The 72,089-nt window shown below is 41.8% G+C and overlaps 1 protein-coding gene and 1 pseudogene across 1 annotated transcript; both read left to right on the top strand.

The window, feature by feature from the left end:
- Window positions 1-33,540: 33,540 nt before the first annotated feature.
- LOC147460684 (uncharacterized) lies at window positions 33,541-54,936 on the top strand (annotated as a pseudogene).
- Window positions 54,937-55,202: 266 nt separating this feature from the next.
- Window positions 55,203-57,017, top strand: FPF1 (flowering promoting factor 1). The gene has a single exon (XM_086499252.1). The coding sequence runs from the start codon at window positions 55,533-55,535 to the stop codon at window positions 55,884-55,886; it is 354 nt and encodes a 117-aa protein (XP_086355378.1). The 5' UTR covers window positions 55,203-55,532; the 3' UTR covers window positions 55,887-57,017.
- Window positions 57,018-72,089: the final 15,072 nt, after the last annotated feature.

The raw sequence follows: 72,089 nt of genomic DNA, 5'->3' as shown, positions 1-72,089 counted from the left end.
GTGCTACACTCCTAAAAAGTGGTGCTACACCAATAGAATGTGGTATCTCTTTGTAAAGCTTCATCACTTAAAAGCACTTAACCACCACTTTTAGCAAAGATGCAGAACTAACGATTATTGCACTTTTGTAAAGCATCACTAAAAAGTGGTTCTACAGCACTGAAAGTGGTTGACCATCATGCACCACCACTTAAATGTGATTTGAACCACAAAAAGTGGTGACCACCACTTTATCGGTGTTTACCACTTTATACCAAATAACATTCAGGTTAAGACGCACCACTTTTCAGTGGTCCTACACACTTTTAAGGTACCGAATAACGTTCTAGTTAAGAAGCATCGCTTTATAGTGATGTTCACCACTTTATAGTGGTCTTCACCACTATAAACACCACTTAAATGTGATTTGAACCACAAAAAGTGGTGAGCACCACTTTATTGGTGTTTACCACTTTAAACCAAATAACGTTCAGGTTAAAAAGCACCACTTTTCAGTGGTTTTACACACTTTTAAGTTACCGAATAACGTTCTAGTTAAGAAGCACCACTTTATAGTTGTGTTTACCACTAGAAAGTGGTGCTTCTTAACTAGAATGTTATTCGGTACCTTAAAAGTGTGTAAAACCACTGAAAAGTGGTGCACCATCGTGATGCTTCGCTTAAAAGTGATGCTTCACCACAAAATAGTTAGGGTTTTCCACTGGAAAGTGATGTACCCATTGTATCGCCAGTTTTTACTAGAACCTTACCTCTTTTTAGTGCTGCCCAGCACTTTAAAGTGGTCCAGTATCACTTTTAAGAGATGGTGCACCATATCAGCATAACTACTTCAACACATCCTATCAGTGGTGCTGTACCCATAAAAAGTGGGGTTCACCCACTTGATATTTACTAGTGGTGTGCACACTACTTTTTCCTAATAAAGCAACACTTTAATTGAATCCATGGGGAAAATACCTGCATCTAACCTATTGAACATTTTGCTTCTTAGGTGTACCCTTGGGGGACTTGGAAGTTCTTTTTGCAGCATGCATATGCAAAAAATTCAAAAATTTTAGAAGACATAAAACCAATTTTAGAAATGCATGCATGATGCATCTAACCTGTTTTGATAGGCGACTCCTGCGTAGAGCTCTTTCCCTTCCTAGGTGTACCCTTGTCATAGTCTGAAGGTCCTTTGTAGCCTGGTTCTTCATCCTGAAAAAATCATAAATGCCACATAGATATAAGATCAATAGTTAAATGCATTCATGCTTGAACCTGCATGATGCATTCGTATAAGCATGCACACATAGTTGAAAATCTGCATTCATGCTTCAAGCTGCATGATGCATTTTTATAAAGCATTCACAAGGGCGATCAATTAGATGTGCACAATGCATATACATTCCAAAAATAAATTCTAAACTTACACATGCATCATTAATAGTTACAATCCATGATTATCTTGCCACCCAACAGAGGGCAGCAAACCATATCGCCAGGGGTTGAACCTGGGTCCTTACGCACCCACCCATTCACTTTAACCACTAGGCCAAGCCCCCTTTGGTTATCTTGCCACACATTCAAAGACAAGCATACAATGCTTCTACATCTGCATGAAGCATGTTAAAACATGGATCAATGCTACCTGGAAATGCTACCTAGGAAAACGAGCCACATTCAAATTCAACCAACATTCGAGATAGAATGCTTCAAGCTACATGATGACACATACCTGTTGATGACCAACCTAGCAAAAAGTACTCCTCATGAATTTTCTTGTTGTTGTTGTGATGTTGCAGCTTGTTGCTTCGGCTAGCAGAGAAACGCAAAGGAGGGAGGAAAGAGGGAATCAGAAACCTGAATGGCGCTAGCGAGACAGAGAGAGGGGGGAGGAACGAGCGAGACAGAGTGGGAGGGACGAGACTCGAGAGAATATTTGCATTAAGTGCTTGAACGTACCTTGAGGTGATCATTAATGAGTAAGCGCTTTCACTTAGTACACGTCAAATTTTAACCCTTTTTTTCCATAAATTTTGAATTTAATCCCATTGTTTCAAATGCCTAAACCACCCATTTTCTCAACCCCAAAAACCGTATACTATATAGTGGAAAAAGCGGTCCACCTATACATGCTTTCACCCTTAAATAAGTAGGTTGTTTTCAGTAGATCTTTATGATGAAAGACTGTCTTGGTGATGTTTGAAATATGGTTGTTAGAGAAAAACTTGTGTCAAAAATTAATTAAGGAATTGCCTGTAAATCTTACACAATGTGGTAGTAATTAGGAAACAAAGGTGTGTGGGGTGGAAAGAGAAGGTTGGTCTAGAACCAATTGTCGGACGGGTGGACCTGATATAAGGTCTTTGACCCCAACCAAAAAGAGCACCCTTGTACCATGAAATGATCATAATGGAAAAAAGTTACTATTTTTAGCAGTTTTCCCAATTCTGTCAGTGCCATGATATTTAGAATTTTATAAAGCTTCGAAATGTGAATTAAAATAATTTTTGTGAAAATTTTCCAAATATAGTAAGTTTTTGGTCACCCGACCCGTCTAGTTTTGACCATCTCGAAAAACTGCACCCGTACTCCAAATTTGAAAAAATGCATTTTCGAACCCCCGGGGGCTGCTAAATATGGCAAGTACTTGGTCCAGCACGCCTTAGTTAGAGCTCAGTTTTGCAATTTACGGCATCAAAATCCGACTCGTATGGCCCATTTTAGCCTAAAACCAATTTTTCATAAAATTGTCGGAGAGGCACTGGGGGCCCGGGGCTGTGTGGGAACATGTTCCAGGCCACTCCATACCATCTTTAGCAACTAGGGGGCGCCCTCTTGCCTTGTGGGATTCTTTGGGAAGTTTCCAAGCTTGCAACTAAGTGAGAGAACCAGTTAACTAAACCAACTGGACACTTGGTGGGTAGGCAACTAGACTTGCCATGCAAGGACTGAGTGCTCACTCAGATGCTTATACCAGCACAAATCGATTTTTCAGCTTAAGGAGGCCTATTTAAAGGCATGCACACACACACACACCCATGCTCACACACACACCCAGTACACACACACACACACACACACACACACACACACACACACACTACACACACCTTGGGGAGGTGCTGCCGGTACACACACAGCTTTTGAAGGAGAAGCAAGGAGGGAGGTGCTGCCGAAATTCTCATCTTGAGGATTCATTGGATCAGAAAAATTAGAGGATTCTCAGCCCCTAATCACGGTAATCATGGTTTAATTACTGCTCTTCTTAATTCTCATCTTTATTCTCCAAATTCCTTAGCTACTATGCTTAATCTGGCTATAATTCCCTATAGCTGCTCTATAAATCTCCAAAGCTATACTCCATTACATAATCATCATTCAATTAGCTAAATTATGCAGCCATTCATCATCCTTAACCAAGGATTAATGCATGATTAGGAAAGATTCTCTCTCTAGGCAGCATAGTTAATAAATTGTCAGCCAGTAGTAGTGTAGATTTGATGAAATTCATTCTTTTACCACTCAATAGTGTTGTAATTAAATTAGACTCAATCTTCTCCCACATTAAAATATGATTAAGGCTGAAAATTAATCCTTCATTAGGCCATTAAGAAGAGAATTTTATGTCACACATGCCTGCGGCAATTCTGCATCTTCATATTGCTCTAGGAAAATGAATGAGCTTGCTTACTTCATCTCTTTCGTGAATCAATTAGTAAAATTCTGAATTTCTTAATCATCTAAGCCAAGTAATTAACCTTAGAGCCATTTCCCATAGGGTAAGTAAGGAATTACCCATAAAATTGCTAGGTCTCGAAGGAAAAATCTAATCTCTTGCCTAAGGAGGATTCTTTAATAATTCTAATCTGCCATTTGGTTGTTATGATGCTCTCGGACTTTAGCTCTTTTCTTCAAGTTTATCATTTAAAGTAGTGAGTAAAATGGCCCCGGTTAAGAGAACTCGCTTCGGTGGTGCCCATGACCACGAGGCGGGAACGAGCAATACAAATGGAAAAGGAAAAGTTTCCATGGTCGAAAAAGCACCGGTCATCTCATGAGCCAATGACGAAGAAATGGAAGAGGTAGATCACAATTTTATTCAAGTTGTTTAATTTAACATTGCATACGTTTAGCTAGGAATGAACATATCCCCAAACATGTTGGAGAAATCCGACAGAAACCTCGGCAATTGAATTCATTTGTATATTAAAGTCTAAAGTAGGAAAGAAATGATTGACAGATATACTGCTTGCAATAGAAAAGAATGTCTGCTAGGGAAAATTTAGCTCGGCATGTTCATTCTATTTCCAATGTTGAATTATTCATGAACCCCCTCTTGATCACAAGGGGCAGAGTTCCTGGTTAAGGGCTCTTGAATCCACGTCTGCTGGTTAAGCGGTGGGAATGTCCATGTCGTGTTTTCTATGCGGTGGACATACCTAGTTGTATGGGTAGCTAGGCGACAACGGGAGGAGTAAACTCTCGCTGGAGGGGGGATGTTGTACCTCCAGAACATTGGAATTTTAATGAATAAGTTTGAGTATAATTCTTACTAGAATATTGTCTTGGTGCCGCTTGCAATATTGGTTGAAGGGTTGTCTTAACGAACATTGTGACTCGGAATCTAATCAAGGAATTTTTATGTTGAACAACCATTGTGGTAGTAATTAGGACACACAAGGAAGTGTGAGTGTGGGGGTGGAAAGTGGGGGCTTGGCTCAGGTTGCCAATGCCTATGAGAAGGGTGGTCCCGATTGGTCGGGAACTCTCCGTCCCCATAGTGTTATAAATCGACGTTAGTATTACTCATTGCCCCTAGAGCGGCGAAGTCTCAAGTGTACGTGCCTCTGAAACATGGGAAAAAAGGCACTCGAGGTTTCTCTTCTCTTGAAAGGTGGGTCTTAGGATTGCTAGATAGGTTAAGTACGCTTCCCCTGCGAGGTGGAGCTAGATCTCGATGCTAGTAGGCTCGAACTTGACTCCCCTTGTGATGAGAGATCGTCCGCTAGTTGAACCTTGAAACACTTTGTTTGCTTCCGCTTTAGATCTAGTGGCCACCAGGTTCACCATCAGATCCGCCGTTTGATACGAAGGGTGGGGACCTCACACCTGATAAGTCGGGTGCTTTCCACATGTGTGGATTTATTAGACAATGTTAGCTAACATAGCATTAAGTCCCAACCTTAGGGAATTGTCAGACAGATGTGCCTGGCACTCGATGAGGAAAAAAGCATCAGTCGATGAAAAAAGGGTTCTAGCCATTGTGATTTCCAAATGGATAAGCAACCCCTCTTAGGGTGACCACTTAAAAGATACATTGAGTTAGGATAGCTCACTTGATCATTCCTCCGCTTTGCATTGCAAAGTCAGAGCGGATGTGCTGAGCTCTCCCAGTCATCTTAGACGGTCGGGGACATTACAGGTGGTATCAGAGCCTAGGTTAAACCTAGGTTAATGATGGGATGTAGGTAGAAGGGAATTATTTTAAAATTCACTATTGCCTGCGTATGTTTTCTAAATTACTCTTTTGGATTGATTTTGTATTCTTATGTATATGTATATAACATGTTTCAAGATCATCATGAGGCATACATGCGATTTCAAGTATTCAACCTCATACATATGATTGCATGCCAATCAAACGACTATGAATTCTGGGCAACAGTCATGGGGATTCTAGAAATATTGACCACTTTGCATTTACCAGGGTCCAACAAGGATGGTACATAACCTGGTGGATTCGTGGATGCACTTTCACCATCAGGGCCGGAAGCTTAGGCAATTTGAGGAATGATCTCCGCAGCCTCAAATGGTGTGAAGAGTTGAAGCTGGTCCATTACTATATATGTTGGCCAACCAACTCCAGGACAATGATTGCAGACAGAAGCGTTAACCTCAATCGATGGGTCTATGACAAGGTCATTGCAGCCATTCTAGAAGATAGAGTGGTTGTTATGGGGAGACATAGCCACTTCTCTGGCAAGGGATGGACGATCTGATTACCGTAACTCCCCGGCACTTATTAATTCCTAGACCCTGCTGAAAAAACCCCTCATTTCTCTCTAAAGAGCACACAAGAATATCATGGCGATGATTATATGCCAAAAAATTAGACTTACTATCTTACTTTTGTAATAAGATCATGGACCTCATCGTTGTAAACGATTCTTGCATAAATAAAAGACATTGATTTTCTCATGAATTGTGTCTTGGGTGGTGATGAATGGTTTATTGTGGGCTTGTTGGGATTTAGTGACCCCTGTATGTTTTAAGGAAGTCATTGATGCGACTAATGATGCGGGTAGAAAGCCTATTGATGCGTATAAGGTGATGAATCCAGCTCTAAATTTTTTTACCCGTCACTGATGGTCAATTTTCAGAAGTGAATAATGGATAACCTTGTTGAAGATAGACTAAACTTCTATCTTGTGTAATCCAAACCAAGGACAAATGGAAGCCCAAGCGGCTCTCTACACAAAAGTATAGGAGAAGAAGTTTCTCCTGAAGCAAGGCCCCCTTCTTTCAAGGATGAAGGGGCTAATGTGGAAAAGGATGCAGAGGCATGGATAGAATCCATGGATGACTACTTTACTACCACTAAGACGGTGCAAGCGAATCGATCCATGCTGGGAATGTTTCAGTTGATTGGAAAAGCGAAGGTATGGTGGAAACAGTATTGTCGTGACAAGGGTGTTGTGAAAGATTCCCAGTCTTGGGATGAAATCAGATAGGAAGTCAGAGAAAGATATATTCCCCTATGAATGAGTTGTTTGATTTAAAGCAAAATGAGTTGACCTTGGAGGAGTATTTCTCCAAGTTTGTTAGATTGAGGAGGTATGGACCGGTTTTGACAAATGAGCAACAAGTGGCCCTATTTTTCCAAGGGTTAAATGCACCTTTGGATGCTCATCTTGAAGCCATGCATCCCACATCATTGTAGGATGCACTATTGCGTGCTAAGCCTTTGGCCAAGAAGAGGATATTTCAGCAAACAAATTCTAGTGAGACCTAGAGAAGAATTAATCCAACCAAATTCCAAGGGAGAAGACCCCAAGGTTATGTAGCACCTGCACTAGCCCAAGGACAAAGAGAGATTAGTTGTTTTGAGAGCAATGAACTAGGGCATTATAGGCGACAATGTCCTTGCATGGAATTTAATGTAGTAGCTGAAGCTAGACCTGGTGGGAATCATCACAGAGGAAGAACTGGAGGACGTGCATATGGACGTGGAAGTCGTCGTGGTCAAATTTCCAGAGCTTATGGCAAAGGAAGACCTATTCAAGGGCGTGATCATGCGGTAAGTTCAACACCTACAAGTCCTGGTAGGTTGCCTGCTTGATACCTAGGCACCGATGGAAGTTGAGGAGATGGTTTGTCCAGTTTTGTTCAATAGCCTGAGGCTTGGCATACATATTAATTCTCTGAAACTTCTTGTAGCACCACGTGTGGACATCAGGTGCTACAAGCAGCTCCACAAAGCACTTAAATTAGCCTCTTTGAAACTTTCTTTAGCACCTTGTGTCGACATGTGGTGCTACATGCAACTCCATAAAGCGCTTCAATTAGCCTCTTTGAAACTTCCTGTAGCACCACGTGTCAACACGTGGTGCTACAATCTACTCCACAAAGCACTTAAACTAGCCTCTTTGAAAATTCTTTCAGCACCACATGTCGCCACGTGGTGCTACAAGCAACTCCACAAAGCACTTAAATTAGCCTCTTTAAAACTTTCTTTAGCACCACATGTCGACACATGGTGCTACATGCAACTCCACAGAGCGCTTAAATTAATCTCATTAAAACTTCTTTTAGCACCACGTGTCGACACGTGGTGCTACAAGTAGCTCCACAAAGCGCTTAAACTAGCCTCTTTGAAACTTGCTTTAGCACCATGTGTCAACACGTGGTGCTACAAGCAACTCCACAAAGTGCCTAAAATTAACCTCTTTGAAACTTTCTTTAGCACCACATGGCAACACGTGGTGCTAAAGGCAACTCCACAAAGCGCTTAAATTAGCCTCTTTGGAACTTTCTTTAGAACCTTGTGTCAACACGTGATGCTACAAGCAGCTCCGCAAGTGCTTAAATTAGTCTCTTTGAAACTTTCTTTAGCACCTCGTGTCAACACATGATGCTACATGAAACTCCACAAAGTGCTTAAATTAACCTCTTTGAAACTTATTGCAGCTCCACGTGTCGACACGTGGTACTACAAGCAACTCCACAAAGTGCTTAAACTAGCCTCTTTGAAAATTCTTTTAGCACCACGTGTCCTCGCGTGGTGCTACAGGCAACTCCACAAAGCGCTTAAATTAGCCTCTTTGAAACTTTCTTTAGCACCTCATGTCGACACGCGGTGCTACATGCAACCCCACAAACCACTTGAATTATCCTCTTTGAAACTTCCTATAGCACCACGTGTCGACACTTGGTGCTATAAGCAGCTCCACAAAGCTCTTAAATTAGCCTCTTTGAAACTTTCTTTAGCACCATGTGTTTCGACACGTGGTGCTAAAGGAAACTCCACAAAGCGCTTAAATTAGCCTCTTTGAAATTTTGTTTAACACCTTGTGTCAACATGTGGCGCTACATGCAACTCCACAAAGCGCTTAAATTAGCTCTTTTAAACTTCTTGTAGCACCATGTGTCGACATGTGGTGCTACAAGCAGCTCCACAAAGCGCTTAAACTAGCCTCTTTGAAAATTCCTTTAGCACCACGTGGTACAAGCAACTTCGCAAAGCACTTAAATTAGCCTCTTTGAAACTTTGTTTAGCACCATGTGTCGACAGGTGGTGCTACATGCAACTCCACAAAGCTCTTAAATTAATCTCGTTGAAACGTTGACATGTGGTGCACTACAAGACTCTTTGAAACTTCCTTTAGCACCATGTGGTGACACGCGGTGCCCTACAAGCCTCTTTGAAACTTCCTTTAGAACCATGTGTCGACACGTGATGCTACACACAACTCCACAAAGTGCTTAAATTAGCTTCTTTGAAACTTTTTTTAGAACCATGTGTGGACACGTGGTGTTACAAGGGTCTCCACGAAGATCTTAAGTTAGCCTTTTTGAAGCTTCCTATAGCACCACATATTGACACGTGGTGCTCCATGCAGCTTTATAAAGGGCTTAAATTAGCCCTTATGAAGACTCATATAGCACTATGTACGAACATGTGGTGCTAAGACAGCTTCCCAAAGATATTAAATTAGCCTCTTTGAAACTTCCTTTAACACCATGTGTCAACATGTGGTGCTACAAGCAACTCCACAAAGCGCATAAACTAGCCTCTTTGAAAATTCCTTTAGCACTAGGTGTTAAAATGTGGTGCTACGACCAGCTTCACAAAGCGCTTAAATTAGTCGCTTTGAAACTTTCTTTAGCACCTCGCGTCGACATGTGATCCTACATGAAACTCCACAAAGCGCTTAAATTAGCCTCTTTGAAACTTCTTGTAGCACCACGTGTCGACACATGGTACTACAAGCAGATCCACAAAGTGTTTAAACTAGCCTCTTTGAAAAATCCTTTAGCACCACGTGTCGACACGTGGTGCTACAAGCAATTCCACAAAGTGCTTAAATTAGTCTCTTTGAAACTTTCTTTAGCACCTCATGCTGACACATGGTGCTACATGCAACTCAACAAAGTGCTTAAATTAGCCTCTTTGAAACTTCCTTTAGCACCACTTGTCGACATGTGGTGCTATGAGCAGCTCCACAAAGCGCTTAAATTATCCTCTTTGAAACTTTCTTTAGCACCTCGTGTCGACACGTGGTGCTATATGCAACTTCACAAAGCACTTAAATTAGCCTCTTTGAAACTTCCTGTAGTACCATGTGTCAACATGTGGTGCTACAATCTGCTCCACAAAGCACTCAAACTAGCCTCTTTGAAAATTCCTTTAGCACTACGTTTCGTCACATGGTGCTATAAGCAACTCCACAAAGCACTTAAATTAGCCTCTTTAAAACTTTCTTTAGCACCACATGTCGACACGTGGTGCTATATGAAAATCCAAAAAGCGCTTAAATTAATCTCATTGAAACTTCTTTTAGCACCACGTGTCGACACGTGGTGCTACAAGTAGCTCCACAAAGTGCTTAACTAGCCTCTTTGAAACTTCCTTTAGCACCACGTGTCGACACGTGGTGCTACAAGAAACTCGACAAAGTGCGTAAAATTAGCCTCTTTGAAATTTTCTTTAGCACCACGTGGCAACACGTGGTGCTGAAGGAAACTCAATAAAGCGCTTAAATTAGCCTCTTTGGAACTTTCTTTAGCACCTTGTGTCAACACGTGATGATACGAGCAGCTCCACAAAGCACTTAAATTAATCTAGATTTATCACGTACAATGTTATACAAAATCTTCCGAATGTTGCTCACATGCATCAAAGTATTCCATGAGCCAGAGCAAGCAGGCACCCCGTGGATGTCATTCCTCGAGGGTAACAAAAGGTTGTGCTATGATCTTTGTGGGCAACCTTCCGAAGAAGTCCTCTACGGCTTCTACGCCAGATGTATATTTTTACCGTCTCACAATATGCTGGCATTCGAGGAAGCATTCTACAGAGGGTTCTTCACTTGGTGAACAAAAATATTTGGGCCAGTGATTAGCAACCTGACATTGTGCTTTGTAGGCTACTCAACAATGGAGCTGAAGAACAAAGTCACTATGCAGTTCTTGCAAGTGCCAGATAAAGAGAGGAGGAATAGATACCAAAAGGTACTCAATCCGCTTAGAGACCGCTTAGCCAACCGTCAACCAGAAGACTATTTCAGCCCATAAAGTTGTGTCAGGGGACGACACAGGCGAGGAGGGGGTGAATGTTAGTAGAGCAAGCTAACACAGATAACATGATTACCATTTTCTGGAGCTCTCATTGTAAACACTTATTAATTTTTATAAATTGAGAATATTCTAACTCCTATTTTTTGGATATACCTTGTAATTTATGAGCCGGGATACAAGCTTCCAAATGGTATCAACCTATCATTACCTGTCTTCAGTTAGAGCTCCCAAATTATTAGTTTTGACCACCAAAAACCTTGGCTAAGGTATAAAAGCCAACTTCTTGAGCTTCCTACGCCCTCTCTGGTTGTCACATCGCAGTCCTGCTTGTTGTATTGTAACCATAGGTAAGAGCTCTACGCATTGACGTAAACACATCACAGTATTTTGTAGCTTTTGGCATCTCCGACCCGTGGCCTAATTTTATCATAAGTAGGAATTTACACTTCAAAAAAAAATATAACCATGGGTGGGGTATTGGGACATCATTGCTAAGCATTTAGGTGCATTCTGGGTCGAAAACGACTAGATCAAAAATCCACTGCTATTAATAATCGCGATTTTGGGACTTGACCTAAAGTGGGGTTTGAGAGCATAAGCATGTGTGATTAGGTCATACAAACATGTCCTCTAAGTTTTGTTACGTTTGGATGTTATTTGATGTTATAGCGGATGTGATTTGTTTGCCGATGAGCGATTTGCTTTTGGTGATTTCAGTCACTTGAGTATAGCTTGAATTAGATGCAAGTTGTTAGTTATTTTTCGAGAGATTGACAACCTCTTGGAGCATCTATGCACTAGTCGAGTCAGCTTCGTCCCATGGATTGACAATTTAATCGTGGTTCTCGCTCAAACTGCAATAAGATAGGATAGTGAGGTTAGACAAGTGTCCCACATTTCGCGCCGCTGCCGAGGATTGAAGAGACCTAAAATAGGGAAAAAAACGAGCGTATTGTGAAGTTATCCTTTAACTTCTTCTAGGATCTCCTAGAGTCAAAAACTTTCTTTTAGAAATCGCATAACTTAAGATTGTCGTCTTTTGCTATGTAGAGGTAACTTGGAAGTAATCATACTTATCAAGTGCCTTTAGGATTGTAGGGTTGTAGAATTAGATTAGGATTTTGAGAATGATTGATAGACGAGACAAGTCTTAAGATCAATGTTCAAGAAACCATAAAAAACAAAAAAAGGAGTGTTTGTGGACACTTTCCACAACCCCATTGCATGAGAACCTAGTAGTAGGGTAAGTAGGATCCGAGGTGGATTTCAAAACATTGCTCTCTCCAAAAGAATCATTGTGAGTTGTATTTGAAGTGCAGAATTTTAGGTTTACGACTAGAAATAGCGCAAAAGGACTCCAAACCACTCAATCCGACTGGAGAGTATGCTTAAAAGTTGTATGCACTAGTGGGTAGGTTCAAGGACACTTTGAGGTAAAAATTTCAAGAGTTTGTAAAAACCCAAATTATTTACTTTTTCTTGACATTTTGGGCCAAACCATGTTTTGACTTGATTCATAGGCTTAAAATAACTCATGAAAAGACTGTCCATGAAAAAAGTGCAAAAAATTGCTCATTTTGGGCATAAAGTATATAATCGTGATTATTTACTTTCAGCCCAAATTTGACTAAGATTGATACCAGTGACTCATTGCATGTGTATAAACAATTTTTGTAAAGGCACAAAAGATTTGGATCACCAAACTGACAAAAAACTGGGTAAAAACTAAAGTTTGTACTGACTTTCTGAAACTTGAGTGTAAATTGGGAAAAAATTGTCCAAACTCAATGAAATTTGATTCATACGCTTGTATTGATGTGATAGACTTGTGTACATGCTCAGTTGACCAAAAAGATGCAAAGATTTGGCAATTGTAAATAATCACAATTATTTACATCTGTCCCATTTTTTAAATTTTTTGACTAAGTTAGCATACCACTGGTTTTACCATGTTGTAATAAGCCCACAAACCAAATTTGGTAAGATATGGATCAGTAGATTGAAAATTGTGACCAAATTTGCAAAGTCAGTCTACGAACAGAAAATTGATGACCATTTGACCAAAAATAGTCCAAACTTGATGAAACTTGGCTAGAGACTTTAAGTTGAAGTACTTAACAGATTTGTGTCAAGATTGGGACAAAAAATTACAAAAAAATAGCTAGAGTAAATAATCGTGATTATTTACATTTGCTTCAAAATTTGGTAATCTTGCATATTTTAGCATACCACAAGGTCAAGCATATCAAGTAGACCACACAAATCAATTTTGGTGAAATTTGGATCACAAAAGTGAGACTTAAACCAAATTCTTGAAATCAAAGTCTGTGGACACGAAACAATTGATAAACTTGAACAGATTTCTTACAAACTTGTTGAAACTTGTCCAAGGAGCTTAACAGGTTGTATACTTGGCAAACCAAGCCAGAAAGTGTAAAAAGTTGACAAAAGTAAATAATCATGATTATTTACTACTACTACACAGAGCCCTCATTTTTGACTTTTGAACTTGTACATTGATAGACCAGCATAACACAAAGCCACTGGGCAATTTTGGGTTCAATCGGATCCAAATTGATACATGTTCACTCACTTTCCAGGTTGTAGATTAATTATTTGATTTTTGCTAGGTTTTTGCTAGCTATTATGATTGGTATATGTGTATCACTGCTGATTGAATTAGCTCAATTGGCAGTGATACACATAGACCAATCATAAAAGCTAGCAAAAACTACACTGTCCTTGTGGTAGAATAGCTAACTTGATCAAATTTGTATAGGAATCAGGTTGCAGACGAGGAATCGGTAGCTCAGACAGAAAGTGCAATCCAATCAAGTGGAAGAAATTGACAACAAGTCAACCCAAAGGTAAGTTCTCTATCCAGGGCTTTATAAGTCTATATGAACCTTAGATCTGGTCGTGTACTAGGAAATCAGGGCCTACTTGGAGAAACCTCCAATAGAGTATCCACTCAAGAAGGTGTGAATCAAGGCAATTCCTTGCACACTATCCTTGAAGAACTCTCAGACACTTTTTCTAATTCAACGTCTGAGATGTCTTCCTATGCGACTCCCTCGAAAATCGGAAAGACAATGCGCTATAAGCATATACTCTCTTTTTACAAAACTAATCGCCATGGAGCTTAGGTTTACTTGGATCCTAACAAAGTAGTATGCCATTGGCATTGATGACCATGATATTGAGTTCGAAGAAGAGATTAGGGAAAACAAACAAGGAAAAATGTACATGGATCGAAACGGAACTCAGTCTTTACAAGTCAAAGACCCTGAGTTGATAGACAAATGGGGTTTAAAAGTAAGTACCATAATTCCAGATATGGCTGCAAAAGAATGACCACCAAATTTAGAATTCAAGGAATACGATCAAGTTAATTTGAAGCCCTTGAAACGGCTTAGTACTGATAATCTTAGGATTGGAGTCTATTGTTGGGAGGATAGAAATGTCAAAGATCTCCTGTGGACCTCGCATGCCAAATCAGGACAACTAACGGCCATGAAGATCATCTATATCTTCAAGATCAAAGTAAGGGATCAACAGACCTACCAACCTACCTGTTTAGGGATTGTTATAACAACAACTTTGTTATGATGACTCCTGAGTAGGTAGAACAAACCAAATACCAAGGGTATTCGATAAGGGATTGGATACTGGGACAAGGACCAGAAACAATTGCAAGAGATGAACACCATGAGAGATCATCTGAGAGTAATGCTAAGAAACCAGAAACCACCTCATCATGCAAAAAACCGAGTGACTCTAAGGCCAGTCCAGGGCTACATGAGTCACTATTTCCAACAGACTGGTTTGAAGGGCTCCGAACAGGACCAATTGCGAGGAGACCTGAAGTTGAACCAAATAGACTCGTCAGACTAGCTGATTTTCAATGGGTCAAAAAATACAGTGGATAATGGGATCCATACGACCACTTAGCAAACTTTAAACAAGTGCTAACAGCAGAACGCATATTTGATTTCCATACTCAATTCAAGGGGTTTGGAATGAAATTAGAAGGGAAAGAATTTACATGGTTCCAAAACATTCCACTGAGGTCAATCATGGACTTAAACACATTAGCTCAAGGACTTGTAGCTGCTTGTTCCAAAACGGGGATCAAACACAATACGATAGCTCAAATCTATAGTTGTAAACAGAAACGTGGTGAATCTACTAGGGATTGTGCAACTCGAATGAAACAATACATTGCTAGATACCCAGGGCTAGAGATACTTGCAAAAGAATGACTAGTATCATTATTTCTAGAGGGACTGCTAAACAAAGAACTTCATGCTATACTGTATAGCAAGAAGCATATAACCCTAGAAGAGTGTGTGTCAGATGCTATTGACTTAGAAGACAATTGTGATATTTTCAATGAAGAAGATGTCCCTAAGGATAACCAAAGTGAGAAAACAACATCCACTAAACCAACATAAGTGGAAACAGCTACTACAGCACCACTTTTAGCCATAGAAGACATGCTCAAATGGATGAATGACATGATGAATAACATGAAAAAATCACCTATGAGGGGACCAGGACAAGGGATACCTCAACAAGGACAACCAATTAGACTACAAAAATGGTGTGCAATTGAGGGTAAATGGACCAACCGTGAGACCAATGAGTGCTACTATCAACCAAAGTATGATGGGAATGTTCAGTACGTGCCCATGAGGCCAAAAGGACAACCCATGTATAGATACAAATCTAACATGGCACCAGCTCAAAGACCACCAATGGATATGGAAAGACCTCAACCCGTGTTGGGCCAACAACCTCCGTATCTAGGACATAATGCAGTGCCTATAAAGTACATGCATTTAGAGGGAATCATATATGAACAAGCACTAGTGCCTGTTACACCCTATGTTGAGCCTAGTCCATCTACAGTAATGGTAGAAGGAGATTGGTATCATTCACATCTACCACCAATGCAAGAATATGTGACTTATGCTCCACCAACCTCACAACAATGTATTATGTAGATAATCAAGGTGTTAGACCTCCTATGGTAAGACCCATGATTAAGCCAAGAGCGGGAAATTGTCACAGCTATGGTGTAGATGATCATTGGAAAAATGAATGCCCCAAGCATGACAAAAACCTCAAGCCGGTTGAAGCTTATTGCATACAATGTTGCAAAAAGGGAGGACACTTCTCAAAATATTATCCTAAAAATCCCTTAAACAAGGGGAAAACAGTAGTAAACATAGTCCAAGTGATACCTAGTAGCTCATTTGAGAGTGAACCGATTGTTCCAATCAAGGTAATCACTAGAGCCTAGGCTAAGAAAAAGAAACATAACTCCTCTGATGATTTAGAGAATACAAACATTGCCTCTTAAAGGACCAAAAGAAGCAGAAGTAAAAGGTATGAGTTGAGAAAACATAAACAACGAGTTGAAATCAAGGAGAAAGCAAAAAAGCTATTCCAGGAAAAGGTGAAAGTGTTACCATATACATGTGGTAGTGATGTGTGTGAACACACTAGGACCGTCGGGGCATTTTTTCCCTCTTTAGGAGGTTTTTTCCCCCGTGCATTGTATATACGCCCATCACTCTAGGGCTATCTATCTTTCTATTGCACACTAAGTAATACACTCTCCATTGTGTGCCTTGAGCTTCCTTCGTCTTCTCCAAGCTGTGTGTTTCTCTGCAATCCTAAATCTAACAATTGGTATCAGAGCAGGTCACGTCCTCCCGGGCTTAGTCGCCAGTTGCTCCAACACATGCCTACTGACTTTCTCCGATTTCAGTGAGCTTTGGCAAGCTTTCACACATCGACAAATTTTTTGGGTAAGCTCGTAGAGCTTGGTCTGCTCAGAATTTTGATTTGGGCTCATTTCGGCCTCCGTTTCCACTACAGTCAGTACTGCACAGGCTATTTCTTCATTTTGTGCAGAATTTCTGTCAGTGCCATTTTTTGCATAATAGGTGCCTTATAGTCTTTTACGGTTTGTGCTATATAGCACAGGTTGTTCTTGCTCCGTTTCTCCTATTTTCGGGCAGTTTTCACATCAAGTGCAGCATTTACCATGGCTGACAACAACAACACAGATGTGTTCAAGAGGTTTGCTGGTGAGGACAGGTTGGATGGAGACAACTACCCTATGTGGGCTTATATGATGCAACATGTTCTTGTGTCAAAGGGTGTCTGGAACAATGTGCAGGGCATTGATGTATGTCTTGGTTCTGAGGATGTAGGCGATGTTGAGGATGTTGCAGGTCTTGCTGCAACGATTGCAGCTGTTAAAGTTGTTTTGTCTATGGTAGAACAAGCTTGTTGGGATGTTAAGGATGTGCAGGCTCATGCATTGATTTCATTTTTTGTGAAGCGCACCATTCTTCCTCACATTCGTTCAGCAAAATCTGCAAAACAGGCTTGGGATATTCTAGCAGGTCTTTATGCAAGCCGCAATGAGGCTAAAATTGCTTTGCTGCGTAAAGAGCTGGAGTCGAAGATTATGCATGAGGAAGATAATATGGACACTTTCCTTGCTAGTTTCAAGGATATGAATGAGCAACTTATTTCTACAAGTGAAGTTATTTTAGACAGGTACCTTGTGCAGACTGTTCTTGATGCCTTACCAGATTCTTACCAAACTTTTACTAGTACTTGGAGACTTATGACCCAAGGAAATCCAGAAGTTGTCAAGTTTGATGCATTATGCACATTGTTGTTACAAGAGTCACTTTCCAGAAAAAACAGGACTAGACAGCGTGCAGTCGAACACGCTTTTATTGCTTCTCAGAGAAAGGGTGGTATAACAGCAATGTAGCATTGTCTCGTGAGAAGCTTGAAGCTTTCTGCAAAGCTTTGGGCTTACTCCCCTTTGTGGACTGATCTTGTCCTCAGAGCATGGCACTTCCCTTTACTCATGTGTCAGCTCTCATTCACCGCATCACTCCAGGGGGGATTTCTTACCATATACATGTGGTAGTGATGTGTGTGAACACACTAGGACTGCCTGGGCATTTTTTCCCTCTTTAGGAGGTTTTTTCCCCCGTGCATTGTATATAAGCCCATCACTCTAGGGCTATCTATCTTTCCATTGCACACTAAGTAATACACTCTCCATTGTGTGCCTTTAGCTTCCTTCGTCTTCTCCAAGCTGTGTGTGTTTCTCTGCAACCCTAATTACAACTGAAAGAACCTGGAAGTGAAATCAAAGAAACAATCGTGAAATTTGGAGGTTCAATTTTGGTTGATAAAATTTTTGAGCCTATTAATGCAGCCTTGGAAGCCTACCAAGCAGGCTAAAACATGGAAAACAAACGGGAAAAGTATCCTTCTCCAAACATGGAAGCAGCTAAGCTTGAAGCTTATCAAAATTTGGTAAGAATCACCCAGGAGTTGCTGGAAAAACAGAAACCCAAGCTCGAAAGTATGGCAAAAACTGAGGATCTTGTGTAATAAGAGACAATCAAGAAAAATCCAAAGTGGTGGTAGAACCCCACTTGAAACCAAAAGATCCAGAACTTATAGTGCCGGACAGCGAAGATGCCTTAGATGGAATTCCATTCGTAGAGGAAGACTGGCCAGGACACTCATGGAAAAAATTCAGAGAGAACAATGATGGGAGCCTAACTCTAAAGTCATCTCCTAGAAGAAGTTTGTTTAGACAACCTACCTTCTGATATGGACATGGATGTACAATCCCTGTACGGAGATTGCGGATCTGAAGCTTCAAGAATGTCTAAACCTTTGACCTTGAAAACATTACCTATTACTTGGGAGATAACGAAGATGAATCCATAGTGTGTAAGACCACTCAAGTAAAAAGAGCAGAACAGACCCTAGAAGTAGACAATATTCATTCAATCATGTCTACACCCATCCAATGCACTTTTACTTTGGGAGAACTGTTAAAAATCAGACCGTATTTATGGAATGACCTACAGAAAACCCTAGAGAAGGCGGGGATAACGGGGCTCATCGTAAAAAATGTGGAAAGATTGAAACAAGAAATGAATAGAAAGGAGATTTGATATGTTCCAATGAACAAAGTTGGAGAACATTACAAAGGGGAAGAAAGAAACGCCACCCTTCTAGTGAAATATAATGACATTAAAACCATGGCAATACTGGATAGTGGAGCAGACATAGCCATAGCCACAAAAATAGTATGGGAATCCTAGGGACAGCCAGCCATTAGACAAACGCGAATGAAATTGCAATTGGCTGACGGACATATTGAAAGACCCTTATGATTGTTAGAAAAGTGATAGTTAATTCCTATCAGGATTGAATATCAAAACACTTTTGCCATTTGGGAAGAAACTCAATTACAAAATCATATTGGGAAGACCTTTCATGTGACATGTACAACTTATCCAAGATTGGGGAAATAATTATCTATACTTGAAGCAAGTGGGTGAAGGAGTACGAGCGGAAGTGTGACGCGAGAGAGAGTGCGAGAAGAAGAGCACGACGATATGGTGAACTCGCTCTACTGTAATGTGTAGAGCATAGTGAGTTCTTATTAGGTTTTTACAAAAGAATATGTGTACATACCTGGCGGCCCTCCCACTTACCTGGGCGACCACATTGGGCTTTATACCCCAACAACCTCCCACTTAAAGTCCAATGTGGTACTTTAAGTGTGAGAGAAGCTACTATACAAGCTAATATACAAGAGATGTAGAGAAGTGATGTACTACCCTACACCTAACTGCTTGCGAAAATGCGCAAAGCTCTCTGAGGGAAGTCCTTTTGTAAGTAGATCAGCAGGATTTTCTGTGGTGTGAACTTTGACAAGCTGAAGTTGCTTATCCTCGAGCATTTCCCTGATGAAATGATACTTCACATCCACATGCTTTGTCTTTGAGTGATAAACTGGATTGCGAGCCAATTGTATAGCACCTTGAGTATCACAATATAACACAGGCATCTCTTCTTTGATTCCCAAATCTGTTACTAGTCGATTAAGACAAATTGATTCTTTGCATGCCTCTGATGCTGCAACATATTTAGCCTCTGTAGTAGACTGAGTAACACAATCTTGTAATCTAGAACGCCATGATACTGCTCCACCAGCCAATGTAAAGACATACCTTGATGTAGACCTTCGGTTGTCTAAGTCACCTGCATAATCTGAGTCTGTAAAACCCTTTACACTTAGCGCCTGACTCCCATAGCATATACGCATACTCTTTGTAGCTTTCAGGTATCTCAATATTCCTTTCACTGCCTCCCAATGTTTCTTGCCTGGGTTTGACATGTATCGACTTACTACTCCCACTGTAAATGCAATGTCTGGGCGAGTAGCAATCATTGCATACATCAAACTACCCACTGCAGACGCATATGGAATCTTATCCATTTAGCCTGTTCTTCCTCAGACACAGGACAATCTTGTGTGCTAAGTTTCACATATGGTGGTAATGGAACACTCAGTGCCTTTCCCTTCTCCATATTGAAACGTTGCAAAACCTTGTCAATATACTCTGTTTGAGATAGCCAAATCAACTTCTTTGATCTATCTCTCTCAATGCGCATACCAAGTATATGACTTGCCTCACCCATGTCTTTCATGTCAAACGATTTTGCCATCTTTGACTTCAAAGCTGAAATTTCTTCCAAGTGCTTGCCAGCAATCAACATGTCATCCACATACAAAATAAGGATCAGCCAACTACCATCCTTATCCTTCTTTGTATATAGACAGTGATCGAACTCACTACGTTTGTAGCCTTGAGAAAGCATAAACTTGTGGAATTTATGGTACCATACCCTCGGTGATTGTTTTAAGCCATAAAAACTCTTTAACAACTGGCATACCCAATCTTCCTTGCCTTTCTCAACAAACCCTTCTGGCTGTTGCATGTAAATTTCCACATCTAAATCACCATGCAAGAACGTTGTCTTGACATCCATTTGGTGCAACACCAAATCTAATATGGCAACCAATGCAAGAAAGCATCTCAATGTAGTCATCTTGACCACCGGAGATAAGACTTCATCAAAGTCAATGCCTTGTTCTTGCTTAAAGCCCTTGGAAACAAGCCTTGCTTTGTACTTTGGCTGACTATCATGAGCGGTGATCTTATACCTGTAAACCCATTTACAAGGTAGAGCCTTTTTGCCCTGTGGTAATTTAACTAGCTTCCATGTCTTGTTTTTATGCAGAGCTGTCATCTCTGACTGCATGGCCAATTGCCAATTCTCGGAGTCCTTCATTTGCACTGCTTCCTTGTAACATGAAGGCTCATTGCAATCAGTCAACATGACATAGTTCATAGATGGAACAAACCTATCAGGAGGTCGCATGACACGTCCAGATCTACGCACAATAGGTGGCTCAGGCTCAGCCACAACCTGTGGTTCCACTCTATCCTGTCCTTGCTCCTCTTGAGCCCTGACATTTTTTCTTGCACGTGCAGGTCCATCTTCTTGGAAGACAACTCTTATAATCTCCTCAACCCTCTCTGGTTTAGAATGATATTTGGATTCATTAAAGTGAACATCATTGCTGCGGACAACCTTTCTGGATTCGGGATCCCAAAGTCTGTACCCCATCTCACCAAAATTACCATAGCCTAGAAAGATGCACTTTCTACTCTTTGGCTCAAGTTTGTTCCTAAATTCCTTTGGAACGTGAGTATATGCCTCACAGCCAAAGACTCTGAGATGCTTGTATGAGGGCATTTTGCCTGACCATACCATCTCTGGCACTGAATCCTTCTGCAAAACCTTTCTAGGAGATCTATTTACAAGATGAACAGCTGTTGATACAGGTTCAGCCCAAAACCCATTTGGCAGCTGTGCATTAGACAACATACTTCTGACCTTCTCTTGTATGGTCCTATTCATCCTCTCAGCAACACCATTTTGAGGAGGATTGTAAGGAGCAGTAAGTTCACGTTTTATACCTTTTGACTCACAAAAGTCCTGAAAGGCCTTTGAAACATACTCTCCACCATTGTCAGTGCGTAAGCATTTAAGCTTCTTGCCACTCTGATTCTCCACAAGTGTCACAAACGTTTTGAAAACACTAAACGCTTCATCCTTGTGCTTGAGAAAGTAAACCCATACTTTCCTCGAGTAATCATCTATAAATGTCATAAAGTAAGAAGCTCCCCCTAGAGATAGGTTAGGCATAGGTCCACACAAATCACTATGAACAAGTGCCAACTATGTATCTCTTCTAATGCTTCTATGATTATGCGGCTGCTGTGTTTGCTTACCATACAGACAATGTTCACAGAATTCAAAATCATTAAATGAAAAGCCAGGCAAATAACCAGAACGAGACAAGATTTCCATTCCCTTCTTGGACATATGTCCTAACCGGCTATGCCACAAAGAAACGTTCGGCTGCTCGGTTACATTGATTACATTTTTAGAGACATTTGATACATAAATCATGTAAAGTCCTCCAGACTTTACTCCATGTGCTACTGTCATAGAACCCTTGGATATCTTCCACATGTTCTGTCCAAAAGTGGTGACGTAGCCAGCATCATCAAGTAAACCTGTGCTGATCAAGCTCTTTGTAACTGCGGGAATATGTCTCACATTCTTCAGCGTGAAATAAGAGCCATTCTGAAACTTCAATTGAACATCTCCAACACCTAAGATCTCACATGTCTACCCATTGCCTAGACGAACATGATCTTTAGTGGTCACATAAGAGGTAAACCACTCCTTGTTTGGAGACACATGAAGTGATGCCCCTGAGTCTATTATCCAGTCACTCAGTGCATTTCCATCAGATGATGTAAGAAGAGCCGAGTCCATTGTATTCTTCAAGAAGTAGATGTCTCCTGACACTAGACTGTCATCCTCTGCAACAGTGTTTGTCACATTTATTTCTTGAATCGTCACTGAGGACTTGTTCTTCTCACCATGGTCTTCAGCTTTCTCTTTGCCTTTTTCTGCTTTCCATTCTCTGCAGTCTCTTTTCATGTGACCCTTCTTTCCACAATGGTGGCATTCTATGTCACTCTTGCCTTTAGCACTGCGGGACTTGCTACGAGACTGATTCCTCTTTCCACCTTTGTACTTTTCTTTGGTCCTTCCCCTGACAACTAAGGTTGTTCCTTTGCCTTTGTCCATTGTCTTTCTATTGGTTTCTTCAGTAAGCAGCCTTCCTTCTACACCTGCTATGTTCAAACCATCTGGAGGTGCAGAATTACTCAAAGCTGTGCGAAAAGTGTCCCAACTTTCCGGCAATGTGATCAACAGGAACATAGCTCTAACAGGTTCATCAAACTTGACACCTTGAGCTGACAACTGACTATAGATTGTGTTGAATTCATTCAGATGATTGGACATAGGGGTCCCTTCTTTAATCTTCAAGTCAACAAGCTTCTTAAGCCAGTATACCTGTGAAGCTGCACTTTGCTTCTCATAAAGATCACTCAGCTTTATCCATGCTTGATAAGCCGACATCTCGTCTGCTACATTGAAGTAAACGCTTTCTACCAAAGTCAGCATAATGGTAGAAAGTGCCAATTCATCCATTTCGCTCCATTCATCTTCGTGCATATCTTCTGGTTTTATCCCCTTGAGCTTTATAGGTTTTATCTGCTTCTTTTGTACCAACACATGCCAAATCTGCTTCTTCCACAATGGGAAATTGGTTCCATCCAGCTTCTTGATATTGTAAAGAGCAGTGTCCTGTGATCCAGCCATAGCTACGCTTCACAGTAGTTTACTTTCCTGGGAAAAATTCGGCAGAGTTTCCCCTGTAAACTGACCTCTGAACCAATATCAACATGTCAAATGAACCAAGAAAGCTTCAGATTCTGCAGAAATTTTGGCAAAGTCTCCTTTGTAAAATGGCTCTGGTGTACTAAAAACAGACCAAAAAACAGCTCAAAAAACCACTGTCTCTCTAACACTGTAAGCTGTGGGTAAACCTGTCCTTCACCTGTACTGTCTCTGACTGTCCAGTCACTGTCCTGTAAGCATAGACTGCAACAATGCCTCAACGGCAGTAAAGCAAAGATGCAATCCCAACTGTCTAACTCACAGTCAATACATCCTAGCTGCCTATCTAAGGGTGCTTGAGGGATCGCTCCAAGACCTGTATCACCGAAAGGATCTCAACATTCAAGAATCCCCCAGCTCAATAAAACCTCACTCGACCCTCAACAAAGGCTGCAGTAAATCTGACAATACATAGACTTCCCACAAAGTCATACATCCACAAATTTCCCAGTGTATGTTGTAACCGCTGCGGCGGTTGTTTGTTGCGTGACTCACAGCCAGCAAACCCTCAATAGACATACATCATCTCTGACAATACATCCCATGTGGAAGTACCTGCAATGTCAGGATGAAATCTGGAATATCAAGCAGCAAACACAAGCTACCTGATGAACTAGTGGATGTCGCCTATAGTCTGTGTGTAGATGCGCCCGTGTCGTATGTGACACGCCTCCAAGAACTGTGAGTCGTCCTTCTATGTGTAGACAGCCACAAATCAACACTCTGGGAGTGTCGGTATCCTCATCACCTGCAGTCGTAGGCCGAAAACCCCAAATTTGCAGAGTCGGATCTGCACCCGTCGAGACCACGTAGTCGAAAATGGCCTACGCAGACCTTTGTCGAAGCCGAACGGTGGCCGAGATGACCTCAGAATGAAATTCTAGCAACACCATGCCCTTCACGCTCTCCCACGAGATTTGGGGCCGTGTCTTCGCCTGTCGAATTTCACTCCAATCTGAGTTGGTGACTCTAGCCTCCTGCAGTGCTGCCCTGAGCCTCGATCTGAGCTCTGATACCAGTTGAAGGAGTAGGAGCGGAAGTGCGACGCGAGAGAGAGTGCGAGAAGAAGAGCACGATGATATGGTGAACTCGCTCTACTGTAATGTGTAGAGCATAGTGAGTTCTTATTAGGTTTTTACAAAAGAATATGTGTACATACCTGGCGGCCCGCCCACTTACCTGGGCGACCACATTGGGCTTTATACCCCAATAGTGGGATCTATAACAAGGGTTAATCTAAAAGATTACACTTATAGAGATGTCATGAAAATGCCCATACAAGAGTTTGATTCAGTCTCTTCGGCTGAAACTAAGCTTCCCTCCTGGTTGAACAAAGAGACTCCTATTTGGATATGCGGAGCTTCAAAAACAGAAGTTTAAAAAGAGAAGAATGTATTTTAGAAAGGGATTGAACAGACGAAGCCTATGTACCTAAACCCTTTCCAGAGCGTTTGTTTGAGCCATTCGAGTGGACTCAAATTTTAGCGACAATGGATGTATGTGTGAATACTTCTACGCCTACTGAATTTTGTAATGAGGAAGGCTACGACATAGTTCCCATCCAAATGATTTCAACCCTCAACATTGAAGATGAAATTGAGGAACCCAAGGACTTGGTGAAAGCTCAACATGTATTTTCAGACATCTACTACGATGCAACAGATGAGTTAGATGCACACTGAGCTACCTCAGAAGATTCGGGGTCAGAAAAAGAAAATGTGAGAGCTAAGCTACTCATGAAAGGAGGGAAGGAAAAGTTTTTTGACTTTCCTAACCAAAAACCAAGAAGACAAAAATGGTATAGACAAAAAAGAGACACCAGAAACGCGAAAACAAGACCTATGCCATCAGTCTCCAGTAGAACACAGTTCCTGATGCAGATAGATGCACATGATGTTGTCAAGGACAAAATAATTGGGAGATATCCTTTAAACGAAAATCCAAAAATTTCAAAACAATTGAGAAAAACAAGGAAGGATACTCAAGCAAAACCAAAAAAACAGGATAAGGAGTCAACCATGACACGAGTTGAGTGGAAAAAGAAGTATCAAGAGTTGAATACGACCAAAATGGAAACCACAGAAGAGGATGGTAAAGATGTAATGAGATGGTAAAGATTTAATGAGTGTTCCATCCCATTATAGAAAATATACTCTCCAAGATCAAAAAATCATTGTCAAACAACCTGTTAGAGAACTACAAAAACAAGGCGAGTCCTACAAAGGGCCCGAAAATACAAAAAAATTAGATTTGGTTGAACTAGGAGGAGAAGCTAGGCCTGCCTACATTGAAAATGACCTAACAGAAGAAGAAGAAGAAGAGCTTTTACTAAGCTTTCTAAAATAATATCGAGATATCTTCGCTTGGTCTTACAAGGATCTCAAGGGTGTTGATCCCGAAATCTGTCAACATACCATACCCATGAGAGATGATGCGAAACCAAGAAGACAAAGTCTATACACATATAATGAGACAAAGTTTCCAGGAAGATCAAAGAAGAGATTGAAAACTAAAGGAAGCCGAACTCATTTATGAAATTGAACACACAGATTGGGTGTCTCCAATTGTGATAGTACCCAAGAAGAATGGAAAATTACGAGTGTGTGTCAACCTCAAAAAAGTGAATGCAGCTAACATTACAGACAACTTTCCTCTTCCAATCACTTAGCATGTGTTAGAACGAGTTGCAAGTAAAGAAGATTATAGCTTTTTAGATGGCTTTTCGGGATACAATCAACTTTTGGTTAAATCGAAAGATTAGCATAAAACTACTTTTGCGACGCAATGGGGTATTTTTGCCTATCGGGTTATTCCTTTTGGGTTAACTAATGCTCCTGCCACCTTTCAAAATTGATGAGTCATGCTTTCAAAGAATATCTAAGGAAATTCTTGGAAGTATACATGGATGATCATTACGTACATTCATCAATCCGGGCTGATTATTTTGAACACCTCAAAAAAGTATTCAAAAAATGTAGACTTTATAAGATTTGCATAAATCCTGAAAAGTGCACATTCATGGGTAGACAAGGAAAAATTATTGGACATATAGTGTCTAAAAATGGAATAGCTACTACTGATATGAAAAAAAATCATGTTATTGTTGATTTTCCTAGACGAACCACAGTCAAGCGAGTTCAAGCCGTCATGGGGCATTGTGGATATTACAGACGGTTCATTTACATGTACGCTATAATTGCAAAACCCATGTATAGCTTGATTACACACTTTGAGTGGACTGAAGCATGTGAAGAATCCTTCATGAAGCTTAAGCAAGCTCTCACTTCAATTCCAATATTGAAAGCACCAGATTGAAATAAGAATTCCACATACATGTAGATGCTTCCAATTTTTCCATAGGGTGTATACTAGCTCAACCAGGAGACGGGAAAATATATTTTCCTATTTCTTATGCTAGCCGATAGTTGAACATGGCAAAAAATAATTACACCACCATCAAAAGGGAAGGATTAGGAATGATCTATGCGGTAAAAAAGTATAGACATTACCTATTAGCGAATAAATTTGTGTTCTTCATGAGACCACCAAAGCCTTATTGTACCTGGTCAACAAGCCATGCAGCACAGGAACAATAGTGAGATGGTTCATCATTCTTCTGGAATTTGATTTCATTGTGGTTGTAAAAAGGGCACTACTCATCAAAGAGAAGATCAATTGTCAAGGATTGTTTCAGGGGAATCACCTAAAGGAGTAGATGATGATCTACCAAATGCATATTTGTTCTCCATGGAAATGATACCTCAATGGTGAAAAAATATGGTGTCATTGATGACCATAGCTCAATTGGATTCACAAATACCACTTCCTATTAGAATCGGATAAATTGAGCAATTGGCTATGTATCAATTACTAGCTAGTAGGCTGTACAAAAGAAACCGAGATGGAATATTACTTTTATACATTAATCATGAAGAGAAAAACCAATACCTAAGTCAAGCACATATTACCATAGTAGGACCTCACTTAACGGAAGACCAAACTATGCAAAGGATATTGAGACTTGGAGTATTTTGGACAACTATGAGGTGTGATGTTTGCTCTTATGTAAAGGATTGTCCTCAATGTCAAAAACAAACACCCATACCTCACGTAACATTGTTTCAAATGTGACACGTTCCTAAGTGGAGTAACTATCTAGTCACTTACTTTTCAAGCCGAACATTTCTTGAGGATATGAGTAAACACCGTCAAAGAGCAATTGAAACTGAAGCAAGAGACTATGCTCTCATTGGAAACCATATGTATTGGGGAGGTAAGGATCAACATTTGCATTATTGTGCAAATGAAGACGAATATATTCCGATTATAGAACAAGCACATGCCAGATTAGCTGGAGGTCACTTTTCTAGTGAGACCACCGCAAGAGTAATCTTGATGGCAGGCATATGGTGGCCAACACTTTTTGCAGATGCCAAAGAATATATCTGAAGATATGATGCTTGTCAACGAGCAAAAATGCCAACACAAGTAGATAGCATGCCCTTAAAACCAATGATGGGAGCTAGAGCTTTCGCAAAATGGGGTATAGATTTTGTTGGGCCAATACATCCACCTGCTTATAGAACCCAAGCTCAATATATTTTTGTAGCTACGGATTATTTGACTAAGTGGGCCAAAGCAAAAGCAACTCAAAAGAATGATGCCAGAACCACCGCCGCATGCTTATATGAGTATGTGTTCACAAGATATGGACCGCCAATAGAAATTGTCAATGATAGGGGAACTCATTTCCTCAATGAGGTAATCGAGTATCTGTTTAATGAATTTATGGTCATCCATAACAAATCAGCTCCCTTTCACCCACAAGCAAACCGATAAGCTGAGCATACAAATAAGATTCTTAGCTCGGTGTTAGCTAAAGTGGTTAGTTCAGGAAGGACAGACTGGGAAATGAACCTCCATGCACCTCTATGGGCTTATCGAGTTTCATTCAAAATAGCTTTAAATGCTACACCCTTTAACCTTGTTTATGGTCTTGATGCCATACTACCAATAGAATTTCTATTGTTGACACTAAAGGTAGCAAAGGATCTCGAGTGGGCTGGACATAAATTGTTAGAAAGACTTGAAGATTTAGAGAAGCTAGATGAGCAAAGGGTAACTGTTGTACCTCACATCTATGCACAAAAGCGAAAAAAAAAACATTATTTTGATTCCCATCTCATCACAAAAATCTTCAAGAAAGGGGACTTAGTTTTAATCTATTCCCTTAAGAAACACATTCCCAAGTTTGAGAAAAAGGGAAACGGACCGTTTATCATTGAAGATGTATCTCCAAGTGGAGCAGTTAAACTATCCACCCTAGATGGTGAACCAATGGCTAATTGGATTAGCGGGTGTCGTTTAAAGAAGTACAATTTGCCACTAACCAATGAATTGCTAGAAAGAATGCATGCAGCCACGCAAACAAAGATAAAACGAGAGCAGGTTATTGATGAAGCCCAAGAAGAAGCTCGGCTTTGGGTGCTCAAAAGGAAAGCTGCTCTCAAGAATCAACAAATACCTATTCCCATCAACACTTTGGAAATAGATGACCGACAATAGGAATTGCCGAAAGATGTAGTGTCAACAAATGATGGATGGCTAGATGGAATGGACCTTCTCATCAAAGTACAGCTCAACAATCATAGGACAAATGCTTTGGTCGATACAAGAGCTAGAGTAAATGCATTCAGTTATTCCACGTATAAGCAAGCAACAACTCAGTCAGTTATAGCAGGAATAGCGACTATCAAAGGATGCAACAAGAACCCAACACCAACATTGGGAGTAGTCAACTTGAACGTTATAGTACATGGATGTTCATGTCCTCATCAGTTTGTATGCTTAGCAGATGAACACATGAATGAGGCAATGCTTCTAGAAATTCCATGGATGCGGACATACAAGACAATAACAGATTGGGATACAAATAAGCTCAAGCTATCACCTAAAGGCGGACAACTCGTCGTTCCAATTGCACCAAGCAAGGAGAAATGGAAAAATAGTTATCAGCACAGCAAACCATGAAGTAAGAAATCTTCTCCATCCTCTCAACAAGCAAATGCTACAAGTAGCATGCAAGGAGTCAAGAAAATTTGGGTACCAAAAGCACAGCTTAAGGACAAACCAATTCAAATATGGGTGCCCAAAACATCAGCGACAAAACCAAAGATGGCCCCGAGAGTCAACACAGAGATGCACTTCTCTGAGAAGGGAACCTAACAAGAAATGGACTTGGAAGAAAAAGGAGTACTTACCCTCCCCACAAACTGCTAAACCAATCAAGCAATGGAGAGTTAAGTCTCAAAAACCTCAACCACACCATTCTGATCAAGACAAACCAAGACATCAATGGCAAGTAAAAGATCGACAACAGTCAAAAGTGCTACCAACAACTCAGGAAATCAGCGTGCTAAAGCATCTTGATGGTACAATCAAGCAAAGATCACACAAGCTACAAGATTTGCTCTTTGGAAGACACCAACAACAAGCCTTGACATCAGAAACCCTTGAGTTAATCACTCAATACCCACCTCTTGCACAATATAATGGTTTGAACTCCATTGATCTTCAAAGCATGGTAGAGCCAACCAAGGCTATGCATAGACATGATTGTTCAACCCATGCACACGGTTGTTCCGGAGTACGCTATCTAGGAGGGGTGGAAGAGTACTAAGTAATTAAGGGTAATGTTTGTAGAGGGAGGAAAAAGTTTGATGTTAATGTGTGATTTTTGTTGCAAAATTGCATAATAATGCCCTTAGATCATTAACAAAGAACATATAATGGATAATATCTCCCCGTTGAGTGTAAATAGTGTATATACTATAGAAAATCATAAAAAATAGTCTTTTTTATTATTTTTATTTTTTCTCGATATTGAGACTTAAAAATGGAGAAATCCAATAAGAAACAATAAAGCTATATTTTTCAATGGATTTTTGTAATTATTGAATTTTCACTTTGCTGTTTTAGCGTATTTTGTTATTTTCTTTGATTTTCTCAATAAACAGGTCAAAAATTAATAATAAATAGCAAAGGAGCTCATATGGAAAAACTAAAGACATGGTGCTGATCAAAAAGACGAGGCGAACAAGCACAAAAAAATTCAATGAAATCGAAAGATGGAAGCGGGAAGTCTAAATTAGGCGGCCGTACCTACTTTTGCAGAATTCTTGCAGAATGAGCTACAGAAATCCGATTGGGGAAATTTTTTAGTCTAACATAGATTTCATGGCCTAGTAGGACTAATAGGGGAATCTGGGGAGAAATAGTTCAGGAAGTCCGAGTATAGATACCCAAGGTAGGCTAAAATCAATTCATTTTCACTTGTTGCTTTGGAGAGAGAGCTTTTCAACCTCTTTCACGTGTACTTTTCGGAGCCTACAGTTGCCCATTTTCAGCGCCGACTCACACGAGACATGAGGGGTAAGTTCTTTACTCATGAATGATCCATTTTGTACGGCCGGTAGCTAGTCTAAACCCCTAGAAAAAACGCTAGAATCAGTGCACGAAGGCCTACGACCAAAAATCGACCATAGTGGCCTGTCAACTCAACCAAATCGGATGAGATTTGGACTGTAGCATGTCCGAACATATTAGAACACTTCTATAGCAACAATTGACCATTTGGCAAAGGTCGAGAGGGTCCCCAAGTAGAAAAGCTAGGTTTTTGGCTGATGCCAAAATTGGGTTATGACTCCACAGACAGCTTACCTACGAGTTCTATACACAATGTATATAATTGGTTTCGTGAAATCAATCAAGCAAAGCCATCAAAAAGCAGAAAATGACTTGAAGGCTATAAAGCGTCAAATTGGACATATGAGGTCAAACTGACTCCAAAATTGGATGAGTTACTCCACGACTATGTTGCGGACAAGTCCATAGCCTTAAAAGTGACTAACCAACTCAACACGCTGTGTAGTCACAAAAATCAGAGATTTCAGAGTCGACAAAGCACAAAGTGATGCGGACAAGACCAAACTTCACCAAATTCAATTTAAGACTTGTTTTAGGTGTATAGAATGTGTTTAGGTCAAAAGTTTTAAGTTTTACAAGAAAAATGTGACCGTTGTAAATAATTGTGATTATTTATTTTTGCACTATTTTTGCTTGAAAGTTGCATCATCACATCATCTATCACTTATACACACCTAACACATGCCAAAAATCAAGTATGAGCCAAAATGATCACATATAACTTGGAAAATTGCCAAAAAATGCAAAGAAGTCTTTGCAAGCCAAATTCTGAGTTATGTGTCACATTTCTTGATCCAAATCACCTCATATCACATACACAAGGTTTATACAATGCCTAGAACCAAACTGTACCAAAAAATGTCCATTTTGGTAGCAAAGTTAATAATCACGATCATTTACTTTTTGGCCAAAATGGTAGAAATTTGCAATTTTGCCATCATACATTCAAAGTCCATGATGTGCTAAGCCCACTAGCCAAGTTTGAACAAATTTGGAGCTCAAAATCTCAAAATATCTTTACATCAACTGTTTCAGAGACCTAAAGCCTAAATCTGGCACCATTTTCATCCTATGCATCCAAATGAGCCCATGTCAGAGTATCTATTTTGTATATACTTCAAGCCTGTAATGCCAAGTTTGCAAAAAGTTGAAGAAATTACTCAGCTGTAAATAATCACGATTATTTACTTTTATTGCAATTTTTTGTTTAGACTTTATAATTTTGTTCCTTGCATGTTTTTATGCATCTAAGCATGTTCAAAAATTGATTTGAAGCAAATTGGACTCAAATTGTCAGCACTGTCAGACAGAAGGACATTTTAGAGAAAGTCTGCCAAATTTACTAACTTTGACACTCTATTCACTCAACAGGAGCCATGCAAGCAGCAGAGAAGGCCAAGAAGAAGCTCGATCAAAAAGAAAAGTTGCAAGAGCTACCAGCATATCAACTAGACCCTGATTCAGTCAAGAATGCAAAAGTGACCTATCTCTCAAAGGAACAGCTTGAAGAGCACAACACCACAATGTTCACCGGAAGATTCAAGAGCGAAGAGGGACACCAGGTAGAGCTGCAAATTCTACCAAAAGAAGTATATGATGTCACTGCAAAGCTCTAGGGACCAAAGATGCCAACATGAGGCTTGGTCTTAGAGAATTTTACGAACAAGAGCCGTGTGGAGTGGACTTCCAAAAGGCTTACGAGCTTTTGTCCACAATCAAAGAAGATGGAACCGCTCAGATCTCAGACCCACAAGGGAACAAGGTTGAAGTAGTGATTACCAAGGAGATAGTGGCAGAAACACTCAGATTGCAAACAGAAGGAATGACAATGAGGGCAAGAGATAGAAAGACGGCAAGTACTTTCACCAAGGGAACCACCGTTGCGACATTTGCCGACCTCATCCACAAACAGGTGGAAGATCCCACAAGGTTGTACCATCAGCATTTCCACTTCCTTGCCAAATGAAGGCCAAGGTATACAACACCAAATCATGCAGTTCCCACGACCTTTATACAAGTCCTCAAATCAACAACCAGGCAACCAATTGACAACACACAATATGTCTTGTCCACATTGAAAGAGACAAAGAAAGAAGGGAAAATAACTTATCTGGGTGCACTAGAGGTTTTGACAAGGATTGCCTACCATGCCATCGGCATGGCTGACCTGCCCCAGATCAGGACACTTGGATAGTGTCAACACAATCTTCTCCTCAAGCTACAAGATCTGCCAAGAGATCCTACAAGTCTGATGAAGAGTCTGCTAAAAGCTCCCCAGAACGGCACAACAATGAAAGCTCGGATAACGAGGAAAGGAGAGCTTGAATTGAAGAAATGAAGAGAAAAGTCGTGGCAGCACACTAGGAGGAACCTGTGCAAAAGCAAGCCAGATTTGACAGAGAGAAGCACTCTTACAAACGCAACTGCCAAGCACAAGGTAAAGACCCGACAAAGTGGGTGCCCATTGAGCTTAAAGGACCAAGAACCAAGCAACATACCGGGAAGCAGGCTGATGATCCCACGGAAGCCCTGGAAAAGATGTATCAAGAAGCAGAAGCCTTGAAGATGAGGGAAGCCCAAGAAGTGGCAAGAAAATTGAAAGAGTTAGAAGAACAACAAAAGCAAGCAGAGGAAACAACCAAACAAGGAGCAGCACAACACGATCAGGGTGATGTGTCTCCTCGTCCTTCTTCACCCGTTTCTGAATAGCATGATCAACCCATGCCGAGCCCACCAACTTCACCAGCAAAGGCAGCCAAAGGACTTGAACCCACCAAGGAGGCAGAGCCTGAATAAAGTAAGGCAATTGATTCTATAGAAGAGCAGCAAAAAGAGCACGACAAAGAGCCAGAAAGGGCAGCTAGTCCTGCACCATCAAAGGACAACAAGAAGTTTGTGCAACCCAAAGAACAGGAGGTCGAGGAAACACCCTCTACCTCAACACAGCAAGAGAAGGGTGAGGCATCCACAAAGCCTTGGGATGACAAAATAGAAGAGGATTAGCCACAAGGGCAACAACAAACAATCACCATGATGCCACCAAAGGACACACAAGAAGATGCAGAAACGTCAAGTCAGCTGGCATGAAACGAAGACTGGCAATCAAACAACGAGGTCATCTTGCAAGTTAATGAGTATGCTATGCAAATGCAGGACATGAATGAACAACTTTTCTCAACAGCACTAATTCGTAGCACAAGGGCCAAAGAATTAGAGATGGTGATTGACGCACTCCGAGGAGAGTTAGACGATCGACTCAACGTCATCACCGATTTACCAAGGCAAGTGCAGGAGTTGAAAGCAAAAGCTGAACAACATCAGCTCGCAAGAGATAAATAGAAAAATAAATGGAGGAGCTTGAAGTTTTGCTTACGAAATTGTTAGATGCATGCAAGGCAAAAGATGAACAGCTGATAGAAGTCACAAACGAACTTCTAACCACGACCTTGTCAGTTCAAAAGATTCAGGTTCAGCTGGATGTAGCCAATTCCTCCCTACAGTACTTCGAGCAAAGAATAAATAATCATGCAATTTTCCTGCAACAAATCAGAGAAAATCCTATAGTGGCCTCGATCAAAGAAACAAATGAGGTCTACAAGGCATTAGAGAAAAAAAATAAAGACCTCAAGTTGGAGCTTAAGTTGGAGCAGTCTCAGCTCAGAGACCTGGCTTTGATGCGGGTCCAAAGAGAAGATGAGCTGCTGAAAAAAATAGCAGAACTTAAAAGAGTCAACCAGCTATTGAGAGAGGGACGATCGAAAATCCAAGAGGAGGCAGACACTTCAAAGCAGCCCCATGTAGAGATCCCCTCTATTTCATTCGTTGAGATGGAGACGCAGCTAGCCAAAGAGCTAAGTGGCATGGAAGAATTTCAAATACAAATAATTGAATTAGACATAGTGCCAATCGTCCAGCTCTCAAAGGATGAAGAAGATGCACTGAAGGAAAAAATTACACAAGAGGTAGATGAGCAGTGGAAAGCAACAATGGATTGGGAGCTGAGAGTTCTTCACTCTGTCAATGTTACACAACTCACTCCCAATCAAATCAATGTGCAATGGCACCAACAATCCTTGCCCTATCCTCTGATTAAAGTGGAGCTGCTACAAATGAATGAAACTCTTTACACCAACATGCAAGTCGAGCGTGCAGATCAAGACCACCCGAAGTGGAGGCTCAGCTAGCTGAACAAGAATCCAAGATACTTGATTTTGTTCGCAAGAGCACATGTGGCCCTACAAAAGGATCCAACTTTCTGTCTTGTACCACGAGTAGGACTTAGCAAGCACACGAGGCACTACTAAAGAAATGGCCAACTTGGCTGAATTACATAAGATTGCCTGCTCGAGACAAGGGAACACCGATGGAGGAGCACATGGTGAAAACCCTAACAGGCACCATGTCCTTCTTTCGAAGTCTAGCAGATCTATCACGTGCAATGTTATACAAAATCTTCCGAATGCTGTTAACATGCATCGAACTATTCCATGAGCCAAAGCAAGCAGGCACCCCGTGAATGTCATTCCTCAAGGGTAACAAAGGGTTGTGCTATAATCTCAGTGGGCAACCTTTCAAATAAGTCCTCTATGGCTTCTTCGCCAAATGTATATTTTTACCGTCTCACAATATGCTGACGTTCGAGGAAGCGTTCTACAAAGGGTTCTTCACTTGGCGAACAAAAATATTTGGGCCAGTGATCAACAACGTGACATCGCGCTTTGTAGGCTACTCAATAGTGGAGTTGAAGAACAAAGTCACCATGTAGTTCTTGCAAGTGCCAGATAGAGAGAGGAAGAATAGATACCAAAATGTACTCAATGCGCTTAAAGATCACATTGTGTCGAACTGCATTGCAACCGCAGGTAAGAGCTCTTTGCATTGATTGACAACCTCTTGTAGCCTCTATGCACTAGTCGAGTCAGCTTCGTCCCATGGATTGACAATTTAATCGTGTTCTCGCTAAAACTACAATAAGATAGGATAGTGAGGTTAGACAACCGTCCCACATTTGGCGCCGCCTCCAGGGATCAAAGAGACCTAAACTAGGAAAAAACACGAGCATCTTGTGAAGTTATCCTTTAACTTCCTCTATGATCTCCTAGAGTCAAAAACATTCTTTTAGAAACCGCATAGCTTAAGTTTGCCGTCTTTTGCTATGTAGAGGTAGCTTGGAAGTAATCGTACTTGTCAAGTTCCTTTAGGATTGTAGGATTGTAGAATTAGATTAGGATTTTGAGAATGATTGCGAGATAAGTCTTAAGATCAATGCTTAGGAAACCATTAAAAAAAAAAAGAATGAGTGTTTGTGGAGACTTTCCACAACCCCATTGCATGAGGTGGATTTCAAAACATTACTCTCTCCAAAATAATCATTATCAGTTGTATTTGAAGTGCAAAATTTCAGGTCTACAGCTAGAAATAGCACGAAACGACTGCAAACCACTCAATCCCACTAGAGAGTATGCTTGAAAGCTGTATACACCAGTGGATAAGTTCAAGAACACTTTGAGGTAAAAATCTCAAGAGTTTGCAAGAACTCAAATTATTTACTTTTTCTTGACATTTTAGGCCAAATTAAGTTTTGACTTGATTCATAGGCTTAAAACAACTCATGAAAAGACTCTCCATGAAAAAAGTGTAAAAAATTGTTCATTTTGGGCATAAAGTAAATAATCGTAATTATTTACTTTCAATTCAAATTTGACTAAGATTAATTCAGTGACCCATTGCATGTGTATAAATAGTAAAGGCACAAAAGATTTGGATCACCAAACTGACAAAAAACTGGGTAAAAACTAAAGTTTGTACTGACTTTCTGAAACTTGAGTGTAAATTGGGGAAAAATTGTTTAAACTCAATGAAATTTGATTCATAGGCTTGTATTGATGTGATAGACATGTGTACATGCTCAGTTGACCAAAAAGATGCAAAAATTTGGCAATTGTAAATAATCACAATTATTTACATCTATCCCATTTTTCAACTTTTTTGACTAAGTTAGCATACCACTGGTTTTATCATGTTGTAATAAGCCCACAAACCAATATTTGTAAGATTTGGATCATTAGATTGAAAATTAAGACCAAATTTGCAAAGTCAGTCTACGGACAAAAAATTGATGACCATTTCACCAAAAATAGTCTAAACTTGATGAAACTTGGCTAGAGACTTTAGGTTGAAGTGCTTAACAGATCTGTGTCAAGATTGGGACAAAAATTTGTAAAAAATAGCCAGAGTAAATAATCGCAATTATTTACATCTGCTTCAAAATTTGGTAATCTTGCATATTTTAGCATACCACAAGGTCAAGCATATCAAGTAGACCACACAAATCAATTTTGGTGAAATTTGGATCACAAAAGTGAGACTTAAGCCAAATTCTTGAAATCAAAGTCTGGGGACACGAAACAGTTGATAAACTTGAACAAATTTTGTCCAAACTTGTTGAAACTTTTCCAAGGACCTTAACAGGTTGTATACTTGGCACACCAAGCTAGAAAGAGTAAAAAGATGACAAAAGTAAATAATCGCCTCTTTGAAATTTTCACTTGCACCACGTGTTGACATGTGGTGCTACAGGCAACTCCACAAAGTGCTTGAATTAGCCTCTTTGAAACTTTCTTTAGCACCACGTCTCGACACATGGTGCTACAGGTAGGTCCACAAAGCTCATAGATTAGCCTCTTTGAAGCTTCCCATAGCACCACATGTAGACACATGGTACTACATGCAGCTCCATAAAGGGCTTAAATTCTCCATAATGAAGCTTCCTATAGACCGACACATGGTGCTATAAGAAGCTCCACAAAGGTATTAAATTAGCTTCTTTGAAACTTCCTTTAGCACCATGTGTCAAGAAGCTCCACAAAGTGCCTTAATTAGCCTCTCAAAACTTTCTTTAGCACCACATGTCGACACGTGGTGCTACACGCAACTCCAAAAAGCGCTTAAAGTAGCCTCTTTGAAATTTCCTTTAGCACCAGGCGATGCTACAGGAAGCTCCATAAAGCTCTTGAATTAGCCTATTTAAAGCTTCCTATATCACCACATGTCAACACGTGGTGCTACAAGCAGGTCCATAAAGGGCTTAAATTGTCCCTTATGAAGCTTCCAATAGCACCACATGTCAACACGTGGTGCTACAAGCAACTCCACAAATGGATTAAAGTGGCCCCTTTGAATATTCTTATAGCACTATGTGCCAACACATGGTGGTATAGAAAATTTCACAAAGTGCTTACATTAACTCCTTCGAAACTTCCTTTAGCACCACGTGTTGACATGTGGTTCTACAAGAAGCTCCACAAATTGATTAAATTGGCCTCTTTGAAGCTTCTTATAGCACCATGTGCTGAGAGGTGGTGCTATGAGTAGCTCCATAAATTGCTTAAATAAGCACTTATGAAGCTTCCAATAGCACCACGTGTCAACACATGGTTCTATAAGAAACTCTACAAATGGCTTAAAGTCTCTTTGAATATTCCTATAGTACTGGGGGAGTGCACTATGTAATCCTGTTAATGTATAACGTGAGTTCGAAAGAAGAGGTTTCAAAATGAAAAAATTCTAGGCAATTTAATAGAGCTAGATTAAAATAAGTAGTTTTTATATTCAGTTTTGGGAAAATTTTCTAAATTTTTATTCATTCAGACATGTTAAAAGAGGGTTTTTTTAATCCCCGCAAACGCACATTATATAGGGGGGTACTGAATGGTGAGCCCCCCAAGCTATAGCACCACATACCGACACATGATGGTACAGGCAGCTCCAAAAATGCTTAAATTAGTCTCTTTGAAACTTCCTTTAGCACCCTGTGTCAACACGTTCGACACGTGGTGCTACAAGCAGCTTTGCAAATCACTAAATTTAACCTCTTAAAGCTTTCTAGAGTAGCATGTACTAACACGTGGTGCTACAAGCATCTTCATAAAGCACTTAAATTAGCCCTTATGAAGGTTCCACTAACACAACATGCCGACACGTGGTGCTACAAGCAACTTTGCAAATGGCTTAAATCCTCTTTGGATATTTCTATAGCACCACGTGTTGACCCGTGGTGCTGCAAGCAAATCCACAAAGCGCTTAAATTAGTCTCTTTGAAACTTCCTTTAGCACCATGTGTCGACACGTGGTGCTACATGCAACTCCGCAAAGCACTTACATTAGCCTCTTTGAAACTTAATTTAGTACCACTTGTCGACATGTGGTGCTACGAGAAGCTCCACAAAGTGCTTAAATTAGTCTCTTTGAAACTTTCTTTAGCACCTTGTTTCGACACGTGATGCTACATGGAACTTCACAAAGCGCTTAAATTAGCCTCTTTGAAACTTCTTGTAGCACCACATGTCGACACGTGGTGCTACAAGCAGCTCCACAAAGCGCTTAAACTAGACTCTTTGAAAAATCCTTTAGCACCACATTGGAAAGGGGGAATGGGGGAACATGGCTTTCTTCTAGAGCACACCGAACACTACATTTCAGAACACTGATAGAGCACTTTGGACACCTTCATCTACTACCCCAAATGAGCCCTCTTTAAGCCTCCTTGGCCTAAAAAGCCACTTTAGACATACTTTTTTGCTACCCTTTGGCTACCCAGGTCCTTGGCACCTACCCTAGCCTTTTGCTACTGGACTTGCATGCGCTGCCGCCTTTGCATGGCATAGACCATTTCCTAGCTTAGACTGACTTTGGCTGCACCATCATTGCCCAGCCCCCTCGTCAAACATTTATGTTCGACCAAAAGCATATGTACAAAACTTTAAAACTGGCACACCAAACTGACAATTAAAAGCACTCGCAAAACCATAACTGTATGTACAGGCTATGTACAAAAGTTTCATCTCTTCTCTTTTGCACACCGCATGCTTTAGGTTGGTTGCCCACCCCCCTTGACTACAATTTGCTATACCTCAGGCACTAAATCCTTCTCGAAATACAGTTTGAGCCACACACCATTCACCCTGTTCCTGAGGAGCTTGCCATTTGCTCTTACCAGTTGATAGGTCCCATTCGGAAGAAAGGCTTTTTGCACTTTACACGGACCTGTCCACTTCTTTTTAACTTCTTTTGGAATGTGAAATCCAGGTAGCTTTCGTACTTCATGACCAGGTCTCCTTCTTCTATCTTCTTGTTTGGCAGGTTCTGATTGAACTTGGCAATCCACTTGTCTCTCTGCTTCAGATAGTAGTCTGTCGCTGCCTCTCTATCCATCTACAAAGCCTCTAAACTGGCTATCGGATCCTGTAGAATTCCTTGTTGAGTGGCATTGACACGCCACATACCCTTCAAAGCACTTAGCTGCGCATGCACCGGCAACACAGCCTCCTTACCATAGACTACCTCGAATGGAGTGAAGTTTGTAGCCACTTTATAGGACATTCTATACGCCCATAGAAACTTCTCTAGATTTGCTTCTCACTCAGCTTCTTGCTTGTACACATACTTCATTAACATCTTGACGATTTGCCCATTAGCACTCTCGACTAGACCATTGCATTGGGGGTGATAGGGCAAGGAAAACCGATGCTGAATCTTTAGCTTCTCCACTAATGCACTCATGAGCTTGCTTCTAAACCCCTGACCCCTAATAGAAACTAACACACAGGGAACACCAAAATGGCAACAGATGTTATCAAACACAAACTGAGCCACCACATTAGCATTTGCTTCCTTCACTGCTTTGGCCTCGACCCACCTTGTAAGGTAGTCAATGGCTACCACCATGTACTTCTTACCGCTTGTAGACTTTGGAAGAGGGCCTATCACATCCAGACCCCACTTTTCGAAATCACTTTGTGCGATGATGCCGCCTTGTGTCTTCGCTACTAGTCGTCTTTTACCTATAGTCTGACACTCATGGCACGTCTTGCACCAGTAATACATGTCCTTCACAATGGAAGGCCACCAAAAACCTGCTCTAAGCACTCAAAATAGAACCTGTTCTTTGCCCTGGGGTCCGCTTTTGTCGTGGCATTGCTCCAGCACCATTTCTATCTCTTCTTTGTACAACACCCTTCTAAGCACTCCGTCATGCCCATAGTTCATGAGATCCTCACCTACCAGTGTGAATTTGCGGGCCTTTTGCACCACTCTTCTCTTTTGCAACTTAGACAAACCCTCTAACATTGCCCTGTATTTAAAAATCCTTCAATCTCCTTTAAAGTCTCCCTACCTGCATAAGTGGTTGGGGCCACATATAAACCTGCAACGTGCACAGGTGCACTTTGCTACTTGCTAGCTGATCCGCCTCTTGGTTCTGTTATCTCCTCACATGCTTGAATTGGACCTCTTCAAAAGACTTTAGCATCTTCTTGATGGAAAAGAACCAATGCTTCAAAGAATCGCACTTTACCTGCCATTGGCCTAACAGTTGATTGATGACTAGCAACGCATCTCCCTTCACTACCAACCTTGAAATGCCAAACTCTATGCACTGCTTCAAATCCAAATGCAAAGTGAGATACTCCACCTCGTTATTGGTATGGACATCCTCCAAATCATACTCCTTCAAAAATATAGCTTTGTTGTGTGGGTCATGTATCACCACACCTCCTCCTACTTTTTGTACTACCCTTTGATATGCTTCATCAAACCAAATCGTAAAAGCATCCTCCAAAACAGGCTCCTCTTTAGCTTCATCTCACACCACTCTTGGGTAGGCCGGCAAATTGACGGCCTTGATGACAAGGATGTCTACCAAGTGAGACCGACTCGTGTGATCTACTTTGAACTTGAACTTGAACTCTTGCGGCTACAACACCCACTTCATAATCCTCCTTCTTGGCTTCAAATGTAGCACTACCTCCGGCAACAAATATTAGTTGTCAACACAAAAAACTTGCGCACAATCAAATGCACCTTGAATTTCCTGCAAGCAAAGACCAGAGCCATCACCCATTGCTCTATCTCAGTGTAGGTAGCCTCTCCTGGGCTAATCACCCTGAGTCTCAAAGTATATCGGCTTGTAGCTTCTCCCTACCTTTTGCAGTAGAACAGCTCCATATAGCAACTGTGCCCACCGTCATAGACACATAGAAGTTGTCCTCTCGATTGGGAGGACATACCTCTGGCAATCGACACAAAATATCCTTGACCCTATCAAAAGCCTCTTGAGCTTCTCCATCCCACTCATAACCATGCACCTACTGAGCCCTCTTTTGAAGAGGATGCACACATTGCGACAACGTCCAAAAGAAACATGATAGATAATTCAGTTTGTGAACAAACGAAGCCAAATCCTGAGCATCTGATGGCGTCTCCATGAACATCAATGCATTTACCTTCTTGGGATCAACCTCTATACCGTTTTGCGACACCACATGACCTAACAGCTGCGCTCGAGGCTGTGCTATCTTGCACTTCTTGGGGTTTAACTGACCTCCATCTTCATCAAGCCTTTGAAAGCATAACTATAGCTTCAATAGGTGCTCCAATCTTAAGCTGTAGCAGCCTAAATCATCCATAAAGACCCTGATAAAATGGCCCAAGTATGGACCAAATACCCTGTTCATCCAATCTTGGAAGGTGGCATATGCATTCACCAATCCAAACGGCATCCTGCGATAAGTGAAACAACCCCATGGAGATATGAACGTGGTCTTCAATGGTCTTCAAGTGCAATCCCTATCTGAAAGTACCCGGAAAAGCCATCCATAATCGAGTATCTCTCATGCCCAGGCACTTGGTTTAGGATCTCTTCTTGAAATGGCAATGGATAGTGATTCCTCTTAGTTGCGGCATTAAGGGGCTTGTAGTCGACCACACTCTCCATTTCCCATTCTTCTTAGGGGTTATGACCACTGGCGAGTCCCACTCTGACTCTTTCACAGGGAATATGATTCCTGCATCCAGTAGCTTATTGATCTCTTGCCAAAGGGCCTCCTTTTGGATTTCCCCTAGACTCCTCAGCTTCTGTGCTTTAGGCCTATGCCACTCATTAAGAACAATCTTGTGCTCAACCCCTTTTGCACCTTGCAAATTCTTGTACTCCATCGCAAACAGGTTTGGATAAGAATCACACAGTTGAACATAACCCTCCTTTTCACCTTTGGTTAAATCTTCACTTATCATGCTAGAAACCTCCTCTATGCTTAAACCATGAGCTTGAGGTTTCATACCTTACTCTTTAGGTGGGGAGTGGTCTATGGTGACTCCAAATAAGTCTGCATCTATCTTCAGCATGTTGTCCTTGCTCTCCTCTTCCCTTGTGCTAGTATAGCCTTCATCATAACCCGTCTCTGTCTTGTACTCATAGCTTGTCATGCCGCCCTCATCTTTAACTACCATAGTATGAGAACTTCTCTCCTTGGTCTTCAAATCAAGCACAATTTGTCTGCATTTTTCTTTGTTAGGCAAGGTGAACACTTTGCTCTCCCAATCTTGCTTATGTCCTATCGCCAAAAGCCATGGCCTACCCAAAATGGTTGGATAAGCATTATCTCATGCCTTCATCACAAAGAAGTCTATTAGGCACTCTATGCCCATCACCTTGACCTTCACATCCTGAGCCACATCCCAACACCTGGCTTTAGTATGGTTAGCCATCCTCATGTGAACATTCAACTTGACTAATGCCTTGACTACTGTTTCTTTCATGGTTGCTTCCGTCATGACACAAACCTACGCTCCACCATCTATGTAGGCTTGGACCTGCATCCTCTTTTCTATAATCGCATCCACAAGAGGAAGAACATCAGCGGGACTACCTACACTCACAGCCATGTTCTTCACTGCTTGCACATTTCCCTTAGCTCTTGGCAGCCTGGTGCTAACACTTGTAGACCACTGCCTCCTTAACTTTGGATTTAAAGCTAACAGCAGCTAACCAAAAGTAATGTTTGCCTTTTGATTTTGAACATCACTTACCATATTGTACTCGAGATAGCCACGCCCAAACTAGAAATCTGCTTGCTTGATTTTGCGACGCCTACTTCTTTTGCTAGGCTTGAGCTTCTCTCCACGTTTATACACCTTCTCTTTGCCTTTGCGAGCTCTGGTTTCCCGCTCTGTCTCCGTCTGTCTCTGAACTCTTGCTCTCTTATTGACCAAAACTTTGACATCCTGTTTATCCACCCCGATAATATTCACTCTTGTATCATCCGCAAACAAAGAATATTGGATTCACGGGATGTAGTGTTTGTGGAAGTTTCTGTTCAGGCCTTGTTGTCATGTACTAGAGACAATACTGTAAGCTCACAGGACATTTATGTAACTTTGTTGCCTCTTTTCAGTGGTGGAAATACGGATGTGAATTCCAATGAGGCAAATGTATAGCCTATGGGGGTTTATGAAAATGTTACAGATCAGCCTATTACTGATGCAGATGTACATGATGTACTTGATGACGAAAAGGCTAAAAATGAGCAGGCTAGAGGTATGCAAAAATGGCTAGTGCATATATTGCATGACAACAAATTGGATGCACCTTTTGACGTCGCGGATCGGAGCTTAGATCGACTCTCTCTCTCTCTCTCTCTCTCTCACACACACACACACACACACACACACAGATACACAGATAGGGAGCTTACACAGTATGCAGAGAATTCGTTGAAGGGTTATCTCCCAAATCTTATTATTCACACAAGTATAAGTGAGTATATACAAAGAGTTAGTGATAAGCGAGTTAGGCGGGCGAGCGGCCATATCCGTATAACAGGCCACTTGGGATTTAATCCCAACAACCTCCCACTTAAAGTCCAATGTGGCACTTTAAGTAACTCTAAATCTATGAACATTGAGGCGGTCCGGGGTGGGCAACAAGAGAGGCGAGCCCTAAACACCCCTCAAGGCTCCCGTGCTGCTCAATTGGGACTGTGGCAACCACAAGCACAACACAACAACAAAACCATAGCCAAACCCAAACAAGATAGGGGCACCACCTAGTTATGGTATGCAAACTAGGACGCAAGAGAGATTTTGTCACAACCAAGAAGATGCGCCACAAAACACACAAGCAACCTCACACCAAGACCATCACACAAAATGGAACAAAGAGAGCTAGAGAAAAGGAAAGAGAGAGAGGAATGGATCTTGCATAATACCTTATTTGTGACTTGAAAATGGAGATGGTTCGTTATGACGCTATCGTAGAGCTTGTACAAAACTCACTCAATGCTTAGTGAATGCTAAACATTGCCAACACACACACACACACACTGTCTTAGGGTGTGGGAGACCTCTCACCACAATAGCCTCTTACAATGGACACAAAATTGGCAATGAAAACACACTAAAACACTTTCTAAAACAAGATCAACCGATAGAAACTCAAAATACACAAATCACCTTGAATTCACCAAACCGTATTGCATAAATGGAAGGACGAAGATTTGAACATCGAATCACGCCTTTGATCCACTAAACCTCAATTTATTGATGATGGAGGAGCATATACAATAGTGGTTTTGAGATTGTTGAACTCACGCTCTCTCACTTGCAATGTCTAGCTTGAAAGCTTCTCTCACACCAAAAGTGAAGCTCACAAAGTGGTTGCTACACCTAAGTCTCTCCTCACGCATAGAGTGTTGGGGTGCTATGTGAGATATTGGAGGTTGTTTTACAAGAAGGAGAGGGGCCTATTTATAGTTTGGAGTCCCCTCATTAAGATTATTGGAAATCCTAATTTACAAGATAACAAATCAGGATTAAGATTTTTTCAGAATATCAAAACATTGCGGGCCTTCTTTGTCTTCTTGAGTCATGGACGTGGGCTCAAAGGAGAGCATTATTGATGGTAGATAAGGTGAACGTAAATTTTTAAGTAAGAAGAGATAGATAGAGAGAGAGAGAGAGAGAGAGAGAGAGAGAGAGAGAGAGAGAGAGAGAGAGAGAGAGAGAGAGTTACTATGCCCATGTCTTGAGGTGAGGTGTCTTTTATGGTTAGGTCAATGGCTATTTTGTGTTAGTATGTTAGTGTTAGTAATCACTAGAAAGTTAATGTTATATTTACAATGGGTAGAATGAGGTGGATGGTTGAAGTAAGATGGTTGAATGAAGTGAGGAAATCCTTGTGATGGTGAAGCTTGAAGAAGTACTTACTTGTGTAGGTTCCCAAAATGACTAGCGATCATCTTCTTCTTGTTGTTCTCTTCTTTATGCCACAACCGTCAAGGTTGATTACGGCGATGAAAATGGCAATTCGGTTGATGAGATTTCTCAATTTGCAGAAGTTAAGCATGGTTTATATACTGAATTTTATGTATATAGAGAAGGGGTAAGATGGAATCGTACTTTGGAAGTAATAGAGAGAGGCATAGAGATGGTGTATGTACATGTAGAGCTCATAAGAGAGCTATGGAAGTAAGAGGGGAGGTTAATGGTGAAGAAGGTGACAGAAACCATGAAAGGTGCAGGTTTGAGTGAGGGATTGAGAGGAATGAGTGTGTGTGTGTGTGTGTGTGTGTAGAAGTGTGGAAAGAGGTGAGAGAAGACTATCTACACTGACAATCAGAGCGCATTGGGAGTTGCGAGGAACTTAGTTTTTCATGCTCGCACAAAGCACATTGAGGTGCACTACCACTATGTCAGGGAGAGGCTCTCAGCAAGAGAGATGAGCTTGGCTTATGTGCCAACACAGGACAACCTTGTAGATCTTTTCACAGAGGCACTGTCTCATGAGAAGCTTGAAGCTTTCTGCAAAGCTTTGGGCTTACTCCCCTTTGTGGACTTATCATGTCGTCAGGGCATGACACTTACCTTTACTCGTGTGCCAACTCTCGTTCACACATCACTCCAGGGGGGATTTGTTACCATATACATGTGCTAGTGATGTGTGTGAACACACAAGGACCGTTGGGGCATTTTTTCCCTCATTAGGAAGTTTTTTCCCCCGTGTATTATATATAAGCCCATCACTCTAGGGCTATATATCTTTCCATTACACACTAAGCAACACACTCTCTATTGTGTGTCTTGAGATTCCTTCATCTTCTCCAAGCTGTGTGCATTTCATTGCAACCCTAATTCCAACAGAATCTCTAAAGGATGTAAAACGACGCCTACCTTGAGGTACTCTACCTTATTAACTTGGCATTGTTGGCAATTTAGCGCATACTCTTGAACATCATGATGTAAGCTTGGCCAATAAAATTTTTGTCGAACTAAGGCATACGTCTAACAAATACCTGGATGACCAACACTTGGACTATCGTGAAACTCAAATAAGATTTGGCGCTTAGTTTGACACACATACTCTACCTTTGTGGAGTAAGTAGCCAACATCAATGGAAAAATTCTTCCATCACTTCAGCTCTTCCTAAGTAGGGGTGGAGCTAAGTCTGTTGGATTTTTTATCTGCGCGTGTGGAGACATGTTGATTTGGTTGTATAGAGACATGTGAGTGTGAGGGATCCCTTTTTAAAACCGCACTCCACACTTTAGCATATAATTGATCTTGTGCACACTTGCCATGTAATGACTCCAAAAATCCACTCTTTATTTCCATGAAAGCAAGTGAATTAATCTGAGGAATCCGACTTAGTGCATCCGCTACTACATTATATCACCCCTTGAGATATCATAGCTTACAATCATAATCTTGAAGGATTTATGCCCATCTAGCTTTATGGCCCTTCAAGTCCGTTTGAGTAGTAAACCATTTGATACTCTCATGGTGAAAAACTTCTTCAAACTCGGCACCATATAAATATAGTGTGTCGCCACTTTCATAAAGCGTGAATTATGGTGTAGAGCTCTCTCTCATAGACAGAATAATTCTGTTGAGCTCTATCTAACATTTTACTATCAAAGGCTATAGGTCTTCCCTCATAGAGAAGTACCACACCAATTGCTTTATCACTAGCATCAGTCTGTACCACAAACTGATTAAGTGGGTCAACGATTGCTAGGATGGGAGCAATGGCTATAGCTACCTTGAGCTGTTCAAAACTGTATTTTTGGGCTTCTTCCCAAGAAAAGGTCTTGCCTTTTTCTTTAAATTGATCCGTCATAGGAACAACAATTTTGGCATAATCACGGATATATTGTCGATAAAATCCATCCATGCCTAAAAACATTTGAAGCTCCTCAACCGTGTTGGGATGTGGCCATCGAAGAATGGTAGCGACCTTGTCAGTGTCTAGTTTGATGCCAGAATAGGAGATCACATGACCGGTGTAATGTATCTCTGTTTTAAAGAAATCGCACTTGCTTTGCTTAACATACAATGAGTAAGCTCGTAGCTATTCGAACACTAATCGTAAGTATTCTATGTGTTCATCTTCAGTCTTATTGTAAATTAGAATGTCATCAAGGAAAACCACAACAAATTTTCCAAGATAGGGACGTAAGACACTATCCATGAGTGTCATAAATGTAGCTGGAGCATTGGTTAAACGAAAAGGCATAACCAAAAATTCAAAATGCTCAAACCGTGTTCTAAAGGCAGTTTTGGAGACATCTTGCAAAAAGATATGCACCTGGTGGTATCCTGAACCAAGATCTATCTTTATATAGTATCTTGCCCCATGGAGTTGATCAAACAACTCATCCACTCTTGGTAGAGGATACTTGTTCTTGATGGCTATGGCGTTTAATCCGCAATAATCTACACACATGCGCATAGTACTATCTTTCTTTCTTACCAATAGAATTGGTGATGCCCATGGAGAAGTGCTAGGTATAATGAAACCACGGGCGAGGTAGTCAGTCAACTGACACCAGTCAACTGACTCTCAACCTCCTTGGCTTCTTTAACACTCATACGATAAGGTGGTTTACTCACTAGTTTAGTGCTTGGCAAGACATCTATGTCATGTTGCACATCACATGTAGGGGGTAAACCCGGTGGTAAATCACTTGAGAACACATCACTATACTCCGTGACTAAGTGAGTCAGCTTTTACCGTGCAAAAGGAGAAAGTAAACTAGAGTTATGCTAGGATGGAGAATGTTGTAATTCCCGTAATGTTTGCTTTACAACAGTTGCACGTTGCTCTATAGAATTAAAATTGAGAGCACTTTGCTCGTTAGATTTGTTAACACTTTTCTTATCGTTAGAATGTATTGCACTTTGCATACCGTTACTAGAATTCACCGCACTTTGCTCTTGAGAATTCACAAGACTTGGTGACAAGCATTAACACAAAAAGACTTCATCTATTAAATATGCTTTCTGCAAAATAGAAAGCTCAGTTGTACATATAAGAGGTGCAAAAGGTATATTTTTATCACCAAAGAAAAGCACATGTTTACCATTGGCCATAGAGGATAAGGAGTTGTGTTCATAACTAGTGTGCAATGTGTTTCCTAAACCATGCAGCCACTCCCATCCTAAAACTACATCAGCACGGTCCATGTTCATAACTTGAAAGTCAAGGGTCATTATGATCTTGAACAATAAGCTCAACCCCTTGAACTACCGTATCCCATACTTCAAGTTATTATTGCAAGACATCTGCTTCACCACATACTTGTGGGAGCAGGGAGTCTGTGTAAGCTTCAATTTCTTGACTATCTTATAGTTCAAGAAGTTATGAGTTGCACCATCATCCACTAAAATACAAACACGTTGTCCGTTAATAGTGCCATGCATGCGAATCAAATCATGGGGGCCAATGGTGGGCTACCACATTGAAGCAGGCACACAACACTTGTGCTTTTATTCCATATGAAGAACCTCCACAATACAATATTTAGGAGATGAATCTAATGTGAGGCGTTGCACCGTGTGCATGGCCTTTTCTTTGCCTTGCAAAAGAGGACAATCTTTCTTGTTATGTTGGTCCAAAAGACATCTAAAACACAAATTGTGTTTCTTTGCACGCTCAAAATCAGCAGTGTTGAGAGACCCACGTGGAGTATCTCGTGATTGCTTAGGCTTCTTAGCCTCTTGTGGGCGTGGAGAGGTAGATTGTCTCTTATTCCTCTTGGAACGTGTGGGATATCTACCTCGCCATTGGCTCTTAACCACATTGCTTTTAGCAAAATTATCCTTAGAGTACGGAAAATTTCCTTTCCTCTCTTGGTCATCATTATATCTTTGGGCATGACTGATGGCTTCTTCCAAAGTTTTTGGTTGTTGGGTCTTGACATGAAGACGATAGTCTTTGTCAAGACCCCTATTAAAACATCGTATCTTTTGGAATTCATCTAGACCTTTTAGTTTTGATATGATTTCTAGATACTTCGAAAGGTACTGTGAGAGAGAGAGGCCAGACATGCGGCATGCATCCCATGCTAACCAGTTCTTGTCTTCTTCATTGGAGTCCAGAAACTCTTTGGAGAAAGAAGCTTGAAACGCAGCCCAAGACGGAGGACGAGCATCTATTGTAAATGTCATCCACCACTTATAGGCCTTGCCTTTAAGAGATAGATTGGTTTCCACAGCCGTATTTATATCCAAGGTGTGTCTCAATCTATGAATATCACTCCGTTTGTGTAGAAATGTATTGACTGCATCCTTGTTGCGATCACGCTCTTCCCCGTGAAACTCGGGAATGGTATTCTTAAGTAATGCATTGCTACCTTTTGCATCTTCTCAAGCACTTGTCTCTTGGACTCCTTGAGTCGTGCGAGCTTGGCTCCCTTGAACCGTGCCACTTGTGGCTCCTTGAGCCGTCTGTGAATTCATAAATTTCACAAGTAACTCCATAAGATTGATAACATTTGCATTGAGTGCAGAGAGGTTGCATTTAAGTACGCTTTGGCGATTTTTCAGTCTCTTAAAAGCAGCCATATCTATCATCATCTTCATGTATATTAGTGTCAGCAGCATTGTGGTGCCTTGATTTTGATCTACGTGCTCAAAATCAAAAGTGTGTGTAGGTGGGATATCCTCGCTAGCCATGGTAAATATACTAATGTAAAGAGAGAGAGAGAAAAAAGTCAACTTGTACCTTGTGAATTTTAAGTCTTTGTGTTTTGTATGCTCCGCGATTTGCGTTGCAAGCTAACCTCGCCTTGCGGGAATTGTAGCGCTTCACGTGTCATTCGTCGTAAGAACACCTTTATTGGTTCTTCACAAAAACTCGTCGTTTTTGTTCACTTTGAAGCTACCTCCTTGAGGAAAAAAGAATTTTTGGAGGAAAACTTGCCTTCCTCCAAGAAGTGAAAAGGAAGGGTGAAACTACTTCCTTGAAGTTTGAAGCTTTCCCTTTCCTTCTAGTTTTCTTTTCAACACAAGTATGCTATCTTTCCTTGTTATACACAACAAGGGTCAATAGCTTGATAGTAAATTGTTGGCCCCTTACCCTCATGGGTGGGTTCAACCCTCTTGCATGCAAGGGTTAAGCAGGCCATCCTACGTGTGCAGCCAACGAAAGCCTTCGAAGCCTCGGTGCCATCGAGTTGTCGGTCAAGTTTGCCTTGATCACACGTCTTAGTCGCCCGCTGTGGAGGGCGTAGGTGGGGTGGACGCGGACGACTGTCACTGTTTGTCTATGCACACTGCGCACAAGAAATTGTGCCTACCTTCTTTTGTTGCACAGTGGAGACATCGTTGTCTACAAAACGTGGGAGAGAAGCAGCGCATCGCATGCACATGCAACCCGCTTTTCTCCTTCCCCAAAAATAGCTATGATACCAGGGAAAGGGCGGTGGTAATGCGTGTACTAGTCTCCACCCAACCGTGCTATCTTATAGCCTCCCCCTAGCATACACATTGTCCGGCCTTGCCTGTAGGACCCTTGTCCTTACGGTATTTCCTCTACAGATACAATATCTACCCAATAACTATTATATGTTTTTCTTTGAAGATGCTAATAGCGCCTTGCAGGTCATAACTGAAGGACAATGGCTTATCCGTGATACTCCAATTTCCTTTTTTAAATGGTATAAGGGTTTTAACCCTAAAGGGGATAATCCCACTAAAGCACCTATGTGGGTGGATTTCCCTGATTTGCCAGTCAAATACTACCCTTGATTAAGCAAAATTGGGGCTTATGTGGGCAAGGTCCATGGACAGAAATCCAGAGGGGGAATTAACCCCAAGTGGGATCCTCACCTTCTCATAGAAGTTGATCTATGCAAAGCTCCTAAGTTGATTGTCCCTATCAAAGATTGTGAAGGGTGCCTACTGCATGAACAGAGCGTTTTGTATAGAAATCTCAATAACTCTTGCTTCCACTGTTTTCAACACGGTCATCTTATAAAGGACTGTCTTCTCCTTGCTCAAGCCAAAGTTCATAATCAAACTACTAAGGAACACAAACCCACTTCCCAAAAGTCCTTTCAACCTGTTAATAGGAGAAGCAATAATAAGATGAAAAGGAGGAGAGGGGGTTAACTCTACTAACTCTAACTACTTTGATGTTCTGTTGGAAGATGTTTTTGACTCTTATTCTTCGAAAGAGCACTCTGATGTTGATGGGAAAGGTAAGCCTGCATAGGAGGAAAATGGTGAGACCAGTTCACCCAAAAGCCCCCAGCCCTCTCAGGTTCCTCCTGTCAGCCCTAAAGACAATAGAGGAGGACTCTTTGAATCAAACGGTGAAGCTGTTGAATTTATTCAGAGTACTTAACTAATAGATAAGGAAGCTTCTATGGAAATGTTGCAGTTTGCTAAAGAGCTAGATGTCAAAGACATTATTTCACAGGCTTCCTTGGTAAACTCCCCAATCCCTTCAGTGGACATTGTCATGACTCAAGCTGAGGAAGAGTCTCTTCCCAATTTGCAAATAATGAAAAGCAAGAGAAAGGTGGAGAAGTCCAATGATCCCGATAGGGCTTCTGTCTCTATGGTCAAACCTAACAAAAGCAGTAAGAAATGATTTGCCCCAATCTTTCTGGTTTTTCCTTCAACTATAAAGCGTTATCAGACCCTACAAGAGCTATGATCATCAGAAAATGGATGCAAGATCTGTTACTACATCCTGACTACATTTGTCTTCAGAAGGTCAAACTCAAAGGTAAAGAGCTAGAGTTCAACCTGAACAATATAGGCTCTGGTTTTCAATGGTATGCCACTTATCATTTTGCAGACAGAGGAGGTGTTGTCATAAGCCTGTCTTGCAAATGGGCTAATTTGGTTACAAATGTGCAATACTCCAATAAAGGCTTTTGGGTGGCTATCACCTTGGCAGACCCTATCAACTATACAATACTCAATGTCTATGCTCCTAATTCTATGACAGAAAGATCCCAGTGCTGGCAAGAATTGTACACTTTATCTAAGAATGTGATTCTGACAGGGGACTTTAACATGGTAGAGCAAATTGCTGACAGATCAAGGTCTTTGGGTCAGGTAATCTCTGGTAAATAAAAAGTACAATAGACTGATTTGGTTGATTCCTTGAATTTACTAGATGTATGTGAGGATGTTGGTTTTACTTGGAACAACAAGCAGATTGGTGAATGTTACAAGTCAGCCAGACTAGACAAAGTTTACATGTCTGTAAATGTTTTACAGGATCATTGGTTAGTTCAATGCAAGTGTGATGCATCCATACTATTATCTGATCAGAGGCCTGTCCTGTTTGAATTAATGAGATCTGAGAACAATATTAAATCTGGCTGGTCCCACCTAGACCATTCTCTGCTTGACATAGACTGCAGTAAACATAAAGTGCAAGTCATCATGAAGGAGTCCTTTGCTCTCTACCCCTCTCCTACCAAGGGTTGGGATGATGCTGTTAAGGGAATATAGAGAGTTTTGACCAAGTACAAAAAAATAGCTAAGGACATTAGGGCACACAGAAGAATGATGATCTCTAAGGAAATTCTTCAACTTGAAGAATCTCTCTCCTATGCTGACCCTCCCTCTCCTAGGCTTTTGGATCTTAGAGTGTCACTCAAGCAGGAAGAGCTCCTTGATGCTAGCAGTGCCCTTGCTTTCACTAGAGGATTGCATGCACCCCTTGTAGATTTTGCGGGTTGATGTGGAGCACATTGGGTGAAATTCTTGTTGCTGACCTGCCATGATGTCATTGGACAAAACGAAAATGATTCTCCATGGTGATGTGTCACACATCCACCACGGGCTACAAAGTCAAGTTCTGTAAAGTAATGTGGAGAAGATGGACAGTGCAGACTACAAGCCCCCCGACCCTGGACTTTGACGGAGCTTGAATATGATACACAATAGAGTGTCTAGGTGCATGCCAAGCTCAATAGTGCACCAATAGCACTAATATCTAAATTAAATATATCGTTGGAAAATGAAAATCAGAGCATTCTACTATCCCCCCTCCCCCCTTCAAAATCCCCTTTTCCTTCTTTTCTTCTTCCATTTGTTATGAGATCTACAACGCTTTAGAAGAAGGTTTTCTCTAATTTCTGCATTGTTTTTTAGATATTTTGCCCGAATTAGCTCTATTCAGAAAATTTCGCTCTTTGCATTGTGCATAAGTAGAGTTACAATTAAAAATTGTTCGAGAGAGACGAAACCCCTTGGCGAATGAGAGAACAGAGTGAGTGTGTGCATTCGAATCCCCAAGATCGTATTGGGCCGTTCTCAATTTCCCAACAAGCAAGTCTTAGCATACCCTTTGATTTTAGTTTTAAAAATGACGTGGACAATGGTACCTAGTGCCCAAATCTGCGAGTCGTTAAAAACGGTTGTGCGCCATCGTGCGCGTTTTGGGATTCCTTTCCCTAAAGAACCATTTGAAATTTCCTTTCTTTTACTTTATGCCTGGAGCTCGCTACAGCACATTTTGCGTCGATAACGTGGCAGGGCTAAAACGTTGCCAGCATGGCACCTGATAACTACGTGGCATTTTTTATAACGTGTCTTTCCTACGTAGACTAACAAGCTGGCTCCGGTTTCCTGCTAGCGTGGCGGCAGCAGTTGAAACCGGCCTGGTTTCCGTTATAGGTGGGGCGTGGAGAAATGAATACGAAAGCTGTTTTCAGAAAAAATTCCATAAAATTATCCTAAAGTATTTTATAACTTTTGTGAATTGTTCTTTCCTTTTCCAGGGATTTTCTGAAATTCTGGATTTTGAAGCGGAGGGTCTCGCCCGGTCTGTGAAACCAGGAGCGGTTTTAGAGTAGCAGTTTTGGCGGCTGGTCCAGTGGAAGTGGGGGAGTAAAGAGGGGGGAGATGAGGGGCCGCTCGTTCTGTGCCTGCCAAAAAGCACGCCTTCCCCTGCTCCCACCTTAAAGCCTGCACGCTTGTGAGGCTGCGATTCCTACCAGGCCAGGCCACCGCCCTCTCTCTCTCTCTCTCTCTCTCTCTCTCTCTCTCTCACACACACACACACAAAGGGCACTCTTAGGGGAGTACCTTAAATGCGCGATATTACTCCCGAGTCTGTCCATTAATGGCGGCCCTTCGTTTTTGATTATCATCACATTCTCTTCGTCTCCCCGAGTCCTCCCCTCCTACAAACAGCTCTCTCTCTCTCTCTCTCTCACACACACACACACACACACACACACGGCAGGTACTAGAGGCACACTCTCTCCCCTTGCACACACGCAGTCGCGCTTCATGGTGGGTGCGTTCCGGTCGCACGAACGGCACTTATTACAGCAGGTAGGCGCTTATACGACCAGCATGTTGTAGCTTAGCGGGACTTATACGAGGACAGAGAGAGGTAGAAAAGAAAAGCAGGTGTTGAGGTATACGTAGCGGCAGGGGAGCTCCAATGGCAGGGGTATGGGTGTTCAAGAATGGGGTAGCGAAGCTGGTGCAGAATCCCATGGTGGAGCCCATCGATGGGGGGCAAGAGTGGCAGCAGGGTAGGAGGAAGGCGTTGGTATTTTTACCCACAAGCGAAGTCATCTGCTCCTATTCGGATTTGGAGGAGAAGCTGCAGAGCCTGGGGTGGGAACGCTATTATGCGCCAGATTGCGATGATTCGGAGATGCTGCAATACCACCGCTGCTACTCCTCCTCGCTGCTTATCTCGCTGCCCTCCGATTTTCGCAAATTCAAAACCATGCATATGTATGACATTGTGCTCAAGAACAGGGAGTACTTTGAAGTACGGGACCTATGACGTGGGTCTCCGTGGTACAATGCCTACGTCGAATACTTGCGTCCTTGCAACTTGTGCATGTCATCTTTGGTGTACCCTGTTCTGCAAGAATGCCTCCCATCAAAGTGCTTCCGATACAAGTGCGTATTATAGGGGGCTATTGCTGCAGACATAGGCATTCCTATAGAGTCATGCAGCGCTATCCTTAACTGCTACCCTATCTGCGCGTGGGTGCCCCCTTAGTGCCATAACTGTAGCTTCTGGCGCCCCCCTGTTGCGAGCGAAGACCCACAGCACCCAATCCACTCCCGTTTATACTATCCTTCCGGTGTAGCGCATGGTGGCCTGCTGCACTGAAGTTACATGCTGGTCTTCACGCTCCTTTGCCTTGTTCGTTCCTACACTAACACTTAACACTTTTGCTTGCATATGCGCCGATGACCTGCACCTTGCTTAGCAAACCTGATCTCGGAAGCCATCAGATGTATTTGTTTGAGTACAGTTGGCTATAGATAATCAACTGTCATAGAATTGCCAGTGTTAATTGTGTAAAAGCTGATTTGCCCCTCTCTCTCTCTCTCTTCGGTCAATTGTGGCACAGTGCAGATCGGTACGTCCGTTATGTATCTTTTATAATCATGAGCACATCATGACTCCCCGAGTCCCTGTGGAGTGTGAGTCGTGACCCTGAAAGTACAATGGGACTACCTGTTGGGCCCGGCTCCTCGCCTTCCTCGCAGTGGTGTTCTAGACTTCTAGTATGGTCATAGACAAATTTCAGGCAGTTTTTGGGAAATTGGAATATCGAAGCCAGACTCCAGACTCCAGTCCAAGAGCGCCGTTCATTTGCCAGGGGCCGGCTCAACCGCTCCGGAGTAGGTGCGCTTACATTGTCAGCCTTACAACTTTTTTATCCCCCGGGCGCTTGTGAATTAAATTAGAGGGCAAAAGTACATGGTAGGCAAAATTACAAGATAGGTTCAAAGGTATGCTCGGAGTGCACAGTCCATATACATGCCTGGTTGCCATGATACCATGAGATACAGAACTATTTAGGAGGATAGCTACATTCAGTGTCTGGGGAGTTCATTCAGAACTTTTTGCATGTGTTGTAGCAGCCGGATTCCATTGTTGTACTGTAGCGTTTCAAGCTTTTCTCCTTCATTACTTCATTCATTGATCATCCTTTGGAGGTTATTATATGATCCGTCCGGCAACACCTCTTGTTGTTTGTTTATATTGGAGCTGTTGTAGAATCCCGTGCAGTCGTTTAGCACCTTGAGATTAGCTTGGTAGAGGCGGCATTGGTCCAGCTTTAGCTGATTAATCTACAAGTTAATCAGCTTTAGCTGATTAATCTGCAAGTTAACATTAGCAAACACAGTTCTCAAACTTTTAGTCTGGTAAGAGTCATCAAATAACCTGTTATTCCTCTCCTTCCAAATGATCCATAAAACGTCACCCCTAATTTTGTTCCAAACTGTTGAGAAGATGAAGACTAAGTCTCCCAATAGCAACTGCTTCTAGTTCGGACAGAAGTCCAGAGCAGAATAGAGCGGGGCAAGAAGTTTTTGAATCTTAGTGCAATTCATAAACAAGTGGGGGATATCCTGCACTTCCCTTTGACAGTTGACACACAAGTCCATCCCTATCCCTGCTGACTGAATGCGACTGCCTGTCCAAACAGCTTTATGCAGAATTAACCAAAGCAGAACTGATTGTTTCACAACGTTTTGAATTTGAAGTGCCATTGCTTCCTGTCCAGAGAAACATTCCAACGAGCATTAAGAAGAACATGCACAGAGGTAGTCAGAGTAGGGGGGGGGGGGGAAGAAGGTGGGTGGGAGAGCATACTCCCTTGTTGCCAGTAGATGGCCTTAGTTGAGGGTGAGGAACTGAGGGCCAACATCCATTCAGATGTCTTAGGTGAAACTAGACCTTCTAGTTTAGACTAGGTTTAGTTCCCACGGTTAAAGGTGAGCTTTGTGGATGAGCTCTGTGTCGTTGAGCCACCTGTATTCCATTTTGTGCCAAAGGTCTTGCCATATAACGAGGCCTTTGCGATGAATTCTCCTTGCAGTTTTGAGTTGCTGTGGGTTAAGAGGGGCATTAGGGCCAATTTGGATGAAATGAGGGTTGTTTAGGGTTTCTCTTTTCTTGATCTAAGGGTCAAGGAGGAGCCACATTTCCAAAAGTATGGCACTTTTGTACACATGTCAAGATCTCCTTCACTTGCTTTTTGAATATTTTGCACTATTTTAGCCATAACTTTTGCATACGAACTCCAAATTTAGCGCTCAAATGGTCCATGGGTGGCGCTTGATGAGCTCTATCCAATGAGTACTCATGTTGACTAGTTTTGGTAAGATCTTCATGGTCTTTTTTAGATCCTTACACAGTCCTTTTTTCATCCAAATTGGCCCTAATGGGAAGAGGGGGGAGAGACCACCATAGAGAATCTTGTCCTTTGAGTGGGAAACTGTGCTTGGATTCCCAGTTGATTATGATGTGGCCTCTATACCGGTTCCACGCGTTCCACAGTGACTTGAGAAGATCTGAACCACTAGCAGTAACTTCTTTTGTGCCGAAGAAGATGGTGACCCAAGGGAGGTAGTCCCAACCATTCGGTTTATTGATCTTAAATTGATGAAGGTTTCTGAACAAAAGAACTGCCCACTCTTCTTCCCTTTGCTCAATAGCTCTGATGACTAGTTTGACAACAAGTTTGTCAGCCTAGGAAGTGATATTTGTAAGGCCTAGCCCCCCTTCCTCCTTCGAGGCAACATATGTTCGACTGCACCTTAGCCATTCATTTTTTAAGGGGATTGCCTGACCATAGGAAGTTACGGCAGACTTTAATGATGCTCTTCAATTGGGAGTCGGGTGGATGCCAACAAGAGAGGAAGAAGACCACATAACTACACAGAAAGTGCTTGATAACTATAGAATGACCTGCTATGTTAGATTGAAATCCCAGCCATCTATTAAGCTTAGTTGAGAATCTTTCAAGTGTTAAAGAATATGATGTTAAAGAATATGTCCATTGTGCTATGGGCGGCTGGACACTGACTATACTATGTTGTAAATATACTTTGGATAATAGTTCAAAAGAGCAGAAGAGAAGAGCAGCTCGTTGAATGGCTGCTGCAGGGTAACGATTGTGTGTGTGTGTCTCGATGTGTGTTGGTGTGTGTGTGTAGTCTTCTTTCCTACCTTCTCCATCACCTGCGCACTCTACAAAGTGGTATCAGAGCTCAGTTTGAGGAGCTACAGTCAATACACAGGTTTTCGCAGCTCTGGAAAACAACAAAAAAGAGAGGTTTTTTGGTCATAACTCCCTCACCCGAACTCGGAATACAGTGATCCAGGAGTCTATCTTTATGTTTTTGGGCGTTCCGGACTCATTGGCATACTCAGATTTGCCAAAATCTATAATTTTCTGCAGCAAACAGCCAGCTCACACAAGCATAGGAGATGTCCAGTTTTGCACTCGGCAGTAGATTTACAGGTTACAGGTGAAGAATTCAGCATTTACACAGGTTTTGGAGAGCGACATAGAGATTTTGCATCATGATATTGTGTTATCGAAGATTATGTTTGGTTATTGTGGGTCCGTTATGGACAATCGCCTATGTAAGAAAGGTTGTGGGAAGAAGTTGAGGCGGTTATATTGTCAGATTGAGTACTTTGTGGTTATGTATGGATATGCGGTCAATGTATTTTGGAAAACTGCAGCCTTTGTGAGGGTCGAGTGAGGTTTTTTGAAGCCTTGCCTTGGGAGCTTTGGTACCTTGGCAAGGTGGATTAGGTACTGGAGCGAACCCCCGACTAGCCCCGCGAAAGATCTCATATGTCGTTTACGACTATGGGAAGAAGGTGGATGTATGGATATGTGGTACAGGACAGCGTATGGATTGCATTTGCATACAAGTCCATGTGGATATTGTTTTAGAGTATTTATGCATAGTACTGAGTCAGCCTGTGGCAAAGTGAGTCAGTGGATTTTTCCTTGGCAGTGAGAGATTTTCTGTCAGTGTTTATAAGCACTTTGGTTAAGATTTTCACTTGAGATATTGTCCAAATACAAATGAAACTCTGCCGAAATTTCGGCAAAATTCTTTGGAAGAAATTGAGAGAGTGAAGATGGCAGAAAGTTCAACTCAAGTCACACAGATTGTTGGAGAGAAGCTGACCAGAGAAAACTACAGCATATGGTCTTACAGGATGGAGAACTTTATTATGGGCAAAGGTTTATGGGATTATATTACAGGTGAACAAGAGTGTCCCGAGGTTGGTTTGGAACCAAATAGAGAGAATGTTGAAGCACATAAAACATGGCAAGCAGGAGTAGAAGCTTACAAGAAGTGGATCGAGAATTCAAGGAAAGTGATGCATTGGATTTCACTATGCATTAGTGACTTCTTTATACCACATGTGAAGAAGGCTCAATCTCCAAAGGAAGCATGGGAGATACTAGCAAGAATGAACAGCTCCAATACAGAACCACGAAAAGTTCACTTGAAGCAAATGTTACATTGTGTATGGCGAGGAAATAGATCCATATCAGATTATGTGACAGAGATAAAGCAAATACAGGAAGATCTTGCGAGCATTAATGTTGAAGTTTCAGATGATGACTTAGTTTCAGTGACATTGAATGGTTTGGGACCGGAATACAAGTCATTGGATACATCTATATCTGTTCGAGGATACATGCCTGATTTTGAAGAGTTAGTAAACCTTTGTTTGCAAGAAGAGGTGAAGTTAGGCAAGTCAGGTCCTTCTACATCAAATAACAATTCCAGAGATCAGGTTTTTTACTCTAGAGGTCGTGGAAACAATGTTGGAAGAGGTCAATGGCAAAACCAACAAAGTCAAAGTTACAATGATTATAGCCAAAGAGGAAGGGGGAGAGCCCGAACTCGTGGACGTGGAAGTGGACGATTTGTACATCCTCAAAGAGATGGATATTGTAACAGATGTGGCATTTATGGTCACTTTGAAAGAGAATGTTACACAAGGCTAAATCAAAATCGTGATCGTGGTGGAAGAGGCCGAAGTTATGGCAGACATGGAGGAAACTTTGCTGGATACAATCCTCATGATCAAAATATATATGACAATAGATCGAGTGGACATTTATTTCCTATGGAGCATGTTGTTGGAAGCATGGTGGAGCCACATCATACAGATGATTGGTATTTAGATAGTGGTGCCACAAATCATATGACATATCATGGTGAATGGTTTGACAGAAAAGAGAAGTTAGAAGAGGATGAGTTTGTTGCTACAGGTGATGATACTATGCATCGGATTACACATGTTGGTTCAGTTCCATTGCTAGAAAAAGACGGGACATACAACACATTGGGAGATGTTCTATATGTGCCTTCAATCACAAAGAATTTAGCATCAGTTGGACAAATGACAGATCAAGGGTTGCAAGTCCGTTTTAATCGTTATGGATGCTTCATAGAGGAGTTTCACAAAGGCAGACAAGGCAAGATATTGGCACGTGGAAGAAAGAAAGGTCGCTTGTTCTCATTGGAAGCTAGAGATCCATGTTTACGCAGTGGTATGTATGCAAACAAATCAGCCACTCAAGATGATTGGGCAAAGTTATGGCATAAGAGAATTGGTCATGTCAATTTTAGATGACTAAAGCATATGCAATCAAATCAAATTGTACGTGGATTACCAAAGTTTGGCAGATTGCATTTTGATCATGTTTGTGAAGCTTGTCAATTTGGAAAGCAATCTCGTTTACCATTTCCAAAGAGCGGGAGAATTAGCCAAAGTCCTTTGGAAATTGTTCATTCAGATATTTGGGGACCTTGTGATCATGCTACACCAAATGGTTGTCGATATTTTATCACATTTACGGATGATTACAACAGAATGACATGGGTTTACTTTCTAAAGGCAAAGTCAGAGGCATATGAGGTATTTTTGGAGTTCAAAGTTATGGTTGAGAAAGAGAATGGTTGTCAAATTAAATGCCTACATACAGATGGAGAGGGAGAGTACATACGTGAATGGTTTTGATGATTACTTACGTGAACAAGGCATAAGAAGACATATTACTTGCAGATACACACCACAACAAAATGGAGTTGCTGAGACAAAGAATAGAGTCATAGCAGAGATTGCAAGAGCCATGATGAATAAGATGAATATGCCATTAACATATTGGGCTGAAGCAGTTCATACAGCAGTACATATTATGAATCGAACACCAACATCTGCCATTCATGAAATTTCACGTTATGAGAGACTTTATGGGATCAAGCCAACAGTTTCCTACATGAAAGTTTTTGGATGTGTTTGCTATGTTCATGTGCCAAATGAAGCAAGAAAGAAGATGGAGCCAAAGGCAGTGAAGTGTATATTCTTGGGCTACCCAGTTGAAAAGAAAGGTTACAAGTGCTATGATCCTACGACAAGAAAAGTTTATGTCAGTAGAGATGTCAGATTTTGTGAGCATGAACCATGGTATAAACCAAAGCCAGTGATGATAGAAGATGAGTATGAAGAGCAAGAGAATGTGCATCATGTTTTTGATAAGCCAGGACCACTAAACAAAAGCCAGTGATGATAGAAGATGAGTATGAAGAGCAAGAGAATGTGCATCATGTTTTTGATAAGCCAGGACCATCAACAAGAACTATTTCACGACCACATATGGCAGAGGAGAGTACAGGAAGTGTCAACCCATGGAGCGGTCGTTTGCGAGATAAGAAGCAAGACGAGAAAGGCAAGAAGAAAGTGGTTGAAGAGAGTTCTGGAGATGAAAGCCTCGATGAAGAGCATGGTTTACCACATTTGAGGATACCTGGCAGTAAGCATATTGAGAAATATGTACCCCCATATGCAAGAGTTGAAGAGAAGAGTGCACCACAGTTGAGAAGATCAAAGAGGGTGTGTTATCCAGTTGATAGATTGACATACAACGGTTACATGCGTACACATTATGCATACATGGTTTCATATGTGCAACATAAAGAGCCTACATGTTTTCAAGAGGCAATTGGAAAATCAGAATGGGAGTCAGCTATGGATGATGAGATGGATGCTCTTGTGAAGAATGACACTTGGGATTTGGTTCGCTTGCCAAGTGGAAAGAAAGCAATTGGTTCAAAATGGGTATACAAAGTCAAGTGCAAGTCAGATGGCAGTGTGGAAAGATACAAAGCGAGGCTTGTTGCGAAAGGTTATGCACAAACAAAAGGTCTTGATTATGATGAGACATTTAGTCCAATTGCAAAGATGACAACAATCAGATTGGTGATAGCAATGGCAAGTATGTTCGGTTGGAATTTACGGCAAATGGATGTGGATAATGCATTCTTGAATGGTGACTTGGAAGAAGAAGTTTATATGATACAGCCAGAGGGTTATCAACATCCAGAGTTTCCATATTATGTGTGTAAGTTGAAGAAAGCATTGTATGGTTTGAAGCAAGCATCTAAAGCTTGGTGTGAAAAGATAACCAGATTCTTGAAGAAGATTGGATTTAAACAGTCTACTGCTGATCACTCATTATTTTTGAAGCATGTTGATGGAGAGATCGTCGTTATTGTTATCTATGTTGATGACTTGATTCTCACTGGAAGTCATGCTGAGCAAATTTTTCATGTCAAGAAGAGTTTGTTGAGAGAATTCAACATGAAGGACCTTGGTGAGTTGAGATATTTCTTGGGAATTGAAATTGTCAATACTTTATCAGGAATTTGGATGATACAAAGACAATACGCGTTGGATATGCTTGAGAAGTATGGAATGATAGCGTGCAAACCGGTTGATACACCTCTTGATCAAAATGTGAAGTTGTTTGATGATGGACATTACATTGAGGATGTCACTATGTATCGCAAGATGGTTGGAAGCCTTATTTACTTGACAATAACAAGGCCAGATTTGAGTTATGCAGTGGGTGTTGTGAGTCAATTCATGCAAAATCCATGTAAGAGTCATCTTGATGGAGTGAGACAGATTATGAGATATGTGAAAGCCACTGTCAGTTATGGAATGTTTTATGAAAAGAATGGGAAGATTTGTCTTTATGGTTACACAAATGCAGATTGGGCAGGAGATTTTATGGATAGAAGATCTACAAGTGGTTATGCATTTTCCATTGGCAATGGCATGATAAGTTGGAGTAGCAAGAAGCAATCAACTGTAGCATTATCAAGTACAAAAGCTGAATATCGTGGAGCAGCTTTGGCAGCATGTGAAGAGTCATGGTTGAGAGTGCTTATGGTAGAATTTGGTTTTGACTATCTTGACAGTGTCATTATATATTGTGACAATATTAGCAGCATCATGTTGGCAAAGAATCCAGTCTACCATGCTCGCACTAAACACATTGAGGTACATTATCACTTCATTAGAGAAAAAGTTTTGGCAAATGAGATTGATTTGGTGTATGTGAAGACAAATGATCAAGTTGCGGATATATTCACAAAAGCACTTGGAAAGGAGAAGTTTTGCTACTTTCGTGAAGCATTGGGAATCCATCATATGCAAGCTCACTCTGAGCTTGAGGGGGAGTGTTAAAGAATATGATGTTAAAGAATATGTCCATTGTGCTATGGGCGGCTGGACACTGACTATACTATGTTGTAAATATACTTTGGATAATAGTTCAAAAGAGAAGAAGAGAAGAGCAGCTCATTGAATGGCTGCTGCAGGGTAACGATTGTGTGTGTGTGTCTCGATGTGTGTTGGTGTGTGTGTGTAGTCTTCTTTCCTACCTTCTCCATCACCTGCGCACTCTACATCAAGGACCCATTGCCATCTTTGTCCAAGTGTAACTTTGAAGCCAATCGGGATGCCAAGAAGTTTGAATATCACTCCATCTTGCAGAATATTGCACCCCTGGTCGACAATCCATTTCGGGAGAGGTGAGAGAGAGGATCGAATACGTGTCTTGCTATGATTGATACGGGAGCCTGAGGCCTCGCAGAAGATATCCAAGCATTCCCAGAATGACGCTAGGGATCGATCATCGTTCTGAAGAAGACCATTGGTGTCGTCAGCAAATTGCGAGAGACATTGTTGCTGGCCATTGGGTAGTAACACACCTTTGAGATTACCACTAGTCATTTTGGCTTTGACTAGCCAGTTGAGGGCGTCTGCAAAAATAGAAAACAATAGAGGGGCGAGGGGGCACCCTTGTCTTACCGATCGGTGTAGAGGGAAGGGGTCAGAAAGCGAATTGTTGAGGGCGACTCTGGAAACTGCATTCCCTAGGAGGGTGCGGACAAACCTTACCAACATAGGGCCAAACCCCATAGTGACCAGACTCTAGATGATAAACGACCATTCTAGCATGTCATAGGCTTCGTCGAAGTCGACTTTGACAAATATAAAATCCTGTCTAGAGGCTTCAACGTGCTCAATCCCCTCCCACATGGAGATAACTGCCTCCATGATCTTTCTTCCTTTGATAAACCCTTTCTGCTCAGCACACAGCCATTCTGTCAAGGCCGGAGTAATTCTGCTTTCAATGGCTTTCGCAAAGATTTTGTACACAGAAGTTAACATAGTGAGGGGCCTCCAATTGGCCATTTGTTCCTTGGGGCCTTTTTTGTGAAGAAGCTTGATAATGCTAGTGTTGATGCTGGTTGGGAGAGCTGAAAATCTGACTGCCTCCTCCCAGACCATCTTCATCATTGGTGCTATCATGTCTTTAAGACTTGGTAGAATTTTGTCGGTAGCCCATCTATTCTTGGAGTTTTCTTAACCTTGAGGGCATCGATAGCCCTCTTGATTTCCTATGAGGTGAGATCGGAATCTAGTTGCTTGGGCTATATGGGGGGGGGGATAACCCACTTCCTACTCTTTTGGATTTGCTCTCTAGCTCTAGTTGGCTTGGTTGCAGCACTCCATCGGACTGAAAAGATTAGAGAAATGAGTGTGGACTAGCATGATGTTCTCCTCCTGGGTGGTGGCCTGCCTTTTGTGGAGGAAGGGAGGGGTTGCGTGAAGAACCCGGCCTCATGGAGAATATTTCGCGCTGCCTCCAGGCGTCTATGCTATCAGGAGGTAGCGCGAACTTGGAGAACAGTCCTTCAAATCGGTGGAGACAATGCAAATGGTGCAGTGCGCTTGGGCCGACTGCATGTAGAAAGGGGGGGGGAGTTTTTGTGAACGAGTGAATGATGAGGTAATGCTCCCGAGGCCCAAATGTTAGGCGCCCTATTGTCCTGGCCTAGAGAGGGTGAGGTGACCTGGGAGCCCATCTCATCTAGCCGGGAGTGGGTAGTTAATGAGGCACAGTAGTCCTTAGGTGGGTGTTTCTAGTTCCTACGCCATCGCTAGGGTTTGTCAACTAATCTGGAAGCTCTTGTTGAACACTGGACCCTGCCTTTGGCCTTACAACTTTTACAAGCGCAATGCTAGCCAATTAGAGTTAAACTTAGGCAATGGTCACATGAGGCTTAGTTATCAGTTATTTGAACAAATTAACTAAGCCCAAATGATGGTGATGAGCTACATGTCTTTGAGCTTGGTTACAAAAGACATAATACAGATTCTTTGTCACCTGCAAAAAGTAGCATTAAATGAGTTACTATGCCTACCCTTTGTAACTATACCGCTTTTAATGGCATCGCATAGTTGTGAAGTTCAAGGTATAGTTGGGGGTCAGAGCAACCCTGGCTTCTACCCTAACGTCCAGGATGCTAACCTAACAGTCATGTCAGGCCCTCCCATCACCCCCCCAATTCAGCGGGGGTGGTACCCTTGCTTCTCCCCACCACTTCAACGACTCATGAAAATGTATGGCGGTCCTCCAATCCCTTGCCGCACAAGCCACTACTCAGCCAAAACCTTGGCCCCGCATTTCAGGCCTGCTTGTCTAGCCTCTTTACCCAACAGCTTTTTCAGAACGTACCTCAAGGGTTCGCGGAGCAGCTTCAGGAAGCTTGGAAAAGCAGAGATGCCTTTCCAAAGGACCCTCCCGCGGCACCAGCAAGCCCACATCCAGCCCTCCTCATGAGGTCCCCCCTTGGTCCTCCCTTGATGGAACCCCGAGCATTCTCCACCGACACTGCCCTGGAGTGGATGTTGTCAACACAGGACTTAATCCTCGAGGGAAGCCGTTGGTATTCTACCCACCTCCCAAGCTAGGAAAATAGAAAAGGATCTTGAAAATAGGGCCCTCATAGGCCTGGTGGCGGGCCCGCGTCCACCAGTTGAAGCGTTGAGGGCTTGGGTCAGGAATCAATGGAGCAGCAGAGGGTGCGAGGTGGAGAGCATCCAAGCCCTGCCCAAGAACCACTATCTATTCATGTTCAAAACACCAAAAATGGCTTTCGAGATCCTAAGCCTGCGACATTGGGTGCTCAGAGCATCATCACTTTGCCTTTTCAGATGGTCTCAAAATTTCAACCCAGACAAATCGGCCCTGGAAAACTACCCAATTTGGGTTGAACTACCCAAACTTCCATTGCATTTCCACCACCATCTCAGATAGATAGGACGGCATCTAGGAAAAGTCTTAGGAGGAAAGCCCCAGAGGGACTTCAACCCCTCATGGCACCCTCGGATGCTTATAGAGATGGACCTCTTAAAGGCGCTTCCTGATTCAATGGTAATAGCCAGTGACGAGGATGATTGCATGGAACAGCCTGTAGTCTACAACTACTTGCCTAATGCCTGCTTCAATTGTGGGGGAGCTGGCCACTTTGTAAGAAATTGCCCTTCTAAATTTCCACCACATGCAACCCCCAACAACCCAACTCCCTCCTCCAACAATGAGGAACCCCCAAAAAATTCCCAATCAGAAATCAGAAGCTACCCCCACACCCCTCACTGCCCCCCCCTCCCCCCCAACAAGAATGGAAGAGGCACTAGAAGAGAAACCAACAGACCCAAGCAGAGGAATTAGAACATATTTGCTCTACTGACTGAAATCCCTAACTAGATAGAATCCGATGTCCCTAAATCCGAGTCAGAAGCCAAGACTGAGGACATAGGAGCAGCTCCAAAGGATAAGCTAGAGGGTACAAGAGAGGAAGAATGCCTCATGCAAATTGAAGTCAGGAATAGACTTCTGGACCTCAACCAGGCGTCATAAGCACTCTTGCAAGAACAACACCCCCCAGTGCCTATGGAAATTGAGAAGGCAAACAAAAGAGCTCATGAAGTAGTCGCCAAGTCTCCTACCAGGGTCCTACAGAGTAAAGGGGAAAAAAAACCAATAGATGAAAATTGCCTCTTGGAACATATAGGGGAATACTGACCCCACCAAAGAAAAAAATATCAACAACTGGCTCAAAGATCAAGCTGTGGATATCCGTGCACTACAAGAGATCAAAGTAGAAGGAGAAGATCTCCTCATAGGATTGAAGGAATTCCACCTTGAGTGGAGATGGTTCACCTCTTCCCACTCAAGAGGGAATGGGGGTACAACTATAGGAATCAAGAAGCAGCCTTAACAAATGATGTTTCCTCCCATAGAAGTCAACAATTTCAATGTCATGTTTCCCTCCCTTCCCCTTTCAATTGTGAACTAATATCTATTTATGCTGGAGGGACTGCCTCTAACAGGGCCCATATACGGGAGGAACATTAGGTGAAATTTGGACTCACAAAGGGGCCCTATAAGGAGTTTGACTTCCTCTCTCATGTCCAAAACAGGCATGCGGTAAAATTTTTGCAAATCAACTCTGAACTTGGTGGAGATTTGATAGTTAGAGTCTACTCTTCAAGATCTTTCTATTGATATATAGCACGCCATAAGATTCCTCATATTTTGAAAGATTCTATTTTTGACAACTCCGTCTAGAATCTAGAGAATAAAAAATACAATCTTTCAAAATATGAGGAATCTTGTGGCGTGCTATATATCAATAGAAAGATCTTGAAAAGTAGATTCTAACTATCAAATCTCCGCCAAGTTTAGAGTTGATTTGCAAAAACTTTACCGCATGCACCTTTTGAACATGAGAGAGGAAGTCAAACTCCTTATAAGGCCCCTTTGTGAGTCCAAATTTTTCCCTAACCAATTATTCTACTTGGGGACTTTTACATGGTAGAGACATTGGAGGATAGGTTTCTCAGAAGGGGGTAGACTCTCCAAGGCAAAGAGAAAGACAAATGGAAAGCTTGCAAAGGCAAGCACGATCTCTGGGATGCAGTCACAAAGGGATGCTTCACTTGGCAAAACTACAGCAAGGGGGTTTCTGGCAAGAAAATCTAGGTTGGATAGGTGCTATTTCTCTTGCCAATAGCCAACCTATTTAACGAGGTCAAGGCAAAACCCAAGTACACTACCTACGTGTTAGATCACTATCCCTATTGATCACTATCCCTTTTCTGGCAAGAAAAGCTAGGTTGGATAGGTGCTATTTCTCTTACCAATAGCCAACCTATTTAACGGGGTCAAGGCAAAACCCAAGTACACTACCTGCGTGTCAGATCACTATCCCTATTGATCACCTGTGATGACAAAGCATAAAAAATCAGGAACAGTTGGTTTCACATCGATCCTCAACTCTTCACTCTCCCTAATGTCCATGCAAGAATAGCAAAAATCTGGTCCAAGCATTTTTTAGTAATTCCACCCCTGCCAAGAGCTGGAGCAAGGCAGTTAAAGATTCTTAATAGTTCCTGATTACCACCAAAAAAGAAGTCACCCAAGCTAGGAAGAAAAGGGGAAAAAAAATGTATGAAGAAATGGGGCAGTTAGAGAACTCCCAGCCCCTAAATGTGTTCATTCAGAGTCAAATCTCTACCCTCAGAAGTCAAATAAGAGCACAGGAGGACAGGGAGATACAACATACCAAACTTTTCTTCAAGGAATGGTGGGTAGGGAAGGCTGATAGACCCTCTAAAGAGATGTTCAGAAGTCTTAGGAAAAAGAATGCCAGAGACGATGTTCCTCTTCTCAATACTAACCAGAGGAAGGCTACAAATGACTCCCAGAATTTGGAGCTAGTTAAACTTCACTTTGAAAACTTTTCAACCCCAAGGAAGTATTGACTGAAGAGATAATCAAGAGCAGAGAGACCATCTGGAAATTTAGAAGAAAGGTGATCCCACAGGAAGATATTTCTCTAATTGACTTCCATTGAGCATAGTAGATCTTAATGAGTCCATTGAAGTGTTAAAACCCAACAAAACCCCTGGGCTAGATGGTTTTTCTCAGTGCTTCAAAGAATTGCTCACCCCATTCTTTCTCAGTGTTTGGAAGGAAGCAGTGAGATACAAAGCCCTGCCCAACCTTATCAATATTGGAGTGATCAAGCTCCTTCATAAAAGAGGACCAAAGGAGGAGCTGAGCAACTGGAGACCTCTGACCATGCTTACAACAGGATATAATTTTTTTGTCAAAGCCATTGCTGACAGGTTAACCACTCACCTCTCCAAGTGGATTAGTAATGAAGAGAAAAAAGGGTTTATTAAAGGGAGGAGAATTTTGGAGGCAATTATCTTCCTGTGGGAAGGAATAGAGCATGTTGAAGAAACCAACCAAGATTTTTTATTTGTCAAAGTTGATAATGACAAGTCCTATGATAGGCTAGAGTCGTCATTCATCCTAGACAGCCTGAGCCACATGGGGTTTGAAGTCAACCTAGTCAGTTTTGTCAAGACTCTATTTGGAAATGCTCACGCCAAGGTGGCCATCAATGAAATGCTATCAGAAGCATGTACTCTCAACATAACTGTCAGACAAGGGTGCCCACTTGCCCCTCCACTCTTTGTAGTTGTTGCAGGAGATGGACTAAACTGCCTAGTCAAAGGATGGATGGTTGACAAGCTGATAGAGGGATCACTCTCCCTAACTCTAGAAAATAGCAATGCCTGTCACAATTTGCAGATGACACTAATGGGTTGGTAAAAAAATGAAGACATGTCACTCAAAAACTTCTGGAGAGCAATCACTATCTTTTGCTCTACATCTGGATCCAAAGTGAACCATTCCAAAACAGGAGTTAGGGCCTTCACCTCTCCCATCCCTAACTGGATGGATGAACAGGGATGTAAAGTCATCCCAGAGGGGCAAGTGTTTAGGCTCCTAGGTATCCCTTTTGGGTTTGGGGTCACAATGAAACAAAGATGGGACTGGGTGCTTGAAAAATTCAAAGGGAAACTGAACAGATGGCTAGGGTTTCAAAGCAACATTGCTGGAAGAGTTATGGTAATCAATCACTATATGACTGCCTACCTCATGTCCTTCCTCAGCTGTCCCCCAGATTCCCATCTAAAGAAAATCATCAAAATCTGTAGGAACTTTTTGTGGGCAGGGGACCCCTTGAAAAAGGGGGCTGCAAAAGTCAAAAGGGACATTTGCATTCTACCCAAGAACTTGGGAGGTCTTGGAGTTAGAAATGTCAGCGCTTGGGCTGACAAACTAGCAATCAAGACTGTCATCAGAGCTTTGGAACAACCAGAAGCTGAATGGGAGTGCCTTCTATTTAGACACCTGGCGAGCTTTCACATCAACGGTCAAAGACTTTAGAGCCAGCTTCCTTGGATCACAGTATTCTTTGGAACTCTAGAGATAACTCCCATAGGGTCTGTCCTTCTCAAATTGGTATGGCAAGCATGGGAGAGAGGGAGGCCCATGCTGGGGTTTAGCCAGGAACACATACAAGACCAAGGAATCAGAAGAGATAAATCCATGGTGGTCCAGGGACCCAATTCCCCAAATCACTAATCAACAGGTCAAAACAGCCAGGAGAATTCATCACAAAGGGTTCAAAGTTTGGGAGGACTTATGGAGCAAAGTCAACAGCTCCTGGCGCACCTCAGAGCAACTTATCATGACAGGCCAGCTACAACCTTGGGAAGTTTGATTTTACTGGAATTAAGGATACAACAGTTCCCCCAAGAAAATCAATTGATATTCGAAGCCGATGTCACTCCATCTGCCAAATGCATACGATGGAACGGGGGGATATCTTTTCAAAACCCCCCTGACTTCACAGTTGAACAGGTCCCTCCCCTCCATGTCACCCTCAACAAAAGATGGAATGTGTAGCTTGACAGGAAGCAGTGGAACTTCAAGTTCCAATCTATCTGGAAGAAAAGTATCCAGCCCAAGAAGTTTGTACTATTGTGGCTCATCCTTCATAAAGTTATTTGGACAAGGGCCAAAAGTAGAAAAGCCAATCAAAGTGATGGGAGATGTGTTAGGTGCAAAAGAGCAGTAGAATACATTCCCCACATGTTCCTCAACTGGCAGACCGACATCCCCATCCTCTCCCCATTAGT

Source organism: Adiantum capillus-veneris, chromosome 3 (genome assembly GCF_014529385.1).
Source record: "Adiantum capillus-veneris isolate H3 chromosome 3, ASM1452938v2, whole genome shotgun sequence".
In the NCBI taxonomy this organism is placed as follows: Eukaryota; Viridiplantae; Streptophyta; class Polypodiopsida; order Polypodiales; family Pteridaceae; genus Adiantum; species Adiantum capillus-veneris.
The sequence above is the reverse complement of the archived record's forward strand: the minus strand, read 5'-3'. Positions and strand labels throughout refer to the sequence as shown.

Bases quoted from the DNA above. Each gene is read 5' to 3' on its own strand.
- FPF1 (XM_086499252.1), top strand. From the start codon at position 55,533: ATGGCAGGGGTATGGGTGTTCAAGAATGGGGTAGCGAAGCTGGTGCAG.